This window comes from Pristiophorus japonicus, chromosome 23 (genome assembly GCF_044704955.1).
Source record: "Pristiophorus japonicus isolate sPriJap1 chromosome 23, sPriJap1.hap1, whole genome shotgun sequence".
Lineage (NCBI taxonomy): Eukaryota > Metazoa > Chordata > Chondrichthyes > Pristiophoridae > Pristiophorus > Pristiophorus japonicus.
Window position 1 is genome coordinate 3,595,042 of NC_091999.1, and position 59,458 is coordinate 3,654,499.

Below are 59,458 nucleotides of genomic sequence, written 5' to 3' on the forward strand. Positions count from 1 at the left end.
TTTACTCTGTATCTAACCCCCTGTACCTCCCCTGGGAGTGTTTGATGGGACAGTGTAGAGGGAGCTTTACTCTGTATCTAACCCCCTGTACCTCCCCTGGGAGTGTTTGATGGGACAGTGTAGAGGGAGCTTTACTCTGTATCTAACCCCGTGCTGTACCTCCCCTGGGAGTGTTTGATGGGACAGTGTAGGGAGAGCTTTACTCTGTATCTAACCCCGTGCTGTACCTCCCCTGGGAGTGTTTGATGGGACAGTGTAGTGAGGCGGCTGGAATTGTAAATTCCTTCTGTGGCCGTGGGCGAACTGGGAACAGAAGGGATGTTGTTAAGCCGCTGTAAATAGTTCTCTTGTTGTCTTTCGGTGTCTGGCCCAGGCTGATAAAGGGAGCCATAAATCACTCTCGAGAAGTTTAATGTCCTGGCCTATGCCGCTGAAGGCCCGGACCCGTTGCCGGGCAACAGGCCCCCTCCCCGCCCTCCCCCGCTCCCCCCACCAACCCCCGCTCGTGTCGCCTGCCTTCTGGTACCTCGCAGCGACAGCACCGCGTGATCCCACTCCGAGAGTGAGGCATCCCGCTCCCGATCTCCGCCTCCTGTCCGGCCGGAAGTTGCCGATGATGTTGAGGGGCAGGAATCCTGGCTGATTCCCAGCCATCCCGCCCATACTCACCCAGGAGTTGCTGAGACCAATTTATTTAAAAAATAATTTGTTCCCGGGATGTGGGCGTCGCTGGCACGGCCGGCATTTATTGCCCATCCCTAATTGCCCCTGGAGAAAAGGTGGTGGTGAGCCGCCTTCTTGAACCGCTGCAGTCCCAAATGGTGAAGGTGCTCCCACAGTGCTGTTCGGGAGGGAGTTCCAGGATTTTCCAGTGCGCCAGTGCAGCCTTCGGTCTCCTGAGGAAGAGACTGTTCGAAGACCAGACCCTCAAATCCACCACCAAGCTCATGGTCTACAGGGCTGTAGTGATACCCGCCCTCCTGTGTGGCTCAGAGACGTGGAGCATGTACAGCAGACACCTCAAGTCGCTGGAGAAATACCACCAACGTTGTCTCCGCAAGATCCTGCAAATCCCCCCGGGATTACAACGTTAGCGTCCTCGACCAGGCCCAACATCCCCAGCATCGAAGCACTGACCACACACTTGACCAGCTCCGCTGGGCAGGGCCACATTGTCCGCATGGCCCCCCCGACACGAGACTCCCAAAGCGAGCGCTCTACTCGGAACTCCTTCGCGGCAAGCGAGCCCCAGGTGGGCAGAGGAAACGTTACAAGGGACCACCCTCAAAGCCTCCCCTGATAAAGTGCAACATCCCCACCGACACCTGGGAGTCCCTGGCCCAAAGACCAGTCCCGCCCCTAAGTGGAGGAAGTGCATCCGGGAGGGGCGCTGAGCACCTCGAGTCTCGTCGCCGAGAGCACGCAGAAAGCAAGCGCAGGCAGCGGAAGGAGCGTGCGGCAAACCAGTCCCACCCTCCCCTTCCCTCAACCACTGTCTGTCCCACCTGTGACAGGGACTGTGGTTCCTGTATTGGGCTGTTCAGCCACCTAAGGACTCACTTTTAGAGTGGGAGCAAGACTTCCTCGATTCCGAGGGACTGCCTCTGATGACGATTAAGGTGCTCCCACAGTGCTGTTAGGGAGGGAGTTCCAGGATTGTGACCCAGCGACGATGAAGGAACGGCCGATATATTCCCAAGTCGGGATGGTGTGTGACTGGGAGGGGAACGTGGAGGTGGTGGTGTTCCCATGGACCTGCTGCCCTGGTCCTTCTAGGGGGTAGAGGTCGCGGGTTTGGGAGGTGCTGCCGAAGAAGCCTTGGCGAGTTGCCGCGGTGCGTCTTGTAGACGGTGCACACTGCAGCCAGGGGGCGCCGGTGGTGGAGGGAGTGAGTGTTGAAGGTGGTGGGTAGCGTGTCGATCGAGCGGGCCTGCTTTGTCCTGGATGGTGTCGAGCTTCTCGAGTGTTGTTGGAGCTGCAACTCATCCAGGCAAGTGGGGAGTGTTCCATCACACTCCTGACTTGTGTCTTGTGGATGGTGGGAAGGCGATGGGGATTACCAATTGAAGGCCCTCGCCTGTCCCCAGTCAGAATCACTCAGCACAGACCAGGAGTAGGCCATTTGGCCCCTCGAGCCCGCTCCGCCATTCAATGAGATCAAGGCTGATCTGTGTCTTAACTCCCCACACCCGCCTTTGCCCCATGTCCCTTAATACCTGGGGTTAACAAGTGTCAATCTCAGATTTAAATTTAACAATTGACCTCGTATCAAATTGCCGTTTGCGGAAGAGCGTTCCAAAGTTCTACCCCGCTTTGCATGGAGATGGGAGTATAAAAGCAGGGAAGTCCTGCTACAACTGTACAGGGTATTGGTGAGGCCACACCTGGAGTACTGCGTGCAGTTTTGGTCTCCGTATTTCAGGAAGGATATACTGTCATTGGAGGCTGTTCAGAGAAGGTTCACTGGGTTGATTCCGGAGATGAGGGGGTTGTCTTATGAGGAAAGGTTGAGTAGGTTGAGCCTGTACGCATTACAGTTCAGAAGAATGAGAGGTGATCTTATCGAAATGTGTAAGATTCTGAGGGGGCTCGACAAGGTGGATGCAGAGAGGATGTTTCCCCTCGTGGGGGAATCTAGAACTAGGGGGGCATTGTCTCAGAACTACGGGCCGCCCATTTAAAACTGAGATGAGGATGAATTCCTTCTCTCAGAGGGTTGTAAATCTGTGGAATTCTCTGCCCCAGAGAGCTGTGGGGGCTGGGTCATTGAATATATTTAAGGTGGAGATAGACAGATTTTTGAGCGATAAGGGAGTGAAGGGTTATGGGGAGCGGGCGGGGAAGTGGAGCTGAGTCCATGATCAGATCAGCCATGATCTTATTGAATGGTGGAGCAGGCTCGAGGGGCCGAATGGCCGACTCCTGCTCCTATTTCTTATGTTTTGATCGTTATGAAGAGTTTCCTAATTTCACTCCTGATAGGCCAGGCTCTCATTTTTAGACGCTGCTCCCTAGTCCTTGAATCCCCAACCAGCAGTATTATTTTTCTCTCTCGAACCTATCAGTTTCCCCATAATATCCTGAAAACTTCGATCAAATCACCCCTGTTACACAGGAACAGGAGGAGGCCGTTCAGCCCCTCGGGCCTGTTACACAGGAACAGGAGGAGGCCCATTCAGCTCCTCGGGCCTGTAACACAGGAACAGGAGGAGGCCCATTCAGCTCCTCGGGCCTGTTACACAGGAACAGGAGGAGGCCCATTCAGCCCCTCGAGCCTGTTACACAGGAACAGGAGGAGGCCATTCAGCCCCTCGGGCCTGTTACACAGGAACAGGAGGAGGCCCATTCAGCCCCTCGGGCCTGTTACACAGGGACAGGAGGAGGCCCATTCAGTCCCTCGAGCCTGTTACACAGGAACAGGAGGAGGACATTCAGCCCCTCGAGCCTGTTACATAGGAACAGGAGGAGGACATTCAGCCCCTCGAGCCTGTTACATAGGAACAGGAGGAGGCCATTCAGTCCCTCGAGCCTGTTACACAGGAACAGGAGGAGGCCATTCAGCCCCTCGAGCCTGTTACATAGGAACAGGAGGAGGCCCATTCAGCCCCTCGAGCCTATTACACAGGAACAGGAGGAGGCCATTCAGCCGCTCGAGCCTGTTACATAGGAACAGGAGGAGGCCCATTCAGCCCCTCGAGCCTGTTACATAGGAACAGGAGGCCATTCAGCCCCTCGAGCCTGTTACATAGGAACAGGAGGAGGCCATTCAGTCCCTCGGGCCTGTTACATAGGAACAGGAGGAGGCCATTCAGCCCCTCGGGCCTGTTACACAGGAACAGGAGGAGGCCAGTCAGCCCCTTGAGCCTGTTACACAGGAACAGGAGGAGGCCCATTCAGCCCCTCGAGCCTGTTACATAGGAACAGGAGGCCATTCAGCCCCTCGAGCCTGTTACATAGGAACAGGAGGAGGCCATTCAGCCCCTCGAGCCTGTTACATAGGAACAGGAGGCCATTCAGCCCCTCGAGCCTGTTACACAGGAACAGGAGGAGGCCATTCAGCCCCTCGGGCCTGTTACACAGGAACAGGAGGAGGCCCATTCAGCCCCTCGAGCCTGTTGCACAGGAACAGGAGGAGGCCCATTCAGCCCCTCGGGCCTGTTACATAGGAACAGGAGGAGGCCATTCAGCCCCTCGGGCCTGTTACACAGGAACAGGAGGAGGCCCATTCAGCCCCTCGAGCCTGTTACACAGGAACAGGAGGAGGCCCATTCAGCCCCTCGAGCCTGTTACACAGGAACAGGAGGAGGCCCATTCAGCCCCTCGAGCCTGTTACACAGGAACACAACCCGAGTTGGTGTAATCGCTCCTCATACTTTAACCCCCCGAGTCGTGTATCGCTCTGGTAAACCTACGCTGCACTCCCTCCCAAGCCCAATATATCTTTCCTCAGGTGTGGAGCATAGAACTGCTCGCAGTGCTCCAGGTGTGGTCTAACCTGGGCTTTGTATAGCTGCGGCATAATCTCTACACCCTTGTGTTCACAGTCCTCTCGATATAAAGGCCAGCGTTCCTGTTTGATCATTTGCTGTACCTGTTCCTGACATTTTAATGATTGATGTACCCACCGCCCCCCCCACCCCCCCAAAGTCTCTCTGGAGACCCACTGTTTATAGCTGTGAACCATTTAGAACGTACACTGTTCTGTCATTTCTCGTTCTAAAGTGGATGGTCTCACATTTGCCGACAATGAAATCCATTTGCCACAGTTTTGCCCATTTGCTTAAGTCTATTAATGTCCCTTTGTAACTTTCTGCTTCCTTCCACACTGCTGACAATGTCGCCTATCTTTGTCTCCGCACCAGATTTGCCGATGTGGCACTCTCTCCCGTCGTCTAAATAGTGAATAAATAGGGTGAATGTTTGAGGCCCCGACGCAGATCCCTGCAGGGCACCTCCACTCAAATCCTGACTATTAGAGTTCCTGTGCTTGAAAGGCTGAATGGGCCTCCTCCTGTCCCTGTGTAACAGGCCCGAGGGGCTGAATGGGCCTCCTCCTGTCCCTGTGTAACAGGCCCGAGGGGCTGAATGGGCCTCCTCCTGTTCCTATGTAACAGGCCCGAGGGGCTGAATGGGCCTCCTCCTGTTCCTATGTAACAGGCTCGAGGGGCTGAATGGCCTCCTCCTGTTCCTGTGTAACAGGCCCGAGGGGCTGAATGGCCTCCTCCTGTTCCTGTGTAACAGGCCCGAGGGGCTGAATGGGCCTCCACCTGTTCCTGTGTAACAGGCCCGAGGGACTGAATGGGCCTCCTCCTGTTCCTGTGTAACAGGCTCGAGGGGCTGAATGGGCCTCCTCCTGTTCCTGTGTAACAGGCCCGAGGGGCTGAATGGTCTCCTCCTGTTCCTGTGTAACAGGCCCGAGGGGCTGAATGGCCTCCTGTTCCTATGTAACAGGCCCGAGGGGCTGAATGGGCCTCTTCCTGTTCCTGTGTAACAGGCCCGAGGGGCTGAATGGGCCTCCCCCTGTTCCTGTGTAACAAGCCCGAGGGGCTGAACGGCCTCCTCCTGTTCCTGTGTAACTGTCGGAGGGGCAGTACTGAGGGAGCCCCGCACTGTCAGAGGGGCAGTACTGAGGGAGCGCCGCACTGTCGGAGGGGCAGTACTGAGGGAGCGCCGCACTGTCGGAGGGGCAGTACTGAGGGAGTGCCGCACTGTCGGAGGGGCAGTACTGAGGGAGTGCCGCACTGTCGGAGGGGCAGTACTGAGGGAGTGCCGCACTGTCGGAGGGGTAGTACTGAGGGAGCGCCGCACTGTCGGAAGGGCAGTACTGAGGGAGCGCTGCACTGTCGGAGGGGCAGTACTGAGGGAGCGCCGCACTGTCGGAGGGGCAGTACTGAGGGAGCGCCGCACTGTCGGAGGGGCAGTACTGAGGGAGTGCTGCACTGTCGGAGGGGCAGTACTGAGGGAGCGCCGCACTGTCGGAGGGGCAGTACTGAGGGAGTGCCGCACTATCGGAGGGGCAGTTAATGATCCCACGGCCACTAATGGAAGATGAACAGAAGAGTTCTCTCCCCAGTGTCGTGGGCCCCAATATTTCTCCCCCAACCAGTGTCAGTAAAGAGGACGGACTGATCAAGACCCTGCTCCCGGGAGTGTAGTGGAGCCCGCGATTAGGCCGCAGTGTGGATATCGGATGGGGAGCTCTGTACTCTCGCAGAGCAGGGTGTGGGCTAGGCACAGAGGCTCCGGACTCCCACCCTCGGGAAACACTGGCACTGACTGAGTGTCTGCCTGTTGTACAGTCCCGCCCATTACACTCTCAAAACACACGCTGTCTCTCTGTCTCACTCCCTCTCTCTATCTCTTTCTCTCTGCTTCTCTCTCTCGCTCTGTCTCTCTCTGTCTCACTCCCTCTCGCTCTCTCTTTCTCTCTGCTTCTCTCTCTCGCTCTCTCTCTCTCTGTTTCACTCCCTCTCACGCTCTCTTTCTCTCTGCTTCTGTCTCACTCTCTCTCTCTCTCTGTTTCACTCCCTCTCTCTCTGCTTCTCTCCTTTTCTATCTGTCTCTCTCACCCTCAACCTGTGTCTCTCCCTCCCGTTCTCGCTCTCTCTCCCCCCTCTCTCTATCTGAGATTCTCTCCCTCTGTCTTTCTCTCTATCTGTTTCTCCAATTTTCTCTGTCTCTTCTCCTCTCTCTGTCTCTGTCCCACCCTCTCCCTCTCTGTTTTTCTCTCCCCTCTCTCTGTGTCTGTCTCTCTCTCTCCCTCTCTGTCACTCAGTCTTTGTCTCGCTTTCTCTCGCGCTGTCCCCCTCGCTCTCTGTGTCTCTCTCCGCCTCCCTCCCACTCACTCCCTCCCCCTCGCTCTCTGTCTCTCTCTCTCCGCCTCCCTCCCACTCACTCCCTCCCCCTCGCTCTCTGTCTCTCTCTCTCCGCCTCCCTCCCACTCACTCCCTCCCCCTCGCTCTCTGTCTCTCTCTCTCAACCCCCTCCCGCTTGCTCCCTGTGTCTGTCTCTCCCCACTCCCTTTCTCTCCCTCTCCTCCCCCTCTCTCTATCCCCCTCACTCCTCCCCTCCCTTTCTCTCCCCCTCTCCCTCCCTTTACCTCTCTCCCCATCCCCTGCTCCCACCCTTTCTCTCTCTCACCCCCTCTCGCCCTCTCCTCCCTTTTTCTCTTTCTCTCTCCCTCATCCTCTCCCCTTCCCTCCCTCTCTCTCTCTCCTCCTCCCCTTCCTTTCTCATTCACTCCCCCTCCCTCGCTCTCCCTCCCCCTCCCTTTCTCTCTCTCTCCCCTTTTCCCTCCCTTTCTCTCCCCCGCTCTGTGTTGGGGCCTCCCTCTCCCCCTCTCTTCCTCCCCCTCCCTCTCTCCCCTCCATCCCCCCCTCTCTCCCCATCCCGCCCCCCTTTCTCCCCTCCATCCCTCTCCCTCCCTCTCTTCCTCCCCCTCCCTCCCTACCCCCTCTCTCCCCCTCCCTCTTCCACTCTCTCCCCACCTCCCTCCCTCTCCCCCTCCCTCCGCCCCTCTCTCCCCCCCCCCCCTCTCCCTCCCTCCCTCTCCCACTCCCTCCCCCACACCCCCTACCCTCTCTCCCCCCTTCTCCCCCTCTCTCCCTCCCTCCCTCCCCTCCACCCCCTCCCCTCTCTCCCCTCCCTCACCCCTCCCTCCCCCCTCTCTCCCCTCCCTCTCCCCCTCTCTCCCGCTCCCCCTCCCTCCCCTCCACCCCCTCCCCTCTCTCCCCCCCTCCCTCTCCCCCTCTCTCCCGCTCCCCCTCCCTCCCCTCCACCCCCTCCCTTCTCTCCCCTCCCTCCCTCCCCTCCCTCCCCTCTCTCCCCTCTCTCCCCCCTCTCTGCCCCCCCGCCCCTCCCTCTCCCCCTCTCTCCCTCCCTCCCCTCCACCCCCTCCCCCTCTCTCCCCTCCCTCCCCGCTCTCCCCCCGCCCTCTCCCCCAGCCCCTCTCCCTGTGTGGCTGCCTCTCTCCCACGTGACGTTGCCCGGCCTGTGTGTTGACATTGTTGGCTCCAGTCCCGTTTATCGCTGTGTGGAGTCACACAGTCCCCTCGGGCTGACTGCTGCCGGAAGCTTCTGTCTCAGGCTGAAGGTGACCTTACTTGTTTGTGGCAGACCAGCTCGCCGGCGGGGGGAGGAGAGTCTGTGCAGGGAGGGGGGGGTCTGAGGTGGGCAGGGCGGGGGAGGGGAGGGGGTCTGAGGTGGGCAGAGCGGGGGAGGGGAGGGGGTCTGAGGTAGGCAGGGGGGGAGGGGGGGGTCTGAGGTGGGCAGGGGGGGAGGGGGGGTCTGAGGTGGGCAGGGGGGGAGGGGGGGTCTGAGGTGGACAGGGCGGGGGAGGGGAGGGGGTCTGAGGTGGGCAGGGGGGGAGGGGAGGGGGTCTGAGGTGGGCGGGGGAGGGGGGAGGGGGTCTGAAGGGGGCAGGACGGGGGAGGGAGGGTCTGAGGTGGGCAGGGCGGGGGAGGGAGGGTCTGAGGTAGGCAGGGGGGGGAGGGGAGGGGGTCTGAGGTGGGCGGGGAAGGGGGGAGGGGGTCTGAAGGGGGCAGGGCGGTGGAGGGGAGGGGGTCTGAAGGGGGCAGGGCGGGGGAGGGGTCTGAGGTGGGCAGGGCGGGGGAGGGAGGGTCTGAGGTAGGCAGGGGGGGGGGAGGGGAGGGGGTCTGAGGTGGGCGGGGGAGGGGGAGGGGGTCTGAAGGGGGCAGGACGGGGGAGGGAGGGTCTGAGGTAGGCAGGGCAGGGAGGGGAGGGTCTGAGGTGGGCAGGGCGGTGGAGGGGAGGGGGTCTGAAGGGGGCAGGGCGGGGGAGGGGAGGGGGTCTGAGGTGGGCAGGGCGGGGGAGGGGAGGGGGTCTGAAGAGGGCAGGGCGGGGGAGGGGGGAGGGGTCTGAGGTGGGAAGGGCGGGGGAGGGGAGGGGGTCTGAGGTGGGCAGGGCGGGGGAGGGGAGGGGGTCTGAAGGGGGCAGGGCGGGGGAGGGTCTGAGCTGGGCAGGGACGGGGGATGGGGGGGTCTGAGCTGGGCAGGGACGGGGGAGGGGGATTTTGAGTGAATGGCCGCTCATCCTCTCCTTTCTTAACATGGCACCCAATTTAACAACGGTGTGATGCCGAGCGACACCGCTATCAGAGACTGAGACCCGTCCCCCCCTCCCTCGGTGTGGTACTGAGCCCCACACAGAGCGGGGAGAGCCCAGCTTGCATACCCCCCCCCCGCCCCTGCATTGCGTGAGCTGATCTCATCTGGTTGGCGGTGGGAGGGGGAGGGGAGAAGGGTTGCCAATGGGGTTGCCAAGAGGGGACGCCTGGGGTTGGGTGAGGGCGGTGTGTGTGGGGTGCAGAACCAGGCCTGGGTTCTGGCTCCTGACCATCCGTGGTGTGAGCAGTACGGTGGCACTGCCCCCCATGGTCAAATAGCTGCCACTCACCTGAGGGAGAGAAACACTCACACCTGTCCAACTGGGAACGAGGGCTCTGAGAGGGTTAATCCCCTCCGATAGGGACAGGCTGCCCCAGTGTCTGTAACTGGGAGAGAGGTGGGTGAGAGTGGGTTAATCCTTTCTTCTGTGTTTGATGCCATGGACCTTTTGTTCGTCCGTGGCTATGGTGACGGTACCCTTTGCCGGGACTATCCACGGAGCACAGGACTGGCACGACCTGGTCCCAGATACAGCAAAGTCCAAAGTCTCGAGTTGAGCGAGAACTCACTTTGAAGTGGTGCTTGCACCCGGCAATATTAATTTTTTTCTCTCAATTCAAGTCCCTCCCTCTCAGAAGAGACCGACTCCTCGCTGGGGCAAGGGTCTCACGGGAACAGCCCACCCGTCGAGAGCTCACATACAGGAACTGACAGTGAGACACACAGGGGGTCTGTACAGTACAGGACAGGGTGTGAATTGTTCCCTTAGACTGGGAGACACCAGTCAGTGTACAGATATCTCCCTGAGGGAGAGGGGACTGAGAGACACCAGTCAGTGTACAGATATCTCCCCAAGGGAGAGGGGACTGAGAGACACCAGTCAGTGTACAGATATCTCCCTGAGGGAGAGGGACTGAGAGACACCAGTCAGTGTACAGATATCTCCCTGAGGGAGAGGGACTGAGAGACACCAGTCAGTGTACAGATATCTCCCTGAGGGAGAGGGGACTGAGAGACACCAGTCAGTGTACAGATATCTCCCTGAGGGAGAGGGACTGAGAGACACCAGTCAGTGTACAGATATCTCCCTGAGGGAGAGGGGACTGAGAGACACCAGTCAGTGTACAGATATCTCCCTGAGGGAGAGGGGACTGAGAGACACCAGTCAGTGTACAGATATCTCCCTGAGGGAGAGGGACTGAGAGACACCAGTCAGTGTACAGATATCTCCCTGAGGGAGAGGGACTGAGAGACACCAGTCAGTGTGTGATACCTCTTGGAGACATTGGCGTTAATACTAAGTGCACAACAATCGTTCTCTGACTAGTTGAGTTCCTCCATTGACCTGTGGTTGCAAGTTGTTGAACGGGGACGCAGTGAATGATGAATCACGAAGTCCCTATTTAAAGCACCTCTTGGTGTCAAATTGGGTTCAGCGAGTCATTAGGACTGAACTTCATTACTGCTTGTTTAATCTTGCCATCTGCACCCTGGTGCCTTACTGTGAAAGCTTTCTGAAGTAACACAAACTGCTTTCTGATATCGTATCACTCGTCGCGGGGAATCAAACGGAATTCAGGCAGCAGGTGCCAGACACAGAGTAAACATCCAACCCCTTCCCACACTCCCATTGTACATAATCCCACAGACCCAACCCCTTCCCATTCACTCCCATTGTACACAATCCCAATGGACACAACCCCCCCCCACAGACCCAACCCCTTCCCATTCACTCCCATTGTACACAATCCCACAGACCCAACTCCTTCCCATTCACTCCCATTGTACACAATCCCAATGGACACAACCCCCCACCCCCACAGACCCAACCCCTTCCCATTCACTCCCATTGTACAAATCCCACAGACCCAACCCCTTCCCATTCACTCCCATTGTACACAATCCCAATGGACCCAACCCCTTCCCATTCAATCCCATTGTACACAATCCCAATGGACACAACCCCCCCCACAGACCCAAACCCTTCCCATTCACTCCCATTGTACATAATCCCAATGGACACAACACCCCCACAGACCCAACCCCTTCCCATTCACTCCCATTGTATACAATCCCACAGACCCAACTCCTTCCCATTCACTCCCATTGTACACAATCCTACAGACCCAACCCCTTCCCATTCACTCCCATTGTACACAATCCCAATAGATCCAACTCCTTCCCATTCACTCCCATTGTACACAATCCCAATGGACCCAACCCCTTCCCATTCACTCCCATTGTACACAATCCCAATGGACCCAACTCCTTCCCACTCACTCCCATTGTACACAATCCCACAGATCCAACTCCTTCCCACTCACTCCCATTGTACACAATCCCAATGGACACAACCCCCCCCCCCACAGACCCAACCCCTTCCCATTCACTCCCATTGTACACAATCCCACAGACCCAACCCCTTCCCATTCACTCCCATTGTACACAATCCCACAGACCCAACCCCTTCCCATTCACTCCCAGTGTACACAATCCCAGTGGACCTAACCCCTTCCCATTCACTCCCATTGTACACAATCCCACAGACCCAACCCCTTCCCATTCACTCCCATTGTACACAATCCCACAGACCCAACCCCTTCCCATTCACTCCCATTGTACACAATCCCAATGGACCTCACCCCTTCCCATTCACTCCCATTGTACACAATCCCAATGGACCCAACCCCTTCCCATTCACTCCCATTGTACACAATCCCACAGACCCAACCCCTTCCTATTCACTCCCATTGTACACAATCCCACAGACCCAACCCCTTCCCATTCACTCTCACTGTACACAATCCCACAGACCCAACCCCTTCCCATTCACTCCCATTGTACACAATCCCAATGGACACAACCCCCCACCCCCACAGACCCAACCCCTTCCCATTCACTCCCATTGTACAAATCCCACAGACCCAATCCCTTCCCATTCACTCCCATTGTACACAATCCCAATGGACCCAACCCCTTCCCATTCACTCCCATTGTACACAATCCCAATGGACACAACCCCCCCCACAGACCCAAACCCTTCCCATTCACTCCCATTGTACATAATCCCAATGGACACAACCCCCCCCACAGACCCAACCCCTTCCCATTCACTCCCATTGTATACAATCCCACAGACCCAACTCCTTCCCATTCACTCCCATTGTACACAATCCCACAGACCCAACCCCTTCCCATTCACTCCCATTGTACACAATCCCAATAGATCCAACTCCTTCCCATTCACTCCCATTGTACACAATCCCAATGGACCCAACCCCTTCCCATTCACTCCCATTGTACACAATCCCAATGGACCCAACTCCTTCCCACTCACTCCCATTGTACACAATCCCACAGATCCAACTCCTTCCCACTCACTCCCATTGTACACAATCCCAATGGACACAACACCCCCGCCCCCACAGACCCAACCCCTTCCCATTCACTCCCATTGTACACAATCCCACAGACCCAACCCCTTCCCATTCACTCCCATTGTACATAATCCCACAGACCCAACCCCTTCCCATTCACTCCCACTGTACACAATCCCAATGGACCCAACCCCTTCCCATTCACTCCCATTGTACACAATCCCAATGGACCCAACCCCTTCCCATTCACTCCCATTGTACACAATCCCAATGGATACAACCCCTTCCTATTCACTCCCATTGTACACAATCCCAATGGACCCAAACCTCTTCCCATTCGCTCCCATTGTACACAATCCCAATAGATACAACCCCTTCCCATTCACTCCCATTGTACACAATCCCAATGTACCCAAACCCTTCCCATTCACTCCCATTGTACACAATCCCAATGTACCCAAACCCTTCCCATTCACCCCCAGTGTACACAATCCCAATGGACCAAACCCCTTCCCATTCACCCCCAGTGTACACAATCCCAATGGACCCAACCCCTTCCCATTCACCCCCAGTGTACACAATCCCAATGGACCCAATCCCTTCCCATTCACCCCCATTGTACACAATCCCAATGGACCCAGCCCCTTCCCATTCACTCCCATTGTACACAATCCCAATGGACACAACACCTCTCCATTCACTCCCATTGTACACAATCCCAATGGACCCAACCCCTTCCCATTCACTCCCATTGTACACAATCCCAATGGACCCAGCCCCTTCCCATTCACTCCCATTGTACACAATCCCAATGGACACAACACCTCTCCATTCACTCCCATTGTACACAATCCCAATGGACACAACCTCTTCCCATTCACTCCCATTGTACACAATCCCAATGGACCCAACCCCTTCCCATTCACCCCCAGTGTGCACAATCCCAATGGACCCAACCCCTTCCCATTCACCCCCAGTGTACACAATCCCAATGGACACAACACCTCTCCATTCACTCCCATTGTACACAATCCCAATGGACACAACCTCTTCCCATTCACTCCCATTGTACACAATCCCAATGGACCCAACCCCTTCCCATTCACCCCCAGTGTACACAATCCCAATGCACCCAACCCCTTCCCATTCACTCCCATTATACACAATCCCAATGGACCCAACCCCTTTCCCATTCACTCCCATTGTACACAATCCCAATGGACCCAACCACTTCCCATTCACTCCCAGTGTACACAATCCCAATGGACCCAACCCCTTCCCATTCACTCCCATTATACACAATCCCAATGGACCCAACCCCTTTCCCATTCACTCCCATTGTACACAATCCCAATGGACCCAACCCCTTCCCATTCACTCCCATTGTACACAATCCCAATGGACCTAACCCCTTCCCATTCACTTCCATTGTACACAATCCCAATGGACATAACACCTCTCCATTCACTCCCATTGTACACAATCCCAATGGACCCAACCCCTTCCCATTCACTCCCATTGTACACAATCCCAATGGACACAACCCCTTCCCATTCACTCCCATTGTACACAATCCCAATGGACCTAACCCCTTCCCATTCACTACCATTGTACACAATCCCAATGGACCTAACCCCTTCCCATTCACTCCCATTGTACACAATCCCAATGGACCCAACCCCTTCCCATTCACTCCCATTGTACACAATCCCAATGGACACAACCCATTCCCATTCACTACCATTGTACACAATCCCAATGGACCTAACCCCTTCCCATTCACTCCCATTGTACACAATCCCAATGGACCTAACCCCTTCCCATTCACTCCCAGTGTACACAATCCCAATGGACCCAACCCCTTCCCATTCACTCCCATTATACACAATCCCAATGGACCCAACCCCTTTCCCATTCACTCCCATTGTACACAATCCCAATGGACCCAACCCCTTCCCATTCACTCCCAATGTACACAATCCCAATGGACCTAACCCCTTCCCATTCACTCCCATTGTACACAATCCCAATGGACACAACACCTCTCCATTCACTCCCATTGTACACAATCCCAATGGACCCAACCCCTTCCCATTCACTCCCATTGTACACAATCCCAATGGACACAACCCCTTCCCATTCACTCCCATTGTACACAATCCCAATGGACCTAACCCCTTCCCATTCACTCCCATTGTACACAATCCCAATGGACCTAACCCCTTCCCATTCACTCCCACTGTACACAATCCCAATGGACCCAACCCCTTCCCATTCACTCCCATTGTACACAATCCCAATGGACACAACCCCTTCCCATTCACTCCCATTGTGCACAATCCCATGGACCCAACCCCTTCCCATTCACTCCCATTGTACACAATCCCAATGGACCTAACCCCTTCCCATTCACTCCCATTGTACACAATCCCAATGGACCCAACCCCTTCCCATTCACTCCCATTGTACACAATCCCAATGGACACAACCCCTTCCCATTCACTCCCATTGTACACAATCCCAATGGACCTAACCCCTTCCCATTCACTCCCATTGTACACAATCCCAATGGACACAACCCCTTCCCATTCACTCCCATTGTGCACAATCCCATGGACCCAACCCCTTCCCATTCACTCCCATTGTACACAATCCCAATGGACCTAACCCCTTCCCATTCACTCCCATTGTACACAATCCCAATGGACCCAACCCCTTCCCATTCACTCCCATTGTACACAATCCCAATGGACACAACCCCTTCCCATTCACTCCCATTGTACACAATCCCAATGGACCTAACCCCTTCCCATTCACTCCCATTGTACACAATCCCAATGGACCTAACCCCTTCCCATTCACTCCCAGTGTACACAATCCCAATGCACCCAACCCCTTCCCATTCACTCCCATTATACACAATCCCAATGGACCCAACCCCTTTCCCATTCACTCCCATTGTACACAATCCCAATGGACCCAACCCCTTCCCATTCACTCCCATTGTACACAATCCCAATGGACCTAACCCCTTCCCATTCACTCCCATTGTACACAATCCCAATGGACACAACACCTCTCCATTCACTCCCATTGTACACAATCCCAATGGACCCAACCCCTTCCCATTCACTCCCATTGTACACAATCCCAATGGACACAACCCCTTCCCATTCACTCCCATTGTACACAATCCCAATGGACCTAACCCCTTCCCATTCACTCCCATTGTACACAATCCCAATGGACCTAACCACTTCCCATTCACTCCCACTGTACACAATCCCAATGGACCCAACCCCTTCCCATTCACTCCCATTGTACACAATCCCAATGGACACAACCCCTTCCCATTCACTCCCATTGTACACAATCCCAATGGACCTAACCCCTTCCCATTCACTCCCATTGTACACAATCCCAATGGACCCAACCCCTTCCCATTCACTCCCATTGTACACAATCCCATGGACCAACCCCTTTCCCATTATCGCCACGGTCTCTCCTCGTTCTCTCTGGCTTTCTCAAGTTGTAATTTCCTTTCTTTCCATTTTGCCTGCAGACTGCGGCAGCCTGAGGTACCATGGCAACCGAGCTCCAGGAGATCCAGATCACCGAGGCGAAGCCTCTGTTACCGGGCCAAGACCAGGCAAAGGTGAGCGGCTGCACCAACGAGTGGCCCAGGGGAAGGTGCTCAACCATGACGCGAGTTCCTCATGGTGCGGGGGTTTGGGCCTAGCTCTGGTGGTCTGGTTATCACCTCACCACTTCCAGCTCCTCCTCTCGAAGGCTCTGACCCATGCCAGGTTCCCCAAACGGCCTAAAGGCCTCAGCCAGGCCCAAGTATCGGGTGGCTGTTCGACTGTGAGGGCATCAGGGCCAATCCCAGCTGTGTCCTCAACAGGCACCTGCCCTGCACTTTTCAGTCCGGTGACTGAATCCTTGATCAGGAGCACGATCCCCTGGCTGACACCTCCCCCAATCCTCTTGCATTATACCCCAGTACACTGAGGCCGATGGTGGAATCAGCCCCGCGACCCCCCCCATCCCTGGCCCATATTAAACGCCTGGAAATGGACCTGGGCCCTTCCTGCTTCATGTTGGGCCTCAGTCCCATTCGTATTCTCCTTATGGCCAGCCTATGGGCAGGGACCAGCTCTTTTAGCCATTGCTCAGCGAGCAACACCCCTCGCCTCTGAGTCAGAAGGTTGTGGGTTTAAGTCCCACTCCAGGGACTTGAGCACCTAAATCCAGGCTGACGCACCCAGTGCAGTACTGAGGGAGTGCCGCACTGTCAGAGGTGCCGTCTTTCAGATGAGACGTTAAACCGAGGCCCCGTCTGCTCTCTCAGGTGGACGTACAAAAGATCCCATGGTACTATGCTGAAGAAAAACAGATGATCTGGGTCATTATCACATTGCTGTGTGGGGAGCTTGCTGTGCGCAAATTGGCGTTTCCCACATTACAACAGTGACTATCCTTCAAAAACAACAACTTGCCAACAATAGCGCCTTTCATGTAGTAGAATGTCCCATGGTGCTTCACAAGAATGTTGTAAAACAAAAATTTGACCCCGAGCCACATAAGGAGAAATTAGGGAAGATTGCCAAAAGCTTTGGTCACAGAGGTCGGTTTTAAGGAGTGTCTTAAAGGAGGAGAGAGAGGTAGAGAGGCGGAGAGGTTTAGGGAGGGAGTTCCAGAGCTTGGGGCCCAGGCAACAGAAGGCACGGCCACCGATGGTGGAGCGATTATAATCAGGGATGGTCAGGGGGGCAGAATTAGAGGAGCGCAGACATCTCGGGGGGGGTTGTGGGGCTGGAGGAGATTACAGAGATAGGGAGGGGCGAGGGCCATGGAGGGATTTGTAAACAAGGATGAGAATTTTGAAATCGAGACGTTGCTTAACCGGGAGCCAATGTAGGTCAGCGAGCACAGGGGGTGATGGGTGAGCGGGACTTGGTGCGAGTTAGGACACGGGGCAGTGAGCACAGGGGGTGATGGGTGAGCGGGACTTGGTGTGAGTTAGGACACGGGGCAGTGAGCACAGGGGGTGATGGATGAGCGGGACTCGGTGCGAGTTAGGACAGGGGGCAGCGAGCACAGGGGGTGATGGGTGAGCGGGACTCGGTGCGAGTTAGGACACGGGGCAGTGAGCACAGGGGGTGATGGGTGAGCGGGACTCGGTGCGAGTTAGGACACGGGGCAGTGAGCACAGGGGGTGATGGGTGAGCGGGACTCGGTGCAAGTTAGGACACGGGGTCAGTGAGCACAGGGGGTGATGGGTAAGCGGGACTCGGTGCGAGTTAGGACATGGAGCAGCGAGCACAGGGGGTGATGGGTGAGCGGGACTCGGTGCGAGTTAGGACACGGGGCAGCGAGCACAGGGGGTGATGGGTGAGCGGGACTTGGTGTGAGTTAGGACACGGGGGCAGCGAGCACAGGGGGTGATGGGTGAGCGGGACTCGGTGCGAGTTAGGACACGGGGCAGCTGAGTTTTGGATCACCTCTAGTTTATGTCGGGTAGAACGCGGGTGGCCAGCCAGGAGTGCGTTGGAATAGTCAAGTCTAGAATAACAACGGCATGGATGAGGGCTTCAGCAGCAGAAGAGCTGAGGCAAGGGGCGTCAATAAGATCACCTCTCATTTTTCTAAACTCCAGTGAGTAGAGGCCCAACCTGCTCAACCTTTCTTCATAAGACAACCCCTTCATTTCAGGAATCAACCCCGTGAGAGAGTGCAACGAAGGTTCACCAGACTGATTCCTGGGATGGGGGGATTGTCCTATGAGGAGAGATTGAGCAGACTGGGCCGATATTCTCTGGAGTTTAGAAGAATGAGAGGTGATCTCATTGAAACATACAACGTTCTTACAGGGCTTGACAGGGTAGATGCAGGGAGGGTGTTTCCCCCCGGGCTGGGGAGTCTAGAACCAGGGGTCACACAGTCTCAGGATAAGGGCTCGGCCATTTAGGACTGAGATGAGGAGAAACTTCTTCACTGGGAGGGTGGTGAATCTTTGGAATTCTCTGCCCCAGAGGGCTGTGGAGGCTCAGTCGTTGAGTATATTCAAGGTGGACATCGATAGATTTTTGGGCACCAAGGGAATCGAGGGAGATGGAGATCGGGCGTGAAGGTTAGAGTTGAGGTCGAAGATCAGCCCTGATCTTATTGAATGGCGGAGCAGGCTCGAGGGGCCGAATGGCCGACCCCTGCTCCTATTTCTTATGTTCTTGTGTATTAAGAGTGAGGGAGAGTCTGAGGCAGAGGAGGGACCTTTAAAGACAGACAGGGCGCTGTGCAAATGGAAGGTCCTCGTCTGCCCCATGAGGCAGCCAATCAGCGAGTCTCCCAATGAAGGGTTCAGCCTTTGACTGACTCCTTTGTCTGACCTCTGCCGACAACACTCCTGAATTGCAGCATCTCACACTGGGGGGGGGGGGGGGGGGGGGGTCGGGGGAGAGGTCTGGGTAACCAGGCGCTCTCCGCGTACCTCACCCCGAGCTTCCCGCCCGTCCTGCGAGGGCCACAGACTGTGGGATATTCAACCATGGGGGGCATCACTGCCCCACCCCGGCCAAGCTCCTGACCCTGACCTCACCTTGACCTTCATGCCCTCCCCCAGCGGACGTCAATGGAACGTGATCAAGAGCAGGGACACCCCACTTGCCCCCACCCTCACCCCCAGTGTGATTGTTTGCCCTCCCAATACCTATGAATGGGGGCAGGGAGCGGGGTGGGGGGGATCGAGTCACTAATTGACGCCACCGGAAGCCTCCCCACCAACCCCCATCCCTACCTAATCGTTCCCCCTCATCCCTACATAAGAAATAGGAGCAGGAGTCGGCCATTCGGCCCCTCGAGCCTGCTCCGCCATTCAATAAGATCATGGCTGATCTGATCATGGACTCAGCTCCACTTCCCCGCCCGCTCCCCATAACCCGTCACTCCCTTATCGCTCAAAAATCTGTCTATCTCCACCTTAAATATATTCAATGACCCAGCCTCCACAGCTCTCTGGGGCAGAGAGTTCCACAGATTTACAACCCTCCGAGAGAAGAAGTTCCTCCTCATCTCAGTTTTAAATGGGCGGCCCCTTATTCTGAGACTATGTCCCCTAGTTCTAGATTTCCCCATCAGTGGAAACATCCTCTTTGCCTCTACCCTGTCGAGCCCCCTCGTAATCTTATACATTTCAATAAGATCACCTCTCATTCTTCTAAACTCCAATGAGTAGAGGTCCAACCTACTCAACCTTTCCTCATAAGTCAACCCCCTCAATCCAGGAATCGACCGAGTGAACCTTCTCTGAACTGCCTCCAATGCAAGTATATCCTTCCTTAAATACAGAGACCAAAACTGTACGCAGTACTCCAGGTGTGGCCTCACCAATACCAATGTGTATAGGCGCAACTTACTCAACCTATCCTCATAAGGCCGCCCCCCCCCACCCCCCGCCCCGGCCACCCCTACCCCTTACCTAATCGCTTGCTGCTTGACGCCCATCCCTTGGCTGGTATTAGCAAACCGGTCACCCTGGGAGCTGGCCGGCCAAGGTTTGGCTCAGCTCGGGACCAAGCAGGGTTAGGGCTGCCAAGCCATGGAGTGCGGTGCTAGACTCCGGCCTTGTCGAGGGGGCGGGGGGGGGGGGGGGGGAGGGGAACGAGATTGGAATTTGCCCCCCGCCTTGCCCCCACCCAGTGGAGCGAACTATCCGGCAGAGAGATCATCCACTTCGGTTGGTCCTTTCCTCTCAAGAAGTGTTGCTCGGTCAGTCGCACAGCTAGTGTCAGCTTGTGGCATCGTTCTACAATTCGATGAACTCTTTCCTTTGAAAGGGTAGGCGGAGTTTGTGTTGCACCTCCGGCAAAGTTGTGGTGTGGGGGGTGGGGCGCGGGGCGTTCGGTTCCGAGGAATATCTCGGACCATATTTAATAGGGGGCTCTCGCTACCGCAATGGATGCTGGGATAGCCCTCCGCCATTGCATGTCCTGCACTTTGCTCGCCTATTCAGCTGAGGGCCCATAGAATCACAGACATTTACAGCAGTGGAAGGAGGCCATTTCGGCCCATCGTGTCCGCGCCGGCCGACCAAAGCTGTCCAGCCTAATCCCACTTTCCCGCTCTGGGTCCGTAGCCCTGCAGGTTACGGCACTTCAGGGGCACATCCAGGTACTTTTTAAATGTGGTGAGGGTTTCTGCCTCTACCCCCCTTTCAGGCCGTGAGTTCCGCCCCAGACCCCCACCGCCCTCTGGGTGAAGACATTTCCCCTCAAATCCCCTCTAAACCTCCCCCCAATTACTTTCAATCTCTGCCCCCTGGTTGTTGACCCCTCTGCCCAGGGAAACAGGTCCTTCCTATCCACTCTATCCAGGCCCCTCATCATTTTATACACCTCAATCAGCTCTCCCCCTCAGCCTCCTCTGTTCCAAGGAAAACAACCCCAGCCTATCCAATCTTTCCTCATCGCTAAAATTCTCCAGTCCCGGCAACATCCTGGTAAATCTCCTCTGTACCCTCTCCAGTGCAACATCCTGATAAATCTCCTCTGCACCCTCTCCAGTGCAATCACATCCTTCCTGTAATGTGGTGACCAGAACTGTGCACGCAGTACTCCAGCTGTGGCCTAACCAGAGTTTTATACAGTTCAAGCATAACCTCCCTGCTCTTGTATTCTATGTGCCAACTAATAAAGGCAAGTATTCCGTATGCCTTCTTAACCACCTTATCCACCTGGCCTGCTACCTTCAGGGATCTGTGGACCTGCACTCCAAGGTCCCTCTGTTCCGCTACACTTCTCAATTGGGTAACACACTTGCCCCTGAGTCAGAAGGTTGTGGGTTCAAGTCCCACTCCAGGAATCTGAGCACGTAAAGCTAGGCCGACACTCCCAGTGCAGTGCTGAGGGAGCGCCGCACTGTCGGAGGGGCAGTACTGAGGGAGCGCCGCACTGTCGGAGGGGCAGTACTGAGGGAGCGCCGCACTGTCGGAGGGGCAGTACTGAGGGAGCGCCGCACTGTCGGAGGGGCAGTACTGAGGGAGCGCCGCACTGTCGGAGGGGCAGTACTGAGGGAGGGCCGCACTGTCGGAGGGGCAGTACTGAGGGAGCGCAGCACTGTCGGAGGGGCAGTACTGAGGGAGCGCCGCACTGTCGGAGGGGCAGTACTGAGGGAGCGCCGCACTGTCGGAGGGGCAGTACTGAGGGAGCGCCGCACTGTCGGAGGGGCAGTACTGAGGGAGCGCCGCACTGTCGGAGGGGCAGTACTGAGGGAGCGCCGCACTGTCGGAGGGGCAGTACTGAGGGAGCGCCGCACTGTCGGAGGGACAGTACTGAGGGAGTGCCGCACTGTCGGAGGTGCCGTCTTTCGGATGAGACGTTAAACCGAGGCCCCGTCTGCTCTCTCAGGTAGACGTAAAAGATCCCATGGCCACTATTTGGAAGAAGAGCAGGGGGAGTTATCCCCGGTGTCCTGGGGCCAATATTTATCCCTCAATCAACGTCACACAAAAAAGCAGATTATCTGGGTCATTATCACATTGCTGTTTGTGGGAGCTTGCTGTGCGCAAATTGCCGTTTCCCACATTACAACAGTGACTACACTCCGAAAGTATTTCATTGGCTGTAAAGTGCTTTGAGACGCTCGGTGGTCGTGAAAGGCGCTATATAAATGCAAGTCTTACTGGAGAGAGTTCGGGGGTTAAACAAAGAGGTGTGGGGAGTGGGGGGGGAGGGGCGCTAACCCTGCACTGGGCCGGTTGGACAGTCCCCCTTGCTGCTGATGTCACGGTGACCAAGATTGCGAATGTTGCATCGTAAACGTTAAGATACTGGCATCAAGCGATCCCACGATGCTCAGTGATTCAGTAGCCTGTCTGGAGTGGTACTGAGCCCCACAGACAGCAGTGAGGGCCCAGGTCCCAACCTCGCCCCACCTCCGGTCTGTGCTGACAGAAAAAGACAGATGTATTTACACAGCGCCTTCCGTGGAGTCAGGACATCGCAAAGCACTTAGAGGCCAATAAAGTGCATTTATCACCCAGCTCGACCCCACCCCCCACTGCTCCCGGCCTCTCTTGTCAGACTGCTTGTCCGGCAGCCAGTTCTGGAGCAGCGGTAATTTTCCCCGCTTAAATATCGGGAAGACCGAAGCCATTGTTTTCAGTCCCTTGCCACAAACTCCGTTCCCTGGACACTGACTCCATCCCTCGCCCCAACTCCCGTCTGAGGCTGAACCAGACTGTTCGCCACCTTGCCGTCATATTTGACTCCGAAGTGTGCTTCATACCACATCACTAAGACAGCCTGTTTCCACCTCCGTAACATCGCCCGTCTCCACCCCCTACCTCAGCTCATCCGCTGCTGAAGCCCTCACCCGTGCCTTTGTTACCCCGACACTTGACGATTCCAACGCACTCCTGGCTGGCCTCCCACGTTCTACCCGACGTAAACTGGAGGTGATCCAAATCTCGGCTGCCCCGTGCCCTAACTCGCACCGAGTCCCGCTCACCCATCACCCCCTGTGCTCGCTGCCCCCGTGTCCTAACTCGCACTCAGTCCCGCTCACCCATCACCCCCTGTGCTCGCTGCCCCCGTGTCCTAACTCGCACTCAGTCCCGCTCACTCATCACCCCCTGTGCTCGCTGCCCCTGTGTCCTAACTCGCACCGAATCCCACTCACCCATCACTCCCTGTGCTCACTGCCCCGTGTCCTAACTCGCACCGAGTCCCGCTCACCCATCACCCTCTGTGCTCACTGCCCTGTGTCCTAACTCGCACCGAGTCCCGCTCACCCATCACCCTCTGTGCTCACTGCCCCGTGTCCTAACTCGCACCAAGTCCCGCTCACCCATCACCCCCTGTGCTCGCTGCCCCGTGTCCTAACTCGCACCGAGTCCTGCTCACCCATCACCCCCTGTGCTCGCTGCTCCGTGTCCCAACTCGCACCAAGTCCCACTCACCCATCACCCCCTGTGCTCACTGCCCCGTGTCCTAACTCGCACCCAGTCCCGCTCACCCATCACCCCCTGTGCTCGCTGCTCCGTGTCCCAACTCGCACCCAGTCCCGCTCACCCATCACCCCCTGTGCTCGCTGCTCCGTGTCCTAACTCGCACCGAGTCCTGCTCACCCATCACCCCCTGTGCTCGCTGCTCCGTGTCCTAACTCGCACCGAGTCCCGCTCACCCATCACCCCCTGTGCTCACTGCCCCGTGTCCCAACTCGCACCGAGTCCCGCTCACCCATCACCCCCTGTGTTCGCTGCCCTACATTGGTTTCCGGTTAAGCAACTCCTCAATTTCAAAATTCTCATCCTTGTTTACAAATCCCTCCATGGCCCTCGTCCCTCCCTATCTCTGTAATCTCCTCCAGCCCCACAACCCCTCGAGATGTCTGCGCTCCTCTAATTCTGCCCTCCTGACCATCCCTGATTATAATCGCTCCACCATCGGTGGCCGTGCCTTCTGTTGCCTGGGCCCCAAGCTCTGGAACTCCCTCCCTAAACCTCTCCACCTCTCTACCTCTCTCTCCTCCTTCAAGACGCTCCTTAAAACCTACCTCTGTGACCAAGTTGTTGGTCACCTGCTCTAATTACTTCTGTGGCTCGGGGTCAAATTTATCTGTTTGTCTGTAACACTGTTGTGAAGTTCCTTGTGATGTTTTACTACATTAAAGGCACTATATAAATTCAAGTTGTTGTTATTTTTAAGGTGGAGATAGACAGATGTTTAACTGGGCAGGGAAGTGGAACATAAGAAATAGGAGCAGGAGTCGGCCATTCGGCCCCTCGAGCCTGCTCCACCATTCAATAAGATCATGGCTGATCTGATCATGGACTCAGCTCCACTTCCCCGCCCGCTCCCCATAACCCTTCACTCCCTTATCGCTCAAAAATCTGTCTATCTCCACCTTAAATATATTCAATGACCCAGCCCCCACAGCTCTCTGGGGCAGAGAATTCCTCAGATTTACAACCCTCTGAGAGAAGAAATTCCTCCTCATCTCAGTTTTAAATGGGCGGCCCCTTATTCTAAGACCATGCCCCCTAGTTCTAGTCTCCCCCATCAGTGGAAACATCCTCTCTGCATCCACCTTGTCAAACCCCCTCTTAATCTTACATATTTCGATAAGATCACCTCTCATTCTTCTGAATTCCAATGAGTAGAGGCCCAACCTGCTCAACCGTTCCTCATAAGTCAACCCCCTCATCTCAGGAATCAACCGAGTGAACCTTCTCTGAACAGCCTCCAAAGCAAGTATATCCTTTCGTAAATATGGAAACCAAAACTGCACGCAGTACTCCAGGTGTGGCCTCACCAATACCCTGTATAACTGGAGCAAGACTTCCTTGCTTTTATACTCCATCCCCTTTGCAATAAAGGCCAAGATACCATTGGCCTTCCTGATCACTTGCTGTACCTGTACACTAACCTTTTGTGTTTCATGCACAAGTAACCCCCAGGTCCTTGTGCCTGAACTGGCATAGACAGTCCCTCAGAATCGAGGAAGACATGCTTCCACTCTAAAAGTGAGTTCTCAGGTGACTGAACAGTCCAATACAGGAACCACAGTCCCTGTCACAGGTGGGACAGACAGTGGTTGAGGGAAGGGGGTGGGTGGGACTGGTTTGCCGCACGCTCCTTCCGCTGCCTGCGCTTGCTTTCTGCACGCTCTCGGCGACGAGACTCGAGGTGCTCAGCGCCCTCCCGGATGCACTTCCTCCACTTAGGGCGGGACTGGTCTTTGGGCCAGGGACTCCCAGGTGTCGGTGGGGATGTTGCACTTTATCAGGGGAGGCTTTGAAGGTGGTCCCTTGTAACGTTTCCGCTGCCCAGCCTTGATGAGATCAGCCATGATCTTATTAAATGGCGGAGCAGGCTCGAGGGGCCGAATGGCCAACTCCTGCTCCTAATTCTTATGTTCTTATGTTATGTAATTGGAGTGGGGGAGATAGATAGGGAGATAATGGTGTTTGAGAACCGTGACTAACTCAACCACACAAATAGGGTTTGGCGTGGAGCCGGTTACTTCAGGCAACAGTCAAACAGGGGCGAGACATTCAAAGAAGTCTTTGGTACAATCGAAGGCGGACACAAACTCCCGAAAGGGCTGAGCGCTCCCCTTGGGTTGCCGGGCAACCGCTGGTCAACAGACAAGGCGAGTCACAGTTTGAAGCTAAAATAAGAGCCTCAGAGAATTGCCAAGAGAGGCGGAGAGCCTGTGGACTGGGAGAGCTATAAAAATAAACAAAGGGGTGCACAGAGATGGAGACAGGTTGACTGAATGGGCAAGAACAGGACAAACCGGAATACAATGCGGAAAATGCAAAGTTATCCACTTTGGTCGGAAAAAACAAAAATACCGAATATTTATTGAGTGGCAAAAGGCTGGGAAGTGTTGGTGTTCGGAGGGACCTGGGTGTCCTTGCATGTCAGATGAAGTATAATGTGGATAAATGTGAGGTTATCCACTTTGGTGGTAAAAACAGAGCGACAGACTATTATCTGAATGGTGACAGATTAGGAAAAGGGGAGGTGCAACGAGACCTGGGTGTCATGGTACATCAGTCATTGAAGGTTGGCATGCAGGTACAGCAGGCGGTTAAGAAAGCAAATGGCATGTTGGCCTTCATAGCGAGGGGATTTGAGTACAGGGGCAGGGAGGTGTTACTACAGTTGTACAGGGCCTTGGTGAGGCCACACCTGGAGTATTGTGTACAGTTTTGGTCTCCTAACTTGAGGAAGGACATTCTTGCTATTGAGGGAGTGCAGCGAAGGTTCACCAGACTGATTCCCGGGATGGTGGGACTGACCTATCAAGAAAGACTGGATCAACTGGGCTTGTATTCACTGGAGTTCAGAAGAATGAGAGGGGACCTCATAGAAACGTTTAAAATTCTGACGGGTTTAGACAGGTTAGATGCAGGAAGAATGTTCCCAATGTTGGGGAAGTCTAGAACCAGGGGTCACAGTCTAAGGATAAGGGGTGAGCCATTTAGGACCGAGATGAGGAGAGACTTCTTCACCCAGAGAGTGGTGAACCTGTGGAATTCTCTGCCACAGAAAGTAGTTGGGGCCAATTCAGTAAATATATTCAAAAGGGAGTTAGATGAAGTCCTTGCTACACGGGGGATCAAGGGGTATGGTGAGAAAGCAGGAATGGGGTACTGAAGTTGCATGTTCAGCCATGAACTCATTGAATGGCGGTGCAGGCTAGAAGGGCTGAATGGCCTACTCCTGCACCTATTTTCTATGTTTCTATGTTACACCAATCACTGAAAGTTAACAGGCAGGTACGGCAAGTGATTAAGAAAGCAAATGGGATGCTGGCCTTTATTACAGGAGGATTTGAGTACAGGAGTAAAGACGTCTTACTGCATTTATATCGGGCCCTGGTGAGACCACACTTGGAGTATTGTGTACAGTTTTGGTCTCAACAGAAGGCACGGCCACCGATGGTGGAGCGATTATAATCAGGGATGGTCAGGAGGGCAAAATTAGAGGAGCGCAGACATCTCGGGGGGTTGTGGTACTGGAGGAGATTACAGAGATAGGGAGGGGCGAGGGCCATGGAGGGATTTGTAAACAAGGATGGGAATTTTGAAATTTTTGCTTAACCGGGAGACAATGTAGGTCAGCGAGCACAGCGGGTGATGGGTGAGTGGGACTCGGTGCGAGTTAGGATACAGGGCAGTGAGCACAGGGGGTGATGGGTGAGCGGGACTGGGTGCGAGTCAGGACACGGGGGCAGTGAGCACAGCGGGTGATCGGTGAGCGGAACTCGGTGTGAGTTAGGACACGATGGCAGTGAGCACATGGGGTGATGGGTGAGCGGGACTTGGTGCGAGTTAGGACACGGGGGCAGTGAGCACAGGGGGTGATGGGTGAGCGGGACTGGGTACGAGTCAGGACACGGGGGCCGTGAGCACAGTGGGTGATGGGTGAGCGGGACTCGGTGCGAGTTAGGACACGGGGGCCGTGAGCACAGGGGGTGATGGGTGAGCGGGACTCGGTGTGAGTTAGGACACGGGGCAGTGAGCACAGGGGGTGATGGGTGAGCGGGACTTGGTGCGAGTTAGGACACGGGGGCAGTGAGCACAGCGGGTGATGGGTGAGCGGGACTTGGTGCGAGTTAGGACACGGGGCAGTGAGCACAGGGGGTGATGGGTGAGCGGGACTGGGTGCGAGTTAGGACACGGGGCAGTGAGCACAGGGGGTGATGGGTGAGCGGGACTGGGTGTGAGTTAGGACATGGGGTCAGCGAACACAGGGGGTGATGGGTGAGCGGGACTGGGTGCGAGTTAGGACACGGGGCAGCCGAGTATTGGATCACCTCCATTTTAGGTAGGGTAGTCGGTGGGTACGGTAGAGGGGTGGTTATGTCAGTGGGCTAGTAATCCAGTGGAGCCTGGAGTAATGATCTGGAGATATGGGTTCAAATCCCACCACGGCATCTGGCGAACTTAAATTCGATTCAATACATCTGGAATGGAATGCTTACTGACCATGAAGCCTTCGGATTGTTGTAAAAAAAAACCCTGTCGGGTTCACTAATGTCCCTTTAGGGAAGGAAATCTGCTGCCCTTACCTGGTCTGGCCGACGTATGACATCAGACCCACAGCAATGTGGCTGAATCTCAATTGCCCTGTGCAATGGTCCAGTGAGACACTCACTCGGGTATATTCAAGATGGCGGCTCACCAGCACCGTCTCCAGGGCGATTAGGGATGGGCAATAAATACCGGCTTTGCCGATGAGGCCCACAAAAAACCGTGAGCGAATTCTTAAAAACTTCACTGGCTGTGAAAGCCCGCCGTTGGCCGTGGAAGGGGCCATAGAACCACCAGTCTTTTTCTTTGCATGATTGCACGGGCAGGAAAAGGGGGCCCGTCGAAGGGCCTGCGATCTCATGGAAATGGCGGGGCAGGGCTCGAGGGGCTGAATGGGGGCCGCCTTCTGTTCCCGTGAGCGAGACCGCCCCCCTCGGCCCGCTCTCTCGCCGCGTGGCCCCCACCGCGCGCGCGCGGCCCTTTCCCCACCTCGTCTCCCGTCGCTGCCCGAATGACCCCGTCGCAACCCCGGCGCCCTTCTGCGTCGGTCCCTGCAAATAAAACTGATCCCCCGCCCCCTTACCCGCCTGCCTGCCTGCCGCTCCCGAAGTCGCCTCCAACGGCGCCGAAATTGCGTTCGGAGGCTTCCCGCGGGCAGATGGCGCCCCCCCCCTCCTCGACCTGAAACATTTCTACGCCATTACCCGGCGGTCCCGGAGGAACGTGGGATTCCAGTGGGGAGGACCTTCTCTTCCCGCGCAGCGGAGCGCCTTCCCGCCCTCCAGGTTCCATAGAAACATAGAAAACAGGTGCAGGAGTAGGCCATTCGGCCCTTCGAGCCTGCACCGCCATTCAATGAGTTCATGGCTGAACATGCAACTTCAGTACCCCATTCCTGCTTTCTCGCCATAACCCTTGATCCCCCCGAGTAGTAAGGACTTCATCTAACTCCTTTTTGAATATATTTAGTGAATTGGCCTCAACTACTTTCTGTGGTAGAGAATTCCACAGGTTCACCACTCTCTGGGTGAAGAAGTTTCTCCTCATCTCGGTCCTAAATGGCTTACCCCTTATCCTCAGACTGTGACCCCTGGTTCTGGACTTCCCCAACATCGGGAACATAGCTCCCGCGCAGACGATGCAGTCACGTATGACTGCTCAGCCATTCTCAATTAATAGCAACAGGGAACTCCGTATCTACGCGTTCTCATTGCTGTTAATGAGAAACAAAAACCCCAAACGCACTAATAAAAAAATAAGAAACACACCTCACATAATTAAAATGAATTGAAATTAAAGTTAATAACTGTCTTAGAGAAAAAATGTTTTCCCGAGTTTTAATTGAATGGCTAAAAATAAATGGCAGGGTTTTTAAAAATAATATGTGTTTTTTAAACTGAATTGAATTGTATTTTTGTGTGTTTTAAAACCCTTACGCCTGTAACGGTGGGCTATGTCCCTGCTGCTATCAGGCGCTAGAATTTTCAGGACATTTGCCGGGCCACGATCTGGGTAAATACCGCAACCTTGTCCGTGCGAATGTCCTGGCTCCCGACCTGGCCACGGTCTGTCAGGCTCCAGCTGACAGATCGGGAAAAACCTTGTACGCTGAAAACCGGCTTTTGCGATGCCTTCCCACGTCTGTGTACACACTCTGTACACACTCTCCGTACACGCTCTCCGTACACGCTCTCCGTACGCTCTCCGTACGCTCTCCGTACGCACTCTGTACGCACTCCGTACGCACTCCTTACACACTCCGTACACACTCTGTACACGCTCCGTACACACTTCGTACCTGGGGAGGCCGGGATTTTCAGGCCACTGTCAAACGCCCGGCCGCCCCAGCCTTTGGCTTCTGATTGGCCGTTGCAATGTCTTTGCTTCGTGGCTTCTTTGCTGAAGTCTTCATAGCAACCCGTTGCCATGAAGAACTAGTTGGTTTATTAGCGAAGGGTTTAGCAATCACACAACACTTTACCGGTTCATCCACCGGGCTCACATCCACCTGCCCCATCGTGGATCCCCCGAACCCAACTGGCTGGGGTTTTATTGAGCCTTGTCAACATCTTCTTCTCAGGCGGTCCCTCAAATCGAGGATGACTTGCTTCCACGCCAAAAAGGGATGAGTTCCTCGGTGTTCCAATGAAGGACCTGATATTCCAGATCCCGAACAACATGTTGAAGGGTGGAAGATGCCTGTGGGTGGATTTGTTTAACGTGGGGTGGCCGTTGCACACCAGACACCACACGGGCTTGACAGAGCTAGGCCTTGGTCCAGTGGCAAGGGTTAACCAGGACGACTGGAGACCAGCTCGGCTGCACGGACCCAGTGCACACACACATATCGCACAGTGTGGGCTGGGCCCACGCTCCAATCACCGACCTGGGCCTTGGTGACGTCCAATCCGGTGGCCCTCTCCAACACGCGCTGTACCCTGAAGTGGTATGCTCCTTTCAAGGCCCCGACCTGCCGATGGTCCTTGTCGGTCGCTACAATACACATACAACAAGCAAGACCAACCAAGGGCTTGCAGCCAAGACAAATGATACAAGAGTCGATCTGTCTCTTTGCAGCCAAACCACTTTGCTTCTTGTTGTAACTTCAAACGCAAATACAGGCGGAGTACATGACTGGGGTTACATGCTCACTTTCATCATCATCATTGGCAGTCCCTCGGAAACGAGGAAGACTTGCTTCCACTGTAAAAATGAGTCCTTAGGTGGCTGAACAGTCCAATACGGGAGCCACAGTCCCTGTCACAGGTGGGACAGACAGTGGTTGAGGGAAGGGGAGGGTGGGACTGGTTTGCCGCATGCTCCTTCCGTTGCCTGCGCTTGCTTTCTGCACGCTCTCGGCAACGAGACTCGAGGTGCTCAGCGCCCTCCCGGATGCACTTCCTCCACTTAGGGCGGACTGGTCTTTGGGCCCAGGGACTCCCAGGTGTCGGTGGGGATGTTGCACTTTATCAGGGGAGGCTTTGAGGGTGGTCCCTTGTAACGTTTCCTCTGCCCACCTGGGGCTCGCTTGCCGAGAAGGAGTTCCGAGTAGAGCGCTCGCTTTGGGGAGTCTCGTGTCGGGGCCATGCGGACAATGTGGCCCTGCCCAGCGGAGCTGGTCGAGTGTGTGGTCAGTGCTTCGATGCTGGGGATGTTGGGCCTGGTCGAGGACGCTAACGTTGGTGCGTCTGTCCTCCCGGGGGGTTTGTAGGATCTTGCGGAGACAGCGTTGGTGGTATTTCTCCAGCGACTTGAGGTGTCTACTGTACATGGTCCACGTCTCTGAGCCATACAGGAGGGCGGGTATCACTACAGTCCTGTAGACCATGAGCTTGGTGGTGGATTTGAGGGCCTGGTCTTCGAACACTCTTTTCCTCAGGCGACCGAAGGCTGCACTGGCGCACTGGAGGCGGTGTTGGATCTCGTCGTCAATGTCTGACCTTGTTGATAGGAGGCTCCCGGGGTATGGGCAATGGTCCACGTTGTCCAGGGCCGCGCCGTGGATCTTGATGACTGGGGGGCAGTGCTGTGCGGTGAGGACCTTTGTCTGACAGATGTTTAGCGTAAGGCCCATGCTTTCATACGCCTCAGTAAATACGTCGACTATGTCCTGCTCACTTTCATACGTCATAGCATAAACAATCAAAGCCTACTGAAATCCAACCTATCTAGATAGCTTCCATGGGGTCTGTTGCTGATGTTGTCACCAGGACTTCAAATAAAATGTGTTTTTGGGGGCAAAAACTCGAAGGCAGACGATTATCTGAATGGTGGCAGATTAGGAAAAGGGGAGGTGCAACGAGACCTGGGTGTCATGGTACATCAGTCATTGAAAGTTGGCATGCAGGTACAGCAGGCGGTGAAGAAGGCAAATGGTATGTTGGCCTTCATAGCGAGAGGATTTGAGTATAGGAGCAGGGAGGTCTTACTGCAGTTGTACAGGGCCTTGGTGAGGCCTCACCTGGAATATTGTGTTCAGTTTTGGTCGTCTAATCTGAGGAAGGACGTTCTTGCTATTGAGGGAGTGCAGCGAAGGTTCACCAGACTGATTCCCGAGATGGCAGGACTGACATATGAGGAGAGACTGGATCGACTGGGCTTGTATTCACTGGAGTTTAGAAGGATGAGAGGGGATCTCATAGAAACATACAAAATTCTGACGGTAAGATGCAGGAAGAATGTTCCCGATGTTGGGGAAGTCCAGAACCAGGGGTCACAGTCTAAGGATAAGGGGTAAGCCATTTAGGACCGAGATGAGGAGAAACTTCTTCACTCAGAGAGTTGTTAACCTGTGGAATTCTCTACCGCAGAGAGTTGTTGAGGCCAGTTCATTGGATATATTCAAGAGGGAGTTAGATGTGGCCCTTCCGGCTAAGGGGATCAAGGAGTATGGAGAGAAAGCGGGAAAGGGGTACTGAGGGAATGATCAGCCATGATCATATTGAATGGTGGTGCAGGCTCGAAGGGCCGAATGGCCTACTCCTGCACCTATTTTCTATGTTTCTAACAGTGAAAAGCACAGAGCAGTGCAATTATAGATTTTGTTCAAAATTGGGTTGTGTCTCGAGAGAGAGGACTTAGAGCTGTATTCACTGGTGACATCAGTGGTTGAAGCAATTACAGGTGACCAATTAAAAGCAGCACGCAGACGTGTGAGATTTCACTGAGGTGTATTGTCGCCAATACACCTCAATAAACCAAAAGACAACTCTATAACGGCCCACTGACAGCACCAGTCAACAGTAATGCTGTACATGATATCCTTGGGAGCGGTTTGAGGAGCCGTCATGTGTGAGGGAGAGAATGGTTCTCTCAATTCTCTGCCAAGATAAACGTACGCGGAGTCAGTGGAAATGTATTAGCATGGATCGAGAATTGGCTGGCTAACAGAAAGCAGAGAGTCGGGATAAAGAGGTCCTTTTTGGGTTGGAAATCGGTGGTTAGTGGTGTGCCACAGGGATCGGTGCTGGGACCACAACTGTTTACAATATGCATAGATGACCTGGAAGAGGGGACAGAGTGTAGTGTAACAAAATTTGCAGATGACTCAAAGATTAGTGGGAAAGCGGGTTGTGTAGAGGCTGCAAAGAGATTTAGATCGGTTAAGCGATTGGGCTAAGGTTTGGCAGATGGAATACAATGTCGGAAAATGTGAGGTCATCCACCTTGGGGAAAAAAAACAGTAAAAGGGAATATTATTTGAATGGGGAGAAATTACAACATGCTGCGGTGCAGAGGGACCTGGGGGTCCTTGTGCATGAATCCCAAAAAGTTAGTTTGCAGGTGCAGCAGGTAATCAGGAAGGCGAATGGAATGTTGGCCTTCATTGCGAGAGGGATGGAGTACAAAAGCAGGGAGGTCCTGCTGCAACTGTACAGGGTATTGGTGAGGCCGCACCTGGAGTACTGCGTGCAGTTTTGGTCACCTTACTTAAGGAAGGATATACTGGCTTTGGAGGGGGTACAGAGACGATTCACTCGGCTGATTCCGGAGATGAGGGGGTTACCTTATGATGATAGATTGAACAGACAGGGTCTTTACTCGTTGGAGTTCAGAAGGATGAGGGGTGATCTTATAGAAACATTTAAAATAGACAAGATCGAGGCGGAGAGGTTGTTTCCACTGGTCGGGGAGACTAGAACTAGGGGGCACAGCCTCAAAATACGGGGGAGCCAATTTAAAACCGAGTTGAGAAGGAATTTCTTCACCCAGAGGGTTGTGAATCTGTGGAATTCTCTGCCCAAGGAAGCAGTTGAGGCTAGCTCATTGAATGTATTCAAGTCACAGATAGATAGATTTTTAACCAATAAGGGAATTAAGGGTTAAGGGGAGCGGGCGGGTAAGTGGAGCTGAGTCCACGGCCAGATCAGCCATGATCTCGTTGAATGGTGGAGCAGGCTCGAGGGGCTAGATGGCCTACTCCTGTTCCTAATTCTTATGTTCTTATGTTCAACTGATACCAATGGGCAGCGGTATTCAACATCACGTGATTGGCTGAGCCACTCCCGACTCAACAGCTGTACAACTATTTGAATTAAACGACAAAGTCGAGTGCCCTCGAATTAAAGGGGCGCGAGAACCCAACAATTAACAAGTAAAACTTTGTGATCCATAAAACGGTCAAGTTAAAATTTGGTTGCCGGGGGTGATGATGCACTCCAGTCCCTCCGGCGCCCACCTCTCGTGGAAGGCCGCGAGCGTACCGGTGGACACCGCGTGCTCCATCTCCAGGGACACCCTGGCCCGGATGTAACCGCGGAAGAGAGGCAGGCAGTCGGGGCTGAACAACCCCCTTCACCGCCCGCTGCCTGGACCGGCTGATGGCCCCCTTGGCCAGGCCCAGGAGCAGTCCTACGAGGAGGCCCTCGGACCTACCCGCTCCCCTCCGCACAGGGTGCCTCAACATCTCTAAAACCCTGCGAACATATTCACAGGTGCATACATTACAGGCAGGAAATCTCCGCAGCTCTGGACCTGTTCTTCCCATTGCCGCACTGTCGGAGAGGCGGTACTGAGGGAGCGCCGCACTGTCGGAGAGGCAGTACTGAGGGAGCGCCGCACTGTCGGAGGGGCAGTACTGATGGAGCGCCGCACTGTCGGAGGGGCGGTACTGAGGGAGCGCCGCAATGTCGGAGGGGCAGTACTGAGGGAGCGCCGCAATGTCGGAGGGGCAGTACTGAGGGAGCGCCGCACTGTCGGAGGGGTAGTACTGAGGGAGTGCCGCACTGTCGGAGGGGCAGTACTGAGGGAGCGCCGCACTGTCGGAGGGACAGTACTGAGGGAGCGACGCACTGTCGGAGAGACAGTACTGAGGGAGCGCCGCACTGTCGGAGGGGCAGTACTGAGGGAGAGCCACACTGTCGGAGAGACAGTACTGAGGGAGCGCCGCACTGTCGGAGAGACAGTACTGAGGGAGCGCCGCACTGTCGGAGGAGCAGTACTGAGGGAGCGCCGCACTGTCGGAGAGACAGTACTGAGGGAGCGGCGCCCTGTCGGAGGGGCCGTCTTTCGAACGAAACATAAGAACATAAGAATTAGGAGCAGGAGTCGGCCATTCGGCCCCTCGAGCCTGCTCCGCCATTCAATAAGATCATGGCTGATCTTCGACCCAACTCCACTTTCCCGCCCGATCTCCATATCCCTCGATTCCCCCAGACTGCAAAATTCTCTCTATCTCAGCCTTGAGTATATTCAGAGACTCAGCCTCCACAGCCCTCTGGGGCCAAGAATTCCACAGATTCACAACCCCCTGAGAGAAGAAACTGCTCCTACGTTAAACCGAGGCCCTGTCTGCTCTCTCAGGTGGACGTAAAAGATCCCACGGCCACTATTACGCAGAAGATCAGAGGGGAGTTCTGTCCCCGATCTCCCGGGGGCCAATATTTATCCCTCAACCAACATCACCGAGACAAAAATAGACGATCAGGTCATTTATCACACTGCCCTTTGTGGGATCTTACTGTGTGCAAATTGGCTGACGCATTGTCTACATTACTACAACAACAACTTGTATTTATATAGCACCTTTACCGAAGTGAAACGTCCCAAGGCATTCCACAGGAGTATTCTGAGATAAAAATTTAACACTGAGCCACGTAAGGGGAAATTAGGGCAGGTGACCCAAAGCTTTGGTCACAGAGGTGGGTTTTAAGGAGTGTCTTGAAGGAGGAGAGAGAGGTAGAGAGGCGGAGAGGTTTAGGGAGGGAGTTCCAGAGCTTGGGGCCCAGGCAACAGAAGGCACGGCCACCGATGGTGGAGCGATTATAATCAGGGATGGTCAGGAGGGCAGAATTAGAGGAGCGCAGACATCTCGGGGGTTTGTGGGGCTGGAGGAGATTACAGAGATAGGGAGAGGGCGAGGGCCATGGAGGGATTTGTAAACAAGGCTGAGAATTTTGAAATTGAGGCGTTGCTTAACCGGGAGCCAGTGCAGGTCAGCGAGCACAGGGGGCGATGGGTGAGCGGGACTGGGTGCGAGTTAGGAAACGGGGCAGTGAGCACAGGGGGGTGATGGGTGAGCGGGACTCGGTGCGAGTTAGGACACGGGGCAGCGAGCACAGGGGGTGATGGGTGAGCGGGACTCGGTGCGAGTTAGGACACGGGGCAGCGAGCACAGGGGGTGATGGGTGAGCGGGACTCGGTGCGCGTTAGGACACGGGGCGGCGAGCACAGGGGGTGATGGGTGAGCGGGACTCGGTGCGAGTTAGGACACGGGGCAGTGAGCACAGGGGGTGATGGGTGAGCGGGACTGGGTGCGAGTTAGGACACGGGGGCAGTGAGCACAGGGGGTGATAGGTGAGCGGGACTCGGTGCGAGTTAGGACACGGGGCAGTGAGCACAGGGGGTGATAGGTGAGCGGGACTCGGTGCGAGTTAGGACACGGGGCAGTGAGCACAGGGGGTGATAGGTGAGCGGGACTGGGTGCGAGTTAGGACATGGGGCAGCGAGCACAGGGGGTGATGGGTGAGCGGGACTGGGTGCGAGTTAGGACATGGGGCAGCGAGCACAGCGGGTGATGGGTGAGCGGGACTCGGTGCGAGTTAGGACACGGGGCAGCGAGCACAGGAGGCGATGGGTGAGTGGGACTGGGTGCGAGTTAGGACACGGGGCAGCCGAGTTTTGGATCACCTCTAGTTTACGTCGGGTAGAATGTGGGAGGCCAGCCAGGAGTGCGTGGGGTTGTCAAGTCCGGAGGTAACACAGGCATGAGATAAAACATTGAGACTGAGGAGAAATGAGGGCAGGTGACCAAAAGCTTGGTCACAGAGACAGGTTTTAAGGAGCATCTTGAAGGAGGAGAGAGAGGTCGAGAGGCGGAGAGGTTTAGGGAGGGAGTTCCAGAGCTTGGGGCCCAGGCAGGGGTGGAGACGGGCGATGTTACGGAGGTGGAAACAGGCGGTTTTAGTTATACTGTGGTTATGTGGTGGGAAGCTCATTTCGGGGTCAAATACGACACCTGAGTTGCGAACAGTCTGGTTCAGCCTCAGACAGGAGTTGGGGCGAGGGATGGAGTCAGTGTCCAGGGAACGGAGTTTGTGGCAGGGGACCGAAAACAATGGCTTCGGTCTTCCCGATATTCAATTGGAGAAGATTTCTGCTCATCCAGAACTGGATGTGGGACAGGCAGTCTGACAATTTAGGGACCGTGGAGGGGTGGAGAGAAGCGGGGTGAGGTAGAGCTGGGTGTCGTCAGCGTACATGTGGAAACCGAGGCTGTGTTTTCGGATGATATCGCCATGGGGCGCAACATGGAGATGAGAAATAGGATTAGGGCAGTGACCACATGTCACAATAAAGTGTCTGGTTAGCTGTGAAAGCGCGTTGGGATGCCCTGAGGTGGTGAAAGACTTTTGCTAATGCTAGCACATTATCAGCATCAGTGACGGGGGGCCCTCCTGAACTGCTTTGTCCTAATCGGGGTGGGCTGATGTGATAGTCGCACTGCGGAGACAGGCAGAGGGCGAGCTGGGGGCCAAAGGCCTGAGGGTAGGCCGGAACCTGCTCGGTTACCACCCAAGGGGCAGCCTGGGGCCGTGGCAGCCCGGGTGGAGGGGTGCTGCCTCCCGCTGGTGGATTTCAATACCCTGCGACTGTGGGACAGCAAGGAATACAACACAGTGACTCGTGAGAGGGTTAATCCCCTCCGATAGGGATAGGCTGCCTCGGTGTCTGTAACTGGGGGGAGAGGTGGGTGAGAGGGTTAATCCCCTCCGATAGGGACAGGCTGCCCCAGTGTCTGTAACTGGGGGAGAGGTGGGTGAGAGGGTTAATCCCCTCCGATAGGGACAGACTGCCCCAATGTCTGACTGTAACTGGGGGGAGAGGTGGGTGAGAGGGTTAATCCCCTCCGATAGGGACAGACTGCCCCAGTGTCTGACTGTAACTGGGGGGAGAGGTGGGTGAGAGGGTTAATCCCCTCTGATAGGGACAGGCTGCCCCAATGTCTGACTGTAACTGGGGGAGAGGTGGGTGAGAGGGTTAATCCCCTCCGATAGGGACAGACTGCCCCAGTGTCTGTAACTGGGGAGAGGTGGGTGAGAGGGTTAATCCCCTCCGATAGGGACAGGTTGCCCCAGTGTCTGTAACTGGGGGAGAGGTGGATGAGAGGGTTAATCCCCTCCGATAGGGACAGACTGCCCCAGTGTCTGACTGTAACTGGGGGGAGAGGTGGGTGAGAAGGTTAATCCCCTCCGATAGGGACAGGCTGCCCCAATGTCTGACTGTAACTGGGGGAGAGGTGGGTGAGAGGGTTAATCCCCTCCGATAGGGACAGACTGCCCCGGTGTCTGTAACTGGGGAGAGGTGGGTGAGAGGGTTAATCCCCTCCGATAGGGACAGGTTGCCCCAGTGTCTGTAACTGGGGGAGAGGTGGGTGAGAGGGTTAATCCCCTCCGATAGGAACAGGCTGCCCCAGTGTCTGACTGTAACTGGGGGGAGAGGTGGGTGAGAGGGTTAATCCCCTCCGATCGGAACAGGCTGCCCCAGTGTCTGACTGTAACTGGGGGGAGAGGTGGGTGAGGGGGTTAATCCCCTCCGATAGGGACAGACTGCCCCAGTGTCTGACTGTAACTGGGGGAGAGGTGGGTGAGAGGGTTAACCCCCTCCGATAGGAACAGACTGCCCCGGTGTCTGTAACTGGGGGAGAGGTGGGTGAGAGGGTTAATCCCCTCCGATAGGGACAGACTGCCCCGGTTTTCTGACTGTAACTGGGGGAGAGGTGGGTGAGAGGGTTAATCCCCTCCGATAGGGACAGGCTGGTGAAAGGGTTAATGTTATTCCCAGCAGTTTGATGCAAACAACTATTCCCACATTTGCACATTGGGGACCCCACAACGGCTAGTTGGAATCTCGAACTCTCTTCTCCCAGAATGCTGTTGAGGCTGTCATTGAGAGGGGTCATTGGAAAATTTCAAAACTGATATTAATCATTTATTTGTGCTATGAGGGTATTTGACCCTGAGCTGACCTTCCGACCCTATTTCCTCTCCATCACCAATACCGTCTATTTGCACCTCCGTAACATCGCCCGTCTCTGGCCCTGCCTCAGCTCATCCGCTGCTGAAGCCCTCACCCATGCCTTTGTTGCCTCCAGACTTGACTATTCCAACGCACTCCTGGCTGGCCTCCCACATTCTACCCGACGTAAACCAGAGGTGATCCAAAACTCGGCTGCCCCGTGTCCTAACTCGCACCCAGTCCCGCTCACCCATCACCCCCTGTGCTCACTGCCCTGTGTCCTAACTCGCACCCAGTCCCGCTCACCCATCACCCCCTGTGCTCACTGCCCCGTGTCCTAACTCGCACCGAGCCCCACTCACCCATCACCCACTGTGCTCCCTGCCCCCGTGTCCTAACTCGCACCGAGTCCCGCTCACCCATCACCCCCTGTGCTCGCTGCCCCGTGTCCTAACTCACACCGAGTCCCGCTCACCCATCACCCCCTGTGCTCGCTGCCCCGTGTCCTAACTCGCACCAAGTCCCGCTCACCCATCACCCGCTGTGCTCACTGCCCCGTGTCCTAACTCGCACCAAGTCCCGCTCACCCATCACCCCCTGTGCTCACTGACCCGTGTCCTAACTCGCACCGAGTCCCGCTCACCCATCACCCCCTGTGCTCACTGCCCCCGTGTCCTAACTCGCACCCAGTTCCGCTCACCCATCACCCCCTGTGCTCACTGCCCCGTGTCCTAACTCACACCAAGTCCCGCTCACCCATCACCCCCTGTGCTCGCTGACCTACATTGGCTTCCGGTTAAGCAATGCCTCGATTTCAAAATTCTCATCCTTGTTTACAAATCCCTCCATGGCCCTCGCCCTCTCCCTATCTCTGTAATCTCCTCCAGCCCCACAACCCCCCGAGATGTCTGCGCTCCTCTAATTCTGCCCCCCTGAGCATCCCTGATTATAATCGCTCCACCATCGATGTCCGTGCCTTCTGTTGCCTGGGCCCCAAGCTCTGGAACTCCCTCCCTAAACCTCTCCGCCTCTCGACCTCTCTTTCCTCCTTCAAGACACTCCTTAAAACCGATCTCTTTGACCAAGCTTTTGCTCACCTGTTTATTTGATTATATGCCCCCATGAAGAACCTTGGTATTTGTTTACTTCATTTAAAGGCCCGATATAAATGCAAGTTGTTCGAACATAAGAACATAACAATTAGGAGCAGGAGTCGGCCATTCGGCCCCTCGAGCCTGCTCCGCCATCCAATAAGATCACGGCTGACCTTCGACCTCAACTCCACTTTCCTGCACTGTTCCCATATCCCTCGATTCCCTCAATATCCAAAAATCTATCGATCTCGGCCTTGAATATACTCAAAGACTGAGCCTCCACAGCCCTCTGGGGCAGAGAATTCCAAAGATTCACCCCCCTCTGAGTGAAGACGTTTCTCCTCATCTCAGTCCTAAATGGCCGACCCCTTATCCTGAGACTGTGTGACCCCTGGTTCTAGACTCCCCAGCCCGGGGGGAAACACCCTCCCTGCATCTACCCTGTCAAGCCCTGTGAGAACGTTGTATGTTTCAATGAGATCACCTCTCATTCTTCTAAACTCTAGAGAATATCGTCCCAGTCTGCTCAATCTCTCCTCATAGGACAATCCCCCCATCCCAGGAATCAGTCTGGTGAACCTTCGCTGCACTCCCTCTCTGGCAAGTATATCCTTCCTTAGGTAAGGAGACCCAAACTGTGCACAATACTCCAGGTGTGGTCTCACCAGGGCCCGATATAATCGCAGTAAGACGTCTTTACTCTTAGATCAAATCCCCTTGTAATAAAGGCCCTTCTAAGGGGATGGAGTATAAAAGCAGGGAAGTCTTGCTATAGTTATACAGGGTATTGGTGAGCCCACACCTGGAGTACTGCGTGCAGTTTTGCTCTCCATATTTAAGGAAGGATATACTTGCTTTGGAGGCAGTTCAGAGAAGGTTCACTCGGTTGATTCCGGGGATGAGGCCCTTGCTGCTAAAGGGATCAAGGGGTATGGAGAGAAAGCAGGAATGGGGTACTGAAGTTGCATGATCAGCCATGATCATATTGAATGCTCCTGCACCTATTTTCTATGTTTTTATGAGGGGGTTGACTTATGAGGAAAGGTTGAGAAGGTTGGGCCTCTACTCATTGCAGAGGTGATCTTATCGAAACGTATCAGATTATGAGGGGGCTTGACAAGGTGGATGCAGAGAGGATGTTCCCACTGATGGGGGAGACTAGAACTAGGGGGCATGGTCTTAGAATAAGGGGCCGCCCATTTAAAACTGAGAAGAGGAGAAATTTCTTCTCTCAGAGGGTTGTAAATCTGTGGAATTCTCTGCCCCAGAGAGCTGTGGAGGCTGGGTCATTGAATATATTTAAGGTGGAGATAGACAGATGTTTGAGCGATAAGGGAGTGAAGGGTTATGGGGAGCGGGCGGGGAAGTGGAGCTGAGTCCATGATCGGACCAGCCATGATCTTATTGAATGGCAGAGCAGGCTCGAGGGGCCGAATGGCCTACTCCTGCTCCTATTTCTTATGTTCTTTACACACCATTTGCTTTCTCGGAATCAAGGCGAGTACAGGGAGTTCAGTTACAGCTCGACTGTGATCTCATTGAATGGCTTGAGGGTCTGAATGGCCTTCCCTTGTTCCCAAGATCGCTGGTAGCTCTGTCCTGTTTGACGCTGCGTGTTTCCTGCCGGGGGAGGGGGGCGGGGGGGGGGGAGCGAGCGGTGAGTGTGGCGGAGATCGGCAGGTCGGGGTCTGGGAGGTCGCGGGGTCACCGGACTGGAACTGACCACCTTCTCTCTGTGCTCTGCTTGTTTTTACAGGAAGCTGCCATTGCTGCGGCTATTCTGCTGGACCAGGGCCAGGTGAGTTTACCTCCTCCGCGCAATCCTAAACGTCCAGCCAGGCCCAGGTCAGGAAGCCACTTTCTCCACCGCGTGGAGATCTGGAACTCTTTTTATCAGGACATAAGGAGCAGGAGTCGGCCATTCGGCCCCTCGAGCCTGCTCCGCCATTCAATACGATCGTGGCTGATCCGATCATGGACTCAGCTCCACTTCCCCGCCCGCTCCCCATAACCCTTCACTCCCTTATCGCTCAAAAATCTGTCTATCTCCACCTTAAATACATTCAATGACCCAGCCTCCACAGCTCTCTGGGGCAGAGAATTCCACAGATTTATAACCCTCTGAGAGAAGAAATTCCTCCTCATCTCAGTTTTAAATGGGCGGCCCCTTATTCTGAGACTATGCCCCCTAGTTTTAGTTTCCCCCATGAGGGGAAACATCCTCTCTGCATCTACCTTGACGAGCCCCCTCATTATCTTATACGTTTCAATAAGATCACCTCTTATTCTTCTGAACGCCAATGAGTAGAGGCCCAACCTGCTCAACCTTTCTTCATAAGACAACCCCCCTCATCCCCGGAATCAACCCAGTGAACCTTCTCTGAACAGCCTCCAAAGCAAGTCTATCCTTCCTTAAATACGGAGACCAAAACTGTACGCAGTACTCCAGGTGTGGCCTCACCAATACCCTGTACAGTTGTAGCAGGACTTCCCTGCTTTTATACTCCATCCCCCCTTGCAATAAAGGCAACATTCCATTGGCCTTCCTGATCACTTGCTGTACCTGCATACTAACTTTTTGTGTTTCATGCACAAGGAACCCCCAGGTCCCTCTGTACTGCAGCACTTTGCAATCTCTCCCCATTTAAATAATAATTTGCTTTTTTATTCTACCCATCAAAGGAGTTAACCTCACACTTTCCCACATTATACTCCATCTGCCAAATTTTTACCCGTTCACTTAACCTGTCTATAGCTCTTTGCAGATTCTTTGTGTGCTCCTCACAATGGCTTCTCTCCCCCCAATAGACCTAATCGAGATCTTTAAAATGATGTAAGGTTTTGATAGAGCGGATAGAGAGAGAATGTTTCCACTTGTGGGGAAGAGCTTAACTAGAGGCCATCGATATAAGATAGTCACCCAGAAATCCAATCGGGAATTCAGAAGAAACCTCTTTGGCCAAAGACTGGTGAGAATTACATCGGATTACACGGGATGTACAGCACAGAAACAGGCCGTTGCCCAGTCCATGCCGGCGTTTACGCTCCACTCGAGCCTCCTCCCGTCTTTCCTCATCTAAATCTATCGGCATAACCCTCTATTCCCTTCTCCCCCATACGCTGGTCCAGCCTCCCCTTAAATGCATCGATACTGTTCGCCCAACCCCTCCCTGTGGCAGCGAGTTCCACATTCTCACCACTGTCTGGGTAAAGAGGTTTCTCCTGAATTCCCTCTTGGATTTCTGGGTGACTATCTTATATCGATGGCCTCTAGTTATGGTCTTCCCCACAAGTGGAAACATTCTCTCTGTCTCCACTCTATCAAAACCTTTCATCATTTGAAAGACCTCTATTAGGTCACCCCTCACCTTTTTATCAAGAGCAAAGAGTCCCAGCTTGTTCATTCTGTCCTGATAGGTATACCCTCGCATTTCTGGTATCATCCTTCTCTGCACCCTCTCCAGTGCCTCTAGGTCAGGTTAGGTGAGCGGGCAAATGCATGGCAGATGCAGTATAATGTGGATAAATGTGAGGTTATCCACTTTGGTGGCAAAAACAGGAAGGCAGAATATTTATCTGAATGGCGGCAGATTAGGAAAAGGGGAGGTGCAGCGAGACCTGGGTGTCATGGTACATCAGTCATTGAAGGTTGGCATGCAGGTACAGCAGGCGGTGAAGAAAGCAAATGGTATGTTGGCCTTCATGGCTGGGGGATTTGAGTATAGGAGCAGGGAGGTCTTACTGCAGTTGTACAGGGCCTTGGTGAGGCCTCACCTGGAATATTTTGCTCTCCTAATCTGAGGAAGGACGTTCTTGCAATTGAGGGAGTGCAGCGAAGGTTCACCAGACTGATTCCCCGGGATGGCAGGATTGAGGAGAGACTGGATCAACTGGGCCTGTACTCACTGGAGTTTAGAAGGATGAGAGGGGATCTCATAGAAACACACAAGATTCTGATGGGACGGGACAGGTTAGATGCAGGAAGAATGTTCCCGATGTTGGGGAAGTCCAGAACCAGGGGATATTAGTCTAAGCATTCGGGTTAAGCCATTTAGGACTGAGATGAGGAGAAACTTCTTCACTCAGAGAGTTATTAACCTGTGGAATTCTCTACCGCAGAGAGTTGTTGATGCCAGTTCATTGGATATATTCAAGAGGGAGTTAGATATGGCCCTTACGGCTAAAGGGATCAAGGGGTATGGAGAGAAAGCAGGAAAGGGGTACTGAGGGAATGATCAGCCATGATCTTATTGAATGGTGGTGCAGGCTCGAAGGGCCGAATGGCCGACTCCTGCACCTATGTTCTATGTTTCTATATGAGGAGAGATTGAGCAGACTGGGCCGATATTCTCTAGAGCTTAGAAGAATGAGATGATCTCATTGAAACATTCTTACAGGGCTTGACAGGGTAGGTACAGGGAGGGTGTTTCCCCCCCGGGCTGGGGAGTCTAGAACCAGGGGTCTCACAGTCTCAGGATAAGGGCTCGGCCATTTAGGACTGAGATGAGGAGAAACTTCTATCAGCATAACCCTTTATTCCCTTCTCCCCTATGTGTTTGCCCAGTCTCCCTGTGGTAGCAAGTGGCACATTCTCACCACTCTGATCACTTGCTGTACCTGCATGCTAACCGTTTTTGTGTTTCATGTACTAGGACCCCCCCCCAGGTCCCTCTGTACCGCAGCACTTTGTAATCGCTCCCCGTTTAAATAAAAGGGTGTGCCACGTGACACTTTTAAAGGGGAGGGGGATGGCATCTTCTAAGAAATAAAGCCCTCAACGAGCTAGCTTGGGGAGCTTGATGCTGAACAAAATGCACAAGCTCCTTGCGGTTGGTGTTTGAGGCGAGGTGGAACGGGACAGCGGAAGAGGATTTTAAGAAGGAAATAAATGAGCGGAGGGTTAGCCTTGCCTTCCACAACGAGAGTGGGTGGTTTTATCTGTGCACGGTGAAACACAAAAGCCCCTGCCATGGTCAATCGAGGTCTGATAATTGATGGCCAGGGACATTCAGGCACGTTCAAACCCGACCGAAACTAGAGGTGATCCAAAACTCGACCGCCCCCGTGTCCTAACTCGCACCGAGTCCCGCTCACCCATCACCCCCTGTGCTCGCCGCCCCCGTGTCCTAACTCGCACCAAGTCCCATTCACCCATCACCCCCTGTGCTCGCTGCCCCGTGTCCTAACTCGCACCCAGTCCCGCTCACCCATCACCCCCCTGTGCTCGCTGCCCCGTGTCCTAACTCGCACCAAGTCCCACTCACCCATCACCCCCTGTGCTCGCTGCCCCCGTGTCCTAACTCGCACCCAGTCCCGCTCACCCATCATCCCCCTGTGCTCGCTGCCCCGTGTCCTAACTCGCACCAAGTCCCGCTCACCCATCACCCCCTGTGCTCACTGACCCGTGTCCTAACTCACACCCAGTCCCGCTCACCCATCACCCCCTGTGCTCGCTGCCCCTGTGTCCTAACTCGCACCAAGTCCCGCTCACCCATCACCCCCTGTGCTCGCTGCCCCGTGTCCTAACTCGCACCAAGTCCCGCTCACCCATCACCCCCTGTGCTCACTGCCCCGTGTCCTAACTCGCACCCAGTCCCGCTCACCCATCACCCCGCTGTGCTCGCTGCCCCGTGTCTTAACTCGCACCAAGTCCCGCTCACCTATCACCCCCTGTGCTCGGTGCCCCCGTGTCCTAACTCGCACCGAGTCCCACTCACCCATCACCCCCTGTGCTCGCTGCCCCGTGTCCTAACTCGCACCGAGTCCCGCTCACCCATCACCCCCTGTGCTCACTGCCCCGTGTCCTAACTCACACCCAGTCCCGCTCACCCATCACCCCGTGTGCTCGCTGCCCCTGTGTCCTAACTCGCACCAAGTCCCGCTCACCCATCACCCCCTGTGCTCGCTGCCCCGTGTCCTAACTCGCACCAAGTCCAGCTCACCCATCACCCCCTGTGCTCGCTGCCCCGTGTCCTAACTCGCACCCAGTCCCGCTCACCCATCACCCCCTGTGCTCGCTGCCCCGTGTCCTAACTCGCACCCAGTCCCGCTCACCCATCACCCTCTGTGCTCACTGCCCCGTGTCCTAACTCGCACCAAGTCCCACTCACCCATCACCCCCTGTGCTCGCTGCCCCGTGTCCTAACTCGCACCCAGTCCCGCTCACCCATCACCCTCTGTGCTCGCTGCCCCCGTGTCCTAACTCGCACCGAGTCCCGCTCACCCATCACCCCCCTGTGCTCGCTGCCCCCGTGTCCTAACTCGCACCGAGTCCCGCTCACCCATCATCCCCTGTGCTCACTGCCCCGTGTCCTAACTCACACCCAGTCCCGCTCACCCATCACCCCCTGTGCTCGCTGCCCCTGTGTCCTAACTCGCACCAAGTCCCGCTCACCCATCACCCCCTGTGCTCGCTGCCCCTGTGTCCTAACTCGCACCCAGTCCCGCTCACCCATCACCCCCCTGTGCTCACTGCCCCGTGTCCTAACTCGCACCCAGTCCCGCTCACCCATCACCCCCCTGTGCTCACTGCCCCGTGTCCTAACTCGCACCGAGTCCCGCTCACCCATCGCCCCCTGTGCTCGCTGCCCCGTGTCCTAACTCGCACCGAGTCCCGCTCACCCATCACCCCCTGTGCTCGCTGCCCCGTGTCCTAACTCGCACCGAGTCCCGCTCACCCATCACCCCCTGTGCTCGCTGCCCCGTGTCCTAACTCGCACCAAGTCCCACTCACCCATCACCCCCTGTGCTCGGTGCCCCCGTGTCCTAACTCGCACCGAGTCCCACTCACCCATCACCCCCTGTTATCGCTGCCCCGTGTCCTAACTCGCACCGAGTCCCGCTCACCCATCACCCCCCTGTGCTCGCTGCCCCCGTGTCCTAACTCGCACCAAGTCCCGCTCACCCATCACCCTCTGTGCTCGCTGCCCCCGTGTCCTAACTCGCACCGAGTCCCGCTCACCCATCACCCCCCTGTGCTCGCTGCCCCCGTGTCCCGCTCACCCATCATCCCCTGTGCTCACTGCCCCGTGTCCTAACTCACACCCAGTCCCGCTCACCCATCACCCCCTGTGCTCGCTGCCCCTGTGTCCTAACTCGCACCAAGTCCCGCTCACCCATCACCCCCTGTGCTCGCTGCCCCTGTGTCCTAACTCGCACCCAGTCCCGCTCACCCATCACCCCCCTGTGCTCACTGCCCCGTCTCCTAACTCGCACCCAGTCCCGCTCACCCATCACCCCCCTGTGCTCACTGCCCCGTGTCCTAACTCGCACCGAGTCCCGCTCACCCATCGCCCCCTGTGCTCGCTGCCCCGTGTCCTAACTCGCACCCAGTCCCTCTCACCCATCACCACCCTGTGCTCACTGCCCCGTGTCCTAACTCGCACCCAGTCCCGCTCACCCATCACCCCCCTGTGCTCACTGCCCCGTGTCCTAACTCACACCCAGTCCCGCTCACCCATCACCCCCCTGTGCTCACTGCCCCGTGTCCTAACTCACACCCAGTCCCGCTCACCCATCACCCCCCTGTGCTCACTGCCCCGTGTCCTAACTCGCACCAAGTCCCGCTCACCCATCACCCCCTGTGCTCGCTGCCCCCGTGTCCTAACTTGCACCGAGTCCCGCTCACCCATCACCCCCTGTGCTCGCTGACCTACATTGGCTTCCGGTTAAGCAACGCCTCGATTTCAAAATTCTCAGCCTTGTTTACAAATCCCTCCATGGCCCTCGCCCCCTCCCTATCTCTGTAATCTCCTCCAGCCCCACAACCCCCCGAGATGTCTGCGCTCCTCTAATTCTGCCCCCCTGACCATCCCTGATTATAATCGCTCCACCATCGGTGGCCGTGCCTTCTGTTGCCTGGGCCCCAACCTCTGGAACTCCCTCCCTAAACCTCTCCACCTCTCTACCTCTCTCTCCTCCTTCAAGACGCTCCTTAAAACCCACCTCTTTGGCCAAGCTTTTGGTCTCCTGCCCTAATTTCTCCTTATGTGGCTTGGTGACAGATTTTTTTGTCTCATTATACTCCTGTGAAGCACCCTGGGACATTTCACTACGTTAAAGGCGCTATATAAATACAAGTCGTTGTTGTTAAGCGAGGGTTTGAAAACGTTGTCAGAACCCAGACGTGGCAATCTCCCGTTTCACATACTTGTAGTTCCTGCTGGTGACCTGCGGGAACCAGAACAAGAGACCATTGTTGTTTGATTCCTTGACATTTAAGCAAAAATTTTACAGAAACGACATTCTGTGTACAAATTAGCTGCCGCGTTTCCTAGTGACTGCACTTCAAAAAAATAAGTGCTTCATTGCCCGTAAAGCGCTTTTGTACGCCCTGAGGTCATAAAAGGCGCTATATAAATGCGAATCTTTTTTTTCAAGCTGATCGCCTTTGGTCCTTAGTCTCTCTCTCCTGCCTCCCTGCCCTCGTTCTCGTTCCTTCCTGCCTCTCTCTTGCTCCCCCTCTATCCTCTCTCCTCTCTTTCTGTCTCCCCTCCCTATCTGTCTTTCTCTCCACTTCCTCTGTCCCTCCCCTCCCGCCTTTATCTCTCCCTCTCCCTCGCTCCCTCGTTCCCCCTCCTTCCCCTCCCCTCCCTCCTTTATCTCTCTCTCTCCCTCTCTTTCTCATTCCCTCGCTCCCTCTCTCCCCCTCCTTCCTATGGCTCTCCCTCCACTTCCCCCTCTGCCTCTCCCCCTCCCCCTGCCCTCCCTCCACTGTCCCTCTCTCTCACTCCCTCCCTCCCATCTTTTCTTTCCCTCACCCACTCCTTCGTCCCCCTCCTCCCTCGATATTCCGCTCCAACTCCTATTCTTTCTCTGTTCCCCCCCCTCCCCCCCCTCGCCCCTCTGTCCACTCGCACGCTCCCTAACTCTGTTCCCTCCTTTGTCTTTCTCTCTCTCTCTCCCTCTTCTTCTCTCTCACTCTCTCATTCCTTCCCTCCCACACAAAGGATAGTAGAACGATTTCTCCTGCCCCTCTCCCCACCCCAGAAGGGTGTGTGCGAGGCGGCAGTTGGAGTTTTCCAGACTCTGATACTCCGATCAATAGATTTTTGTTGCAGAAGGGTATCTAGGCCTTGATGCTAAGGGGGGGAATGAAATTGAGGTACAGACCAACCAGGGCTGTGTGGGAGGGGATTAAATGGGTGGCTATAGTCCGTGATAGGGGAGACTGTACCATGGGCTGTGGGGGAAAGGGTTAATCCCATTGCCCTGGAAACAGGCTGGTTTGGTAGTTGAATTGCTTTTATGCAACACTGACAGGCCCATTCTCTGCGCTCTCTATTGCAGTCCGTCTGTCAGCTCTCTGTGTGTTTGCCAACCATTGAGGGCCAAGGATTTATGGTTCCCCGGACCTTTAAGTCGGCCTTTGCTATCTGATGGTTTATGAGCCTCCCCCCGCCTTTCCTTCGCTTGGCTCCATGCAGACAACGGGCCTAGCTTTGCGCTGATTCACTGCCAGGCCTGTTCACTTGGGCCGAGCGACCGTCCTGACTACTAATGGGCTCACGAACGGCCTTCTTTAAGGTCAGTGCGATGTTGATGCCGCAATATATTCCGTTCTCCCTCCCCCTCCCCCCCACTGCATTTGCGCACGACCCTTTGACCTGCGCGGATTGTTCCGGATGCCGATGCGCTGTCAGCCCTGCGTCAGTCGGCCTCGCTCTCGCCTTCGGGAGCCGCGAGGCCGTGGGTTCGAGCGCCCCTGGTGTCCCTGGGGCCAACGGCCATAACCCAGATGAACTGGTCATTATTGCAGCAACAGTGACATATATTTATATAGCGCCTTTCTCATCCCAAGCTGCTTCACTGGAGTAGTGTGAGCTTTTAAAAATTTGACGCCGCGTAAGTAGAAATGAGGGACAGGTGAGCAAAAGCTTTGGTCACAGAGGTGGGTTTTAAGGAGCACCTTGAAGGAGGAGAGAGAGGTGGAGAGGGGGAGAGGTTCAGGGAGGGAGGTCCAGAGCTTGGGGCCCAGGCAACAGAAGGCACAGCCACCGATGGTGGAGCGATTATAATCAGGGATGGTCAGGGGGGCAGAATTAGAGGAGCGCAGAGATCTCGGGGGGTTGTGGGACTGGAGGAGATTACAGAGATAGGGAGGGGCCGAGGGCCATGGAGGGATTTGTAAACAAGGATGTGAATTTTTGAAATCGAGGCGTTGTTTAACCGGGAGCCAATGTAGGTCAGCGAGCACAGGGGGTGATGGGTGAGCGAGACTGGGTGTGAGTTAGGACACGGAGCAGTGAGCATAGGGGGTGATGGGTGAGCGAGACTGGGTGTGAGTTAGGACACGGGGCAGCGAGCACAGGGGGTGATGGGTGAGCGAGACTGGGTGTGAGTTAGGACACGGGGCAGTGAGCACAGGGGGTGATGGGTGAGCGGGACTCGGTGCGAGTTAGCACACGGGGCAGTGAGCACAGGGGGTGATGGGTGAGCGGGACTCGGTGCGAGTTAGGACACGGGGCAGCGAGCACAGGGGGTGATGGGTGAGCGGGACTCGGTGCGAGTTAGGACACGGGGCAGCGAGCACAGGGGGTGATGGGTGAGCGGGACTGGGTGCGAGTTAGGACACGGGGCAGCGAGCACAGGGGGTGATGGGTGAGCGGGACTCGGTGCGAGTTAGGACACGGGGCAGCCGAGTTTTGGATCACCTCTAGCTTACGTAGGGTAGAGTGTGGGAGGTCAGCCAGGAGTGCGTTGGGATAGTCAAGTCTAGAGGTAATAAAGGCACGGATGAGGGTTTCCACAGCGGATGAGCTGAGGCAGGGGGCGGAGACGGGCGATGTTACGGAGGTGGAAACAGGCGGTCTTAGTTATGCTGCGGATATGTGGTGGGAAGCTCATTTCAGGGTCAAATACGACACCAAGGTTGCGAACAGTCTGGTTCAGCCACACACAGCAGTGTGCTGATTGTGGGATCTTGCTGTGCGTAAATTAGCTGTTGCCTTTCCTACATAACGACAGTGACCAGATTGCGAGGTGGAGGAGGGTTAATCCCCTCCAATAGGGACAGGCTGACCCGGTGTCTGTAACTGGGGGAGAGGTGGGTGAGAGGGTTAATCCCCTCCGATAGGAACAGGTTGCCCCGGTGTCTGTAACTGGGGGAGTGGTGGGTGAGAGGGTTAATCCCCTCCAATAGGGACAGGCTGACCCGGTGTCTGTAACTGGGGGAGAGGTGGGTGAGAGGGTTAATCCCCTCCGATAGGGACAGGCTGCTCCAGTGTCTGACTGTAACTGGGGGAGAGGTGGGTGAGAGGGTTAATCCCCTCCGATAGGAACAGGTTGCCCCAGTGTCTGTAACTGGGGGAGAGGTGGGTGAGAGGGTTAATCCCCTCCGATAGGGACAGGCTGACCCGGTGTCTGTAACTGGGGGAGAGGTGGGTGAGAGGGTTAATCCCCTCCGATAGGGACAGGCTGACCCGGTGTCTGTAACTGGGGGAGAGGTGGGTGAGAGGGTTAATCCCCTCCGATAGGGACAGACTGCCCCAGTGTCTGTAACTGGGGGAGAGGTGGGTGAGAGGGTTAATCCCCTCCGATAGGAACAGACTGCCCCAGTGTCTGACTAACTGGGGGAGAGGTGGGTGAGAGGGTTAATCCCCTCCGATAGGAACAGGTTGCCCCGGAGTCTGTAACTGGGGGAGAGGTGGGTGAGAGGGTTAATCCCCTCCGATAGGAACAGGTTGCCCCAGTGTCTGTAACTGGGGGAGAGGTGGGTGAGAGGGTTAATCCCCTCCGATAGGAACAGGTTGCCCCGGAGTCTGTAACTGGGGGAGAGGTGGGTGAAAGGGTTAATCCCCTCCGATAGGGACAGACTGCCCCAGTGTCTGACTAACTGGGGGAGAGCTGGGTGAGAGGGTTAATCCCCTCCGATAGGAACAGGTTGCCCCGATGTCTGTAACTGGGGGAGAGGTGGGTGAGAGGGTTAATCCCCTCCGATAGGAACAGGTTGCCCCGGTGTCTGTAACTGGGGGAGAGGTGGGTGAGAGGGTTAATCCCCTCCGATAGGAACAGGTTGCCCCGGTGTCTGTAACTGGGGGAGAGGTGGGTGAGGGGGTTAATCCCCTCCGATAGGAACAGGCTGCCCCGGTGTCTGACTGTAACTGGGGGAGAGCTGGGTGAGAGGGTTAATCCCCTCCGATAGGGACAGGTTGCCCCGGTGTCTGTAACTGGGGGAGAGGTGGGTGAGGGGGTTAATCCCCTCCGATAGGAACAGGTTGCCCCAGTGTCTGTAACTGGGGGAGAGGTGGGTGAGAGGGTTAATCCCCTCCGATAGGAACAGGTTGCCCCAGTGTCTGTAACTGGAGGAGAGGTGGGTGAGAGGGTTAATCCCCTCCGATAGGAACAGGTTGCCCCGGTGTCTGTAACTGGGGGAGAGGTGGGTGAGAGGGTTAATCCCCTCCGATAGGGACAGGTTGCCCCGGTGTCTGTAACTGGGGGAGAGGTGGGTGAGGGGGTTAATCCCCTCCGATAGGGACAGGTTGCCCCGGTGTCTGTAACTGGGGGAGAGGTGGGTGAGAGGGTTAATCCCCTCCGATAGGAACAGGTTGCCCCGGTGTCTGTAACTGGGGGAGAGGTGGGTGAGAGGGTTAATCCCCTCCGATAGGGACAGGTTGCCCCGGTGTCTGTAACTGGGGGAGAGGTGGGTGAGAGGGTTAATCCCCTCCGATAGGGACAGGTTGCCCCGGTGTCTGTAACTGGGGGAGAGGTGGGTGAGGGGGTTAATCCCCTCCGATAGGGACAGGTTGCCCCGGTGTCTGTAAGTGGGGGAGAGGTGGGTGAGGGGGTTAATCCCCTCCGATAGGGACAGGTTGCCCCGGTGTCTGTAACTGGGGGAGAGGTGGGTGAGGGGGTTAATCCCCTCCGATAGGGACAGGTTGCCCCGGTGTCTGTAACTGGGGGAGAGGTGGGTGAGAGGGTTAATCCCCTCCGATCGGAACAGGTTGCCCCGGTGTCTGTAACTGGGGGAGAGGTGGGTGAGAGGGTTAATCCCCTCCGATCGGAACAGGTTGCCCCGGTGTCTGTAACTGGGGGAGAGGTGGGTGAGGGGGTTAATCCCCTCCGATAGGGACAGGTTGCCCCGGTGTCTGTAACTGGGGGAGAGGTGGGTGAGGGGGTTAATCCCCTCCGATAGGGACAGGTTGCCCCGGTGTCTGTAACTGGGGGAGAGGTGGGTGAGGGGGTTAATCCCCTCCGATAGGGACAGGTTGCCCCGGTGTCTGTAACTGGGGGAGAGGTGGGTGAGGGGGTTAATCCCCTCCGATAGGGACAGGTTGCCCCGGTGTCTGTAACTGGGGGAGAGGTGGGTGAGAGGGTTAATCCCCTCCGATAGGGACAGACCGACCCGGTGTTTGTAACTGGGGGAGAGGTGGGTGAGAGGGTTAATCCCCTCCGATAGGAACAGACTGATCTCTCTTTGCCCATCAATCATGACATTCGTGACGACATTTGACCTTTGAGGCAGGGCGATGTCATCGCGGTTGTTCCAATAGAATGCCCCCTCCTCGGTTCAGCTGTTGGAGGGCAGAGGCCCCGGTTGAAGGAGCGAATGTCTGGGGAGGGGCTGTGGGGGGGTGGGGGGGTTTAATTTGGTGCCTGTGCTGTTGGCCATGAGCGAGCGGCCTGTCCTGGGTCTTTGAGATGGAGCAAAGAATGGCGAGAGGACAGAGCGAGAGTGACTTACATGACACCCCCTCACACCACTGCTTCCAGTTGCTGAGTCAGGGCTAACTGGCCACACAATTCCAAGCAGCTTTAACATTCAGCTCACGGCCAGCTGAATTAACGCCCTGACACACAAACGGCAAATCCTGGAAATCTGAAATTAGAACAGAAAATGCTGGGTATACTCAGCGGGTCCGGGCAACATCTGTGGAGAGAGAAACAGAGTTAGCGTTTTAGGTCCCTGACCCTCCGTCCAAACGGGAAACGTTCCCGATGTAACAGGTTCTGAAGGATTTGCAGGGGGCAGTGAGAGGGGGGGGGGAGTAGGAACAAAAGGGAAGGTCGGGTGGAAGGCAGGAGAGATTAGAGAGACACAATGCACTTCGGCAGAAAACAAATCGGAGAGCAAGTTATTATTTAAATGGGGAGAGATTGCAAAGTGCTGCGGTACAGAGGGACCTGGGGGGTCCTTGTGCATGAAACACAAAAAGTTAGTGTGCAGGTACAGCAAGTGATCAGGAAGGCCAATGGAATGTTGGCCTTTATTGCAAAGGGGGATGGAGTATAAAAGCAGAGAAGTCCTGCTACAACTGTACAGGGTATTGGTGAGGCCACACCTGGAGTACTGCGTGCAGTTTTGGTCTCCGTATTTAAGGAAGATATACTTGCATTGGAGGCTGTTCAGAGAACGGAGACCCAGCCTGTTCATCCTTTGCTGTGATACGTACACCCTCGCATTTCTGGTATCGTCTTTGTAGATCCTCTCTGCACCCTCTCCAGTGCCTCCACATCCTTTTTATAACATGGCGGCCAGAACTGTACCCAGTACTCCGAGTGTGGTCTCATCATCGTCGTAGGCAGTCCCTCGGAATCGAGGAAGACTCGCTTCCACTCCCAAAGCGAGTTCTCTGGTGGCTGAACAGTCCGATACGAGAGCCACGGACCCTGTCACAGGTGGGGACAGACATTGGTCGAGGGAAGGGGGTGGGGTGGGGCCGGTTTGCCGCGCGCTCCTTCCGCTGCCCGCGCTTGGCCTCCTCACGCTCTTTGCGTCGAGACTCGAAGAGCTCAGCGCACTCCCGGATGCACTTCCTCCACCTCGGGCGGTCTGCGGCCCAGGGACTCCCGGGTGTCGGTGGGGATGTCGCACTCTACCAGGGAGGCTTTGAGGGTGGTCCCTGTAACCTTTCCGCTGGCCCACCTTTGGCTCGTTTGCCGTGAAGGAGCTCCGCATAGAGCGTTTGCTTCGGGAGTCTCGTATCTGGCATGCGAACAATGTGGCCTTCCCAGCGAAGATGATCGAGTGTGGTCAGTGCTTCGATGCTGGGGATGTTGGCCCGGTCGAGGACACTGATGTTAGTGTGTCTGTCCTCCCAGGGGATTTGCAGGATCTCGCGTTGGTGATAGATCTCCAGCGTCTTGAGGTGCCTACTGTACATGGTCCATGCCTCAGATCCATACAGGATCTCCGAGTATCTCCACACTCCGAGTGTGGTCTAACCACGGTTCGATACAGGTTTAGCATAACTTCCCTACTTTTCAATTGTATACCTCGAGAAATAAACCCTAGTTCTTGGTTTGCTTTTTTATGGCCTTGTTAACCTGTGTCACAACATTTAGCGATTTGTGTACTCCGAGATCCCTCTGTTCCTCTATCCCACCCAGACTCGCGCCCTCCCAGTAATAAGCGACCTCCCTATTCCTTCTACCAAAATGTAATACCTCACATTTATCGGTGTTGATCTCCATTTGCCAATTATATGCCCATTCTGCAAGTTTATTAATGTCCCCCTGTAACTTGTTGCAAGCCTCCTCAGCATTGACTGTCCCCCTCAATTTGGTGTCATCCGCAAATTTAGAAATTGTGTTTTTGATTCCAAAGTCTAAATCGTTGATATAAATTGTGAACAACAGTGGTCCCAGCACTGGTCCTTGTGAAACAACACTACCCACCTTCTGCCAATGACACCTTTTACAGTGTCAGCCGTGTCTCAGTGGGCAGCACCCTCGCCTCGGGGCCAGAGGGTCGTGGGTTCAAGTCCCACTCCAGAGCCTCGAGCCCGTAAATCCAGGCTGACACTCCCAGTGCAGTGCTGAGGGAGCGCCGCACTGTCGGAGGGGCCGTCTTTCGATTGAGACGTTAAACCGAGGGGCCCCCGTCTGCTCCCTCGGGTGAACATGAAAGATCTCCTTACACTATTTTCAAGAAGGGCAGGGGAGGTATCCCTGGTGCTTATCCCTCAATCAACATAACAGATTATCTGGGTCATTGTCACATTGCTGTTTGTGGGAGCTTGCTGTGCGCAAATTGTCTGCCGCGTTTCCCACATTACAACAGTGACTGCACTCCTAAAGTACTTCGCTGGTTGGAAACCGTTTTGGGACGTCTGGTTGTGAAAGGCGCTATACAAATGCAAGTCTTTTTTTTTTAAAGAAGTTTCTCCTGAATTCCCGATTCGATTAATGAGTGACTGTCTTATATTGATGGCCCCTAGTTCTGGTCTAACCCCACAAGTGGAAGCGTCTTCTCTACGCCTAACTGACCGAACCCCTTTCATAATTTTAAAGGTCACCCCCTCAACCTTCTCCCTTCGAGAGAAAAAAGCCTCAGCCATCTTTGTCTTTGATTTCTTGCCGATCGCACTTTTTAAACAGCCTGGGTGGGAGGGTTTAACAGAAAGGATTAATGTCGGTCAAAGAAATGTCATCGTGCTCGCACAGAGTCTTCGGTTGTTCAGTAAGGAAGGCTCCCGCCGAGATTTCATTACTTCGGGATCAGGAGGCTTTGAGGCCTTGTTTGAGAAAATGGCAGCCGATCCACGGTTGCCCGGGCAACGGATTATTATTGTATTTGTTTGAATTAAATCTGTTGAAGTTGAAGTTTCATTAGCCGGTTCCCTCACCCATCATCGTCATCATGGGCAGTCCCTCGGAATCGAAGAAGACTTGCTTCCACTCTAAAGAGTGACTTGGATAGGTTCGGTGAGTGGGCAAATGCATGGCCGATGAAGTATAATGTGGATAAATGTGAGGTTATCCACTTTGGTGGTTAAAAACAGAGAGACAGACTATTATCTGAATGGTGACAGATTAGGAAAAGAGGAGGTGCAACGAGACCTGGGTGTCATGGTACATCAGTCATTGAAGGTTGGCATGCAGGTACAGCAGGCGGTTAAGAAAGCAAATGGCATGTTGGCCTTCATAGCGAGGGGATTTGAGTACAGGGGCAGGGAGGTGTTGCTCCAGTTGTACAGGGCCTTGGTGAGGCCACACCTGGAGTATTGTGTACAGTTTTGGTCTCCTAACTTGAGGAAGGACATTCTTGCTATTGAGGGAGTGCAGCAAAGATTCACCAGACTGATTCCCGGGATGGCGGGACTGACATATCAAGAAAGACTGGATCAACTGGGCTTGTATTCACTGGAGTTCAGAAGAATGAGAGGGAATCTCATAGAAATGTTTAAAATTCTGACGGGTTTAGACAGGTCGGACGCAGGAAGAATGTTCCCAATGTTGGGGAAGTCCAGAACCAGGGGACACAGTCTAAGGATAAGGGGTAAGCCATTTAGGACCGAGATGAGGAGAAACTTCTTCACCCAGAGAGTGGTGAACCTGTGGAATTCTCTACCACAGAAAGTAGTTGAGGCCAATTCACTAAATATATTCAAAAAGGAGTTCGATGTAGTCCTTACTACTCGGGGGATCAAGGGGTATGGCGAGAAAGCAGGAATGGGGTACTGAAGTTGCATGTTCAGCCATGAACTCATTGAATGGTGGTGCAGGCTCGAAGGGCCGAATGGCCTACTCCTGCACCTGTTTTCTCTGTTTCTATGTCTCGCATTTGCGTGGCGCCTTTTCGCAACCTCGCGACTTCCCGAGGCGGCTTTGGAGCCAGTGAGGTCACTCTCGCTCTCCCTCTCGCTCTCCGCCTGACTCACTCTCTCAATCTCTCGCTCTCTCTCTCTCTCTCTCTCGCCCTCGGCGCTGTTGCATTGTGGGAAACGCGGCGGCCAACCTGCGCACAGCAAGCTCCCACCAAACAGCAGCGCGCTGGCGACCAGATCGTGTGTCCTCTGGGTGATGTCGATGCGAGGGATAAACAATGGGCCCCAGAACACCGGGGTAAACTCTCCCCCCTACCCCCCACCGCTCGCTCCCCCCCCCCACTCCCCCGGGCTCCTCTTGAAATAGCGGCCATGGGATCTTTTCCGTCCACCCAAGAGGGTAGGCGGGGCCCTCGTTTTTAACGCCCAACGGTGCGGTGTTTCCCCCTCGGTACCCGCTTCGGGGAAGTGTCGGGTCTCGATGGTGAGGCTCGAACCCACGACCTTGTGCTCGAGAGAGAGAGAGAGAGAGAGGACAGAGAGTGAGACCGACTGAGGCTGGCCGACGGCTGAGGTTCAGCTGCTGCTTCTGAGTAGTGGGGGAGGGTTTGGGGGAGGGGATGGGGGGGGGGGTTTGGGGGGAGGGGATGGGGGGGGTGTTTGGGGGGAGGGGATGGGGGGGGGTTTGGGGGGAGGGGATGGGGGGGGGTTTGGGGGGAGGGGATGGGGGGGTGTTTGGGGGGAGGGGATGGGGGGGTTTGGGGGGAGGGGATGGGGGGGGTGTTTGGGGGGAGGGGATGGGGGGGGTTTGGGGGAGGGGATGGGGGGGGGTTTGGGGGGAGGGGATGGGGGGGTGTTTGGGGGGAGGGGATGGGGGGGTGTTTGCGGGGGAGAGGATGGGGGGGGGTTTGAGGGGAGGGGATGGGGGGGTTTGGGGGGAGAGGATGGGGGGAGGGGATGGGGGGGTGTTTGGGGGGAGGGGATGGGGGGGGTTTGGGGGGAGGGGATGGGGAGGGGTTTGGGGGGAGGGGGTGGGGGGGGGGTTGGGGGGAGGGGATGGGGGGTGTTTGGGGGGAGGGGATGGGGGGGGGGTTGGGGGGAGGGGATGGGGGGGGTGTTTGGGGGAAGGGGATGGGGGGGTTTGGGGGAGGGGATGGGGGGGTTTGGGGGAGGGGATGGGGGGTGTTTGGGGGGAGGGGATGGGGGGGTTTGGGGGGAGGGGATGGGGGGAGGGTTTGGGGGGAGGGGATGGGGGGGTGTTTGGGGGGAGGGGATGGGGGGAGGGGATGGGGGGGTGTTTGGGGGGAGGGGATGGGGGGGTGTTTGGGGGGAGGGGATGGGGGGTTTGGGGGGAGGGGATGGGGGGAGGGGATGGGGGGGTGTTTGGGGGGAGGGGATGGGGGGTGTTTGGGGGAGGGGATGTGGGGGATGGGGGGTGTTTGGGGGGAGGGGATGTGGGGGGGTGTTTGGGGGGAGGGATGGGGGGGGTTTGGGGGGAGGGGATGGGGGGGGGTTTGGGGGAGGGGATGGGGGGGGGGTTTGGGGGGAGGGGCTGGGGGGGGTGTTTTGGGGGAGGGGATGGGGGGGTGTTTGGGGGGAGGGATGGGGGGTGTTTGGGGGGAGGGGATGGGGGGGGTGTTTGGGGGGGAGGGGATGGGGGTGGGTGTTTGGGGGGAGGGGATGGGGGCTCTTGACACAAAAACCCAGGACCCTTGTGTTCGAGCAGGGCCCGGACCAGGGGGTCACTCATGGAGGGTCTGGATGAAGTCGGGAGGGGTGGAGAGGGGGTGGGGGGTTGTGCAGAGAGAGAATCAGCAATCGAACCCTGTGCGGGGGCCCATTAGCACGCTTGGGCTGGGTTATCCTGGCACATAAC

At 55.6% G+C, this 59,458-nt stretch overlaps 1 long non-coding RNA gene across 1 annotated transcript; it reads left to right on the forward strand.

Moving 5' to 3' along the window:
- Nucleotides 1-8,022: 8,022 nt before the first annotated feature.
- LOC139235278 (uncharacterized) lies at nucleotides 8,023-41,898 on the forward strand. Its single transcript, XR_011588446.1, has 3 exons — nucleotides 8,023-8,092; nucleotides 16,065-16,157; nucleotides 41,853-41,898. It is a non-coding gene; the product is annotated as an uncharacterized lncRNA (long non-coding RNA).
- Nucleotides 41,899-59,458: the final 17,560 nt, after the last annotated feature.